Genomic DNA, 69,570 nt, shown 5'->3' with positions numbered 1-69,570 from the left:
GTCCTTGCCATCAGCTCCACGAAAACAAACAAACACACAGACACGTGCCAGAGCTGCCGTTTTAGCCACAACATTGACACAGTTTACATAAACATTTCTCAGTTGTTGCTTTTCCCCCAAGGATTAACATCTTGAGAAAACAAATATCTCAGTCAAAGTGAGTCCTGCTGTGACTCCAATGAGCTTGTGAAAGCCCCGTGGTGGGAGGAATTCCCTCAGCCCCAGCACTGAGGATTTCCAGTGCTCTCAGAGCTGTGTTTTCCACATCTGGACAATTTACATTGTGGAAAACCACTGGGCTGCTGCCTGTGGTTTCCAGGCCATTATCAATAAAAGGAAATGGTGCCCTCGTCTGAGAATCCCTCATTGTCCCAGTGGGAGATTTTTGGGTGTCTGGAGCACCAGGAAAGCCAGCCACTTTGGGGTGTGGGATCCTGGTGCTTTGGAAAGCATTTCCCCAGTCTCTTCCTCCCTCTGGCACAGAGGAGCACTACAGCAAGGACAGACCCCCAAAAGCTGTGGAGAGGGGGCAGCCTGGCTGTGCCTGCCCTGTAACTGGGTGGCCATTCAGGATATACTTAGGACAATTTACAGCCACCTAAATCTAATCTGCACTAGTGCAGCTCCAGGGAGGCTGTGTCCATGTCCCTCCCTTGGGGTTATGGCTCCACAGGGATGAGGACCCAGTTACAAAACACCCACAGCCCTGCTACTCCCAGGCAGGCAGGACAACAGCACCATGGACACAGCTGCATCTGCAGGGAAAGCACAGGATCCTGGCACACAGAGGACACTCCTGCTGCTGGCAGGGCCGTGCTGAGGTGACAGAGGTGACAGAGGTGACAGCCAGCCGGAGCAGGCTCCAGGCGTGCCTGGGCAAGGAGCTGCCAGTGCCCTCTCTCCTGCAGGGTTTAGGAGGGGAAGCAGCAAGGCAGCCCACCAGCACTGCAGAGTATTTCTTCCTTTCTCACCACTGAATCTTCCACCACCTCAACCCCCAAAATCGAAACAGGAGTCCCTGACATACATCCAAAAACTCCTCATCTTCCCTCCTCCTGCAGACTGGACAGCCCTGCACAGGAACCCCCTGCCTGCAAGGGCTGTCTCACACAGAGACATTTCGTGTGGTTTTCAGGCCTGTTCTGTCAGTGGATTTCCATGAAACCACAATAATCAGTAGAATGTGAGAGCTGCTCTACCTCCCCTCCCCTGACACCCAGTGCTGCAGAGGGAGCTGGGAGCACAGGGGCCAGGAGTGATTCAAGCAGCAGTTCTTTATCTGCACAGGGCTGGAGAGCGAGAGAAGCCTGTCTGTGCTTGTCCATCCAGGCACCTCCCACACTCCTTCCTCACGGCTGCAAGGTCATCACTTTTCTACATTTCTTTATATCATAGTCACAGTCAGTTCAGCGCTTCTTGCAGCTACTCCTGTCCTTCAGGGAGTGCAGCACCGTTCCTACACAGCACCTGCAGCAATGGCACACATAGAGCACTGGCACACACCTGCAGCAATGGCACACATAGAGCAATGGCACACACCTGCAGCAATGGCACACATAGAGCACTGGCACACACGTGAAGCACTGGCATACATACAGCACTGGCACACACCTGGAGCACTGGCACACACCTAGTAGTGCACACACCTGCAGCAATGACAGACATACAGCACTGGCACACACCTGCAGCAATGGCACACACCTGAAACACTGGCACACACCTGAAACACTGGTACACACCTGAAACACTGGCACACACCTGAAACACTGGCACACACCTGAAACACTGGCACACACCTGCACTGCCATGAGCCCCAGGGCCATGAGCACCCCCCTGCCCCGCAGCTCTGCCCTCCCTGCCCCCCTCCTCACCAGGTGCCCCAGGCTCCTCAAGGCAGACGAGGCGAGCATCACGGTCCAGGGCTGGGCTATGTCCTCGGGGATGGGGCTGTAGATGTAGTAGCCGAGCAGGGCTGTGAGCAGGCACAGGCACAGCAGCCTGGCCCCCATCGTTGCAGGCTGTGCTCTGCGCTGGTGGGAGCAGCTCTCGGCGCCTCCCAACAGCCACAAGCCAGCACAGGGCAAAGTTAATCCCCTGTTTTGCTTGGGTCCCGGCCAGGAGGTGATTTCTTGTCATATCACCCGGGACAGAGGTTACTCTGCTGTGCAGCTTCCAAAACAACAGGTTTCTCCAGCAGGGCGTGCGCAGCTGGGAGCAGCTCTGCCAGCCCTGCACCCAACCCCAAACTGAACCTCACTGCCAGCCCTGCACCCAACCCCACACTGAACCCCACAGCCAGCCCTGCACCCAACCCCACACCGAACCCCACTGCCAGCCCTGCACCCAGCCCCAAACTGAACCTCACTGCCAGCCCTGCACCCAACCCCACACCAAACCCCACAGCCAGCCCTGCACCCAACCCCACAGCCAGCCCTGCACCCAACCCCACACCGAACCCCACTGCCAGCCCTGCACCCAGCCCCAAACTGAACCTCACTGCCAGCCCTGCACCCAACCCCACACCAAACCCCACAGCCAGCCCTGCACCCAACCCCACAGCCAGCCCTGCACCCAACCCCAAACTGAACCTCACAGCCAGCCCTGCACCCAACCCCAAACTGAACCTCACTGCCAGCCCTGCACCCAACCCGAGACCGAACCCCACAGCCAGCCCTGCACCCAACCCCACACCAAACCCCACTGCCAGCCCTGCACCCAACCCCAAACTGAACCTCACAGCCAGCCCTGCACCCAACCCCACACCAAACCCCACAGCCAGCCCTGCACCCAGCCCCAAACCAAGCCCCACTGCCAGCCCCCACATCCTCTCAGGGGCTGAGAGGTAAAACATAATAAAAACGCACATTTCAGGGGCATGGGAAGATAAGGCACAGCTGAGGGACGGGGAATGCAGGACCATGCCCTCTCCTGCCCTGTCCCTGCCCAGGAGACACGGGAGCTCCCAGGACAGCTCTGGCACAGCGTGGAGGAGGATGAGCCCACACCTGGAACCAGCACAAAAGTGGTGTTTTATTTGGCTGCACTTAAGGAAGGTTTCCCACTCTCCTTCCATGCTGTCTGCAGATGGAAGCGTGGCTGTGCAGGGCTCTGCTCCTGCCCTGAGGCCACCCCTGGTTCAGGCAGGAGATCACAGTTCTTAACCTTGAAAGACCAATGTCTCTTCTCCTGCTAGAGCCACTCCCCTGCCCTCCAGTGAACCACCCCAGCAACCACCCTGGACCCACAGCCCTCCCAGATAAAGGAAATCATAAACTGCTTTACCCAAAGGAACAGTACAGCATCAGCTGCAATCTGCAAGTGCCCATGTGCCAATTTTAGCAGAGCCCTTTTGGTCAAAGGGACAGCACAGGACCCCTCTCAGTCAGGGGATGAGGTGCCAAATGAAACACGTGGATGTTAAAATCCAGATCAACCCCACACAGTGATTCCCTTTGTGCCCACGCAGCACCAGACCCTGCAGTGCCCACGGTTTCCAGAGCCTGCAGCAGCCCCCACCACTGCTGCTTTGCTGTGCATCACCTGCTCCCCACCACTCACAGCTCTCTAAAGCAAACAAGCATTTGGGTTAGTCTTTTTCCTCCTTATTTATTTCATTAAATAAGTTTGGATGGAGCACCTGCTCTAGTGGAAGGTGTCCCTGCCCATGCATGAGTGGAACAAGAGGATTTTAAGACACCCCCAGTGCCAAATATTCTGTGGTTATATAAGGATGGGACCTCATCTTGCTGCTTTTCCTGCACAGTGTACCCAGACCCTGCAGCATGCCCTGCAAATACTCTGTGTTTTCATGAAGTACAAGCCACTGATGCTTCAGAAAAAAACGAATGCAAAGCTAAGCAGCCTAAAGCCAGGGTTAAACCTGCAGTGGGGAGAAGAGCAGGCAGCATGCCACCCTGCTGAGAGGCAGCATTCCCTGAGCCCCAGGGCACAGCTGGCACTGCTGCCACTGCACCCTGCTCAGCCACGGGGAGGGAGAGTGCATGGACTCACTGATCTCCACCTCGGTAAGTCAGCCAGCAAAAAATAAATGTTACAACATCAGACTGACTCTTTAAACTGTGGTTTGGAAAGGAGAAATGTGTGAGTTTCTAACCTTACACCTTGTTTGTAGCAGCAATCCAGGCTTACAAGCTTACATCAGTTCATAGCAGCAATCCTCCTTCAGCCCTGACACCCCACAGCATTTCCACTCACCAGCACCACCAACCCTCGCTCTGTGTGTCAGCCACAATTGTTCAGGTTGGAAAACCCCCCAGACCGAGCCCAACACCCCTGGCACTGCCTAGCCAGCACTGACCCGTGTCCCCAAGTGCCACATCCACACTGCCAAGCTGCCCAGGGCTGGGGACTGCAGCCCTGCCACTGCAGTGTGGATATTATTGTGTGGATATTATCTCCCAACGTGCAGCCCAAGCCTGCCCTGAGTCCAGGTGTCCTGCACTGCCTGGGCACATCCCAGCTGTGCCCTGGCTGAACCAGGGCTCCTCTGGCACTGGGGGCACCCCCAGGCTGCCAGGGGGGCCCTGCTGGCACAGACACCGTGTGACCCGTGGGGACAGCAGAGTTTGTACATCCACACTGACAAGGGGCACATCTCCCTGGGGCACGGAGTGACAGCTGCCCAAAACAGCACCGAGGGCTGGCAGGGCCTGCCTGGGCAGTGCCACTGTGGGGGCTGGGGTCAGGGCAGCCACAGCCCCTCTGGGACAGAGGGGACAGGCTGGGGACAGGCAGCCCTTGGTGCCCAATCCCCCAGCAGTGGGGTGAGGGATGGACAGGGGGTGTTGAGGGGGCTGAGGGACAATGATGACACAGCCCCGGGCTGAGGGACAATGACAGCAGGAGGGGACAGATGTCCCGGCCATGGCACAGGATGAAGGGACAGCAGAGGCTCTGCAGGTGCAGCACTGCAGCTGCCAGCCAGGTCTGGCCATGCAGGGGATGCAGCCGTGCAGCCCGTTCAGGGAGGAAGCAGCACCACCGGGAGGCACTGCAGCCCCGCACACGGCTCCTCGGCCCGGGGGTCGGAGCAGCAGCCCGGCACGGCAGGACGGGCTGGGACAGACTGCTGGGCACGCCGGGAGGGGCGAGGGACACAGCACAGCACGGGAGCCGCTGGATGCTGTCCCCATTCGCCTTCAGACCATTAAACTGCAGCCTGGTGTAAAAGCCAAAATGACTTACCTGCCCTTTGGTGCCTCTGATGCACACCCACTGACCAGTCAGAGCAGCACAGCTCTGAAAATGCCCCTCGAGCCCAGGAACAGCTTCTGGGCTGACATTCAGAAGCCAGTGCTAGATTTTGTACTGCTTCACTAAACTTCACTTATTTCCGCCTTAATTCTTCATTCTTCTGTACTTTTAATGCTGCTCACAGGACTGAAAACTGGCCTGTTTCTATGGAATGAAGGGATGGCATTCACAAGAAACTTTATACAAGACAATTTGGGTACTGCTTTTTCATCTGTTGCTTGTTACCAAATTACAAGTTGTATAAATGGAAACAAATGTCTTATTTGACAACACATTCATACCCTGAACTGAAAAAGAGCAATTCTCTGAAACTTTGGTAAGCAGAAATACAGAAAGACATGCAGTATTTCTGAACACAAGACAAAGCAGCAGCTCCAGAAATGCACAGTGTTCAGGAAGGCTTTAAAGTAGCCAACTCTGTCTAAATAGAACATTAATATCAGGAGAAGATAACAGGGGTTTCCAAATAAGTCAGTGTTTTGCTTTGATGCTTTCAAACTGAAATCCTGTTTTCAAAGATGCAACTCTTTACTGTTTGGCAGGAAGGCAGCAGCACTTTGGCTTTTCACTCTGTCCATTCCAAGTGAAGCAACAGGCTCAGAGCTGCTCTCTGGGCGTGCAGGAGCACCTCCAGTGAGCCAGCAGAGCAGCACAGAAACCCCTCAGAGCACACAGAGCCAGGATCTGCACCCCAAACAGCCTCCAATGGTTTTCTCTTCTACATTAAAGTTCGTGGTTCAAAGTAATTTAAGAAACCTGAACTTATAACAAGGATTTCATCCAGCTCACACCTCCCACTGCCAGCTTCTCCATGGCCATAGAGTTCTCATGCAGTTTCCCATTTTTACAAACATAAGCACAATTCCTGAACTCTGGATCCAGCAGCTGGCTGGAGTTAGATTTGCCATCCTGGGGAAACAGATAAGGCAGAGAAGGAACCTGAGGGACAACCAGCAGGAATCTTACACATAGTTAAAGCAGCAAAAAGTACAAGGCTCTCCCTTGCATAAGCAGGTCCTGCTGCACAAAACAAAGACCCAACTGCTGCCCAGACCTCATTTCTACAGTTTTTGCAGAGCAAGTCCCAGTGCTCCCACTGGGTGATTTGAAGTGAAAACCGTCTACAATTAGAACTCACTAAAACCTTTAAAAAAACATTTCTGTCTTTAATAATAATAGTGCAAGCTAAGCAAATAGCTCTCAAACCACTTCTCCAAATATTAAATCAGCTCCAAGACTGTGCTTTGCCTGTGGGGAGGAAGGCAGGGGTGGAAAGGGACTCCTGGCTTTGCACAGACCCAGGGACAAAGGCAAACCCGGCTGTGGGGCCTGCAGCCCCCCGGGCAAGTCTCCCCTTGTGGCCCCATCACTCACAGAAGCCCTATGGAAAGGGCATCCCATCATTTCCTGATGTGGAAAACCATTGAAAAGCTGCAAGAGAATCCACAGCCTTTGTCCATAACCAACAGAGCCGAGGAAAACAATTAGAATATTAGCAGAACTTAATTAGAATACTAACAGGACTCAATTAGAATATTAACAGGATGAGATTTCTGATGGGATTTCACCTTTCACCTTTACCTGCAGTTTTGCTAGCTCTAATAAAACACAATTTTTGCAATGAAAAGGATTATTTTAAAATTATAAAATGCATTGCAGAAGATTTCACTTCTACAAAACAGAAGAATCAACTTCAGGAGGAGGTTGACTTCAAGCCACAAAGAGGCAAATATAAAATTATCAATGTCTGTATTTGAGTGGAAACTCTGAGTTCCTGAGAAATTTCATTCCCGCTGTAATCCTGCTCCAAGCAGGAACATTCACTGTCAGCCCTGCTGTAATCCTGCCACAACCAGAAACTTTTATGGTTTTTCCATGGACTGCATTCTTTCTGGCTAGAAACAAATCCTGGCCTTAGCTCCCAGAGGTGTTCCCAAGGCAGAGCTGACACTCCAGGAGCAGCCTGGCCACTCAGTTCCCCATCCCAGTGTCCAGGAGGGGAGCTGGCCCTGCCAGGGAATGAGCCCATGATTAGACATGTCACTCAGGCTCTCAATGTCTTGGTCTTGAAATAAAAATATTTCAAAAACTACACCTGGAAATGTATCACAGCCTCCTAACAACACCTATGAACAATTTAAACACAACCTGAAAAGGCAACAACATCCATCCTCCTTCCATCCCCTCCCAGCAGCTCAGGAAGGAAAAACTTGCTGGATTTTCTGGGCTTGACCTCAGTGCAAGGACAGGCCCAGGAGAGAGACCTGGGGCTCACTGGCATCCCCAGAATGCTGCACACGTGGCAGGGACCACAGGAAGGAGCTGCAGCAGAAAAACTCCCAGAAGACTGCAAAGAAAAACCAGGATGGCATTTGAGATCCCAGGGGGTGGAGAGGAAGAATCATCAGTGAGTCAAAGTGCCCAGTGCAAGGTTTAACAACTGTGGGAATGTTACATCCAGCATCCCTGGACTCCTGCTGGCTGCTGCTCCCATGCAGTGCTCTGCTTTTAACACACAATTACAGCTCACAATACTGGTGAACAGAAAAATAGCAAAGAACAGTGTGTACATCCAGAAGGACAGGGAAAATCTCCACATCCCCAGCAAGCCAGGCCAGAAAGGAAATGAGGGCTCAACATCCCCTCTCAATGAAGGGAAAACATCTTCTCTGCAATGAAGATAAAACATCCTCTCCATGCAATGAAGGGAAAACATCCCCTCTCAATGGAGGTAAAACATCTTTTCTGCAATGAAGATAAAACATCCCCTCTCAATGGAGGGAAAAATCCCCTCAGTGCAGCACCAGAGCTGCTGACCACACAGTCAGAGGAAGAGACTTAGGTGAAGTTTTGGTGCAAACCCCTCTCAGCTGTGTGTCCCATTTTCAGCCACACACAAGGTCAGAACTTGGCACATCCCTGCTCCAGGAAAGGTCCTTTTGCTTGGTTTTATGTTTTCCTACCCACTCCTCCACTCCTGCTGCTGGAAGCACATTTCCCTGAGGTGACTGCTGCTCTCACAGCCATGTAGATAAATTTGATTTCCTTTTTAATACAAGGAATACAATAGTAAAATCTGTTGCACACACTCAGACTGATGTGCTGGTTTTGGCTGGGGTTTAAACCACAGCAGTTGCTTATCTCAGCATCAGGATAAACAAATCACCCTGCTCAGTACTGCACTGCAGGACCTGCAGGAAAGGTTCTGGCCCCAGATTTGTTCAGCACTGCTTATTACAGACATATGCCACTAATATCAGGGCTTCTCATGCTTCCAAAAATCATTTCTGCATACGACATGGGAGGGTTTTGTCTCTGAGCTGCTGCCCACCATAAGTTCTGGTGCCATCACAAGCTGGTTCTGTTCCAGGCTCACTGGGCTGAGCCCTGTGCAGAGCTGGGAGGGGGCACTGTGGGAGCTCTGCAGAAACCTGCACCCTGCCAGCCAGGAGGGAGCAGGGCTGTGAGACAGGGGTACAGGAGCTCTGTGAGGCTCCTCCAGCTGAGCAGGGCTGATGGCATTTGCTGGATATGTTTAGTGTCATTTATACTCCCAAATATATCCAGACACATCCAGCCCCTCCAGCCAGCAAGCACTCACATAAACATCTGAAGTGGGGGAAAATAATGGAGTGCTGGCAGAAAGTGAGCCAAATGTGTTTGTCAGAGGCACTTGGATTTGCAAAACCCAGCCCTCTTCAGCCAACTCAGGCTTTGGAAACCAGTGGGAGTTTACCCATGTCATCACAGGATCAGAATTTGGCCCCTCATCCCTGCTTACCACGACCTAGAAACTCAATCCAGCTCCTACACAACCAACCAGGTATTTTCTACACGTAGTCACAAGAGAGAACCTGCCAGCAGGAGCAGAGTGAGCCCTGTGGCACTCCCAGCTGGGTTTAACTGGAACCAGTACTGCCAGGGGAAAGGGAAAAGCCAGCAGGACACCTTCCACACAGGAATGCCAGGTAGAGCAGGGCTCACACAGGGGAGTGCCAGAGGTTCCAACAACAGAGAACTCAAGGTCTGTGTTTGTGCACAGCTCTGCAAAGCATCTGCACTCAGGAGGCTGGAGCTACGTGGCCTCTCTGCCAGATGTTTCTTGTTCTTGTAGCATCAGGGATGGATGGAGGGAGCAGAGTGCAGAGCAGCCCCTGGAACCTGCCTGCCTGGGAGCAGCCTGAGCCCAGAGCCTGAGCCTGGCAGAGCCTGAGCCCAGAGCCTGGAATGGCCTGAGCCTGGCACAGCCTGAGCCCAGAGCCTGGCACAGCCTGAGCCCAGAATGGCCTGAGCCTGGCAGAGCCTGAGCCTGGCAGAGCCTGGCACAGCCTGAGCCTGGAATGGCCTGAGCCCAGAGCCTGGCACAGCCTGAGCCCAGAGCCAGAGCCTGAGCCCAGAGCCTGGCACGGCCTGAGCCCAGAGCCTGAGCCTGGAACGGCCTGAGCCTGGCAGAGCCTGAGCCAGAGCCTAGCAGAGCCTGAGCCTGGAACAGCCTGAGCCTGGCACAGCCTGAGCCCAGGACTGAGCTTGGCAGAGCCTGAGCCTGGAACAGCCTGAGCCCAGAGCCTGGAACAGCCTGGCAGCTGTGGATCTCCCATTCCCAGGGCTCCACTCACATTTCCCCTGCCTGGAAGGCAGCACCAGGAGCCCAGTGGTGCTCCTGGCCAGGCACTGGTGGGATGTGCAGACCCCAGCCCCAGCAGCACAGACACAGCAAAGCAGCTGCAGGGAGCCCCTGTCCCCCCAGGGCTGCCTGAGCCAGCCAAGGGACCCTCCCAAGGGCTGGGGGCTGCAGCAGCTCCCCCAGTGTCCCTGATCCTCCCCTTGTCCCTGATCCACCCCTGATCCCCCCCTGATCCTCCCCTGGGACCCAGGCTGCAGGAGCTGCAGCTCCCAGTGGGAATCTCACAGATTCTTGGTGCTGCTCTGGGGCTGACACAAGGATTAAACTGGAATAAAATGTTATTTCCATCATGGGCCAGGAGCTGCCCAACACACACAATGTTAATCTCTGGCTGTAACTCCCTTCTGGGGAAGTCACTTTGGACCTCACATCATCAGCAAAACCAGAACAAAGCCAAAGGCTCTGTGCTAAACTCACAGGAGATAAAGCAAACAGAGGCCAAGAGCATGTGAATTTACAGCTAAGCACTCCCAGGCAGTGGCTCTGGCCTGGGCTAATTTCAACATCAGAAAATGTTTTTCCAGGAAGGACTCAGAAATGAGCTGAGTCTCCTAGAAAAGGAAAAAGAGGCCAAGCTGTCCTTTTTCATTCTTACAGTGAAAAAGGAATTCTGAAAGTCCTTTTCTAGGAAAGAAAAGACTACATTTAGGTCAAAGGCTGGAAACCCAACAGTTCTGCTCCCTTCCCCAGCTGCTCTGGGGGGCACAGGCTGTGCCTGAGGAAGAGGAAAGGTCAGAATTGCTTTGGGGCTGCTGCCATGAAATGTCCCATCCCTGCCCTGAGCTGCTCGTGGACACAGCACTGGGAGAGGAGGAGGAGGAAGAGGAGGAGGAGGAAGAGGAGGAAGCTGCTGTAGAGCCACCCCCTGACCCCTTCCAGCAGGTAACCAGTGCCTGGTGCTCTGAGCAAAGCAAAAAACGTGCATGGTGTCTGCAAATTCAGATGGAAATCTGCTGTGATTAAGCACAACACTTCCTGCAAATAAATCCAGTGTTTAGAGTTGTTTTCCAAGTGCTTTGCACATAAACAAGGCTTCATTAACATGCTGGCAGAGGTTTAAACACTGTTTAATTGCCCAAGTCCCGCTGGCCCAGGGCTGGCAGGGACAATCCAGCTGGACCTGGAGCCAGAGCAGCTCCTGGCCCCAGGGCTGAGCCCCAGCCCAGGTCACAGCACCTGGCAGGGCTGAGCCTCCCTGGGAAACCACCCTGCACACCTCTGACAAGGACTTCAGCCCTGAGACAAAAAGCCATTTTCTCTTCAACTCAGAAAACACGAAATTGAGGCAAATGTAGAAATAAGAACAACATTGCTGGGGTTTGTGACCAGAGCTGCTGAACGTGTGGCTCAAGAATTGCTGAAAGAATTAAGGACACATTCCTTTCAGCTTGATTCAACAACTTTATGTAAAAAAAAAACCAGCATTCAGCTGACTGTTGTGGAAAATTTACCAGTTTTCAGCAGAGACTTGCCAGCTTTAAGCAGAACTCAGCCTACATTCACAACTTGCTGTATTTTACCCAAGACCAACATTGAAGTCTTTATTGTCTGATTATTTCCTGTTGCTAGATTCAACCCTCAAATCTAGAGTCACTGCCATGTCCTGATGAAGGCAAAGGTTTTTCACAGCAGTGATGTGCTGTACCCACAGCCTCTCTGAAATCTGGGATTTTTCCTGGGGCAGCAAAAGAAGTCAGTCACGCTTTTGGGTCTGACCTGTGTTCAATTAAAGACTCAGTAAGACAGTCAAAGTTTGAGATTCCTAATGCAGCACATTTAATTTCCAGATGCAAGCCAAGGGATAAACAGAAGAGAACATTTATTTTAGTGGCTGTCAAGCTGCTTCCAAGTGCTCTCTATCCCACATCCCTGACAGGATAAATAGAACCAGATCATGCTGGGCTGGATGAAGGGATCCCAAATCCCACATTCCTGACAGAGGATCCCTGCTTGCCCAGGTGTCCCAGGGGACCCTGCAGCCTCTCCTGCCTGGTGAGGAGCTCTGTGCTCCCCAAACCATGGAATCTGCACTAAGAGCTGTGCCAACAGCAACAGGGAGGCAAGAAACTGGAGAGATGTAGGGGGAATAAAATAAAATAAATGGAGGTTTGTTGTACTTTGATATGTAGGAAAGGATCAGATTTCCTGACTTCCAGCACAGCAGCTGGATATTCCATAGGAGGCTTTCAGGGAGGAAAAGGGTGGTTGGGAATAGTGGACAGCATTCAGCCCTGCAGAGCTCCCTCTGCTCAGGAATGGGAAGGACATTGGATCCAGCTGAGAGCTCTGAACAAACAGTGAGGTCTGAAACCCTTTCCAAAACAAATGGACACGAGAGCAGCCCCAGGGAGCTGTGCTGGGACCCTCCCCTGCCCCCAACAGAAAGCTTCTGTTCCATCCAGCCCTGCTGAAGGGTGCCCAGCCCATCCCTCAGCTTGGGGTCAGAGGATGGCACCTCCTGCCCCATCCCCTGGTCCCAAAAACCCCAGAGACAGAGCCAGACCCCAGGGCAGGGTTAAATCTGGCAGGGCAGGGCTGGGCAGATGGGATTTCCCGCCCCATCCCCTGATCCCAAAAACTCCCAGACACAGAGCCACATCCCAGGGCAGGGTTAAATCTGCCAGCCCAGGGCCAAATCTGCCAGCCCAAGGCTGGGCAGATCCCTGCTCCACACCTGGAGTGCAATGGCAAGCACCAAAAGGCATCCCCAGGTAGATAAATGTTCTTAAAATGCAAGTTTATAAACTTCTTTGGTGTGCCAGGTTGGACTCTGGTTTCCTGGAACTGGAGGGGAATTCACTCCACTGATAAGTTTGTAGGAACCTCTGTGCCCAGGGGACCTGGCTCAATGCCACTGCCAGTACAGCCATGGCTTAGAGCTGCCACACCAAGGTAAAGCTCAAAATGTTCCAGAAACATGTTCAGTGACACAATTAACTCAGAATTATCCCTTTTTTGCAGCCAGTAGCACAGGCCTTTGGGCAGCACCTTCACTGGTTTTTGGGAATGCCCAGGTGTCCCTGCAGTGCTGCTCCTGCCCAGGTCACTCCTGCTGGGACAGGACACCTCAAGCTGTGTCACCTGTCACAGTGAACCTCTTCCTGTGCTCCAGCAGACTCCAGACATTCCAGCATCACACCTAAAAACACCCATTTTTAAAAATGCCAGCTCCCATTACTTTGTGTCACAGCTCAAATATTTCCCTTCATGAGCAGGGGGTTAAACACAACCTGGACAAGCAGCCTGCAGAGCAGAGAAAGAAACTGCACATCACTCATGCTGGAGGTAATTAGCCAACACAGACTTCAGAAACCTCATCTGGAGATGTTTGTGAAGTGGTTTTTTGACTGGATCTTGATTTTGCCTGTGGTGATCCACTTTAAACCATAACATAAATAAACTCATTAAGTCTAATAAGTTCCACCCCAGCTTTAGTGTGGTTTAAAAGTTGAACCACCCCACATGCACAGCTCAAAGCAGCTCATGAGTGTTTAATTTGCCATGGGACACAGCCACTACCAGGGCTTTGGGAAGGCAGCAGCCACACAGCAGCCCCTGTGAGCCACTGAAGGAAAATATTGTCAAGAGAAAAGCAGCAGAAGAGACAGTGGGAGATCATTATCCAGCTATGGCCTCATTGTTTCAATTAGGAGAATTACAATTATGAAAGGATTTTTAATTAGATATTCTCAGCTACTTGAAAGTGGTGAACACACAAATGGAGAAAAAGGAGAGAATGACAAGTGTGAGCTCTCCACTTTTCACTCCATATCACACTTTCACATGCTTTCTCCTCCCAAACAACTCTTCACATGCTATTCTAAAGAAAAATTACTCCATTTCTTAGAGCCAAAGGTTTTAAAATGTCCCAGCAAGTGCCCAAGCCCTGTGCCCTCCTCAGCTGGTCAGTGCCAGCTCTCCCCAAAGCCAGCCCTGCTGCACTGCACACCCAGCCCAGAGCACACACTGACTTTTGTCAACAGCCACAGCAGGAACATCTCCCCATGCAAGTCAGACTTACCCAGAGCAGCCCAGCCCAGTTCTGTGTGCCCCACCACGGCCAGGCCAGTGAGGAAATGGCACTGACTGGGTGAACCCCCCTGCTCCCAGTGCTGCCACCCTGCACAGCCCAGGGCAGCACTCAGGATTGCTGAGCAGCACCTCTGCTTCCCTCCTCCCCACAGCTCAGAAGAACTCTCATTCTCTGCTCTTCACCTTGACTTTTGAAGACTCACCTAGGAATTCCTACACTCATGATTCCTCTCACACCCTGCTATTGCTGGTTTTCAATCCCAAGCCTCAAATCAGGGGCTCAGTCACAACAGGGAACTCCTGCCCAGCCAAACAGGGGCTGACCTGTGCCTGCCTTAAATAGAGCCAGGGGGTATTTAAGTATTAAATAGTTAAACCAGGGGTTTTGTGCCTGGCAGCACCTGTGCCTCACCCTTCTGCACCTGAAAATAAATGAACTGCTGACAAGCTGAGAGCAGCACCAGCCCGATGGGCAGGGGAGCAGGGGAAAGGCTGCAGCTGTCACAGACACAGATTTCACAGGCACACCTGTCACAGACACACCTGTCACAGGCACAGCTGTCACAGACACACCTGTCACGGGCAGAGCTGTCACAGACACAGCTGTCACGGGCACACCTGTCACAGACACACCTGTCACAGACACACCTGTCACAGACACACCTGTCACTGGCACACCTGTCACAGGCACAGCTGTCACAGGCACACTTTCACAGACACACCTGTCACAGACACACCTGTCACAGACACACCTGTCACTGGCACACCTGTCACTGGCACACCTGTCACAGACACACCTGTCACAGACACACCTGTCACTGGCACATCTGTCACGGGCACACCTGTCACAGACACACCTGTCACGGGCACACCTGTCATGGGCACACCTGTCATGGGCAGAGCTGTCACAGACACACCTGTCACAGACACACCTGTCACGGGCACACCTGTCTCTGGCACACCTGTCACAGACACACCTGTCACGGGCACAGCTGTCACGGGCACACCTGTCACAGACACACCTGTCACTGGCACACCTGTCACAGACACACCTGTCACGGGCACAGCTGTCACGGGCACACCTGTCACAGACACAGCTTTCACAGGCACAGCTGTCACAGGCACACCTGTCACTGGCACACCTGTCACAGACACACCTGTCACGGGCACAGCTGTCACGGGCACACCTGTCACGGGCACAGCTGTCACAGGCACAACTGTCACAGACACACCTGTCACAGACACACCTGTCACGGGCAGAGCTGTCACAGACACACCTGTCACAGGCACAGCTGTCATAGGCACAGCTGTCACAGGCACACCTGTCACAGACACACCTGTCACGGGCACACCTGTCACAGACACACCTGTCACGGACACAGCTGTCACAGGCACAGCTGTCACAAACACACCTGTCACAGGCACACCTGTCACGGGCACACCTGTCACGGGCAGAGCTGTCACAGACACACCTGTCACAGGCACAGCTGTCATAGGCACAGCTGTCACAGGCACACCTGTCACAGACACACCTGTCACGGGCACAGCTGTCACAGACACCCCTGTCACGGACACAGCTGTCACAGGCACAGCTGTCACAGGCACACCTGTCACAGACACACCTGTCACAGATACACCTGTCACAGGCACACCTGTCACAGACACACCTGTCACGGGCACACCTGTCACGGGCACACCTGTCACAGGCACACCTGTCACAGACACACCTGTCACAAACACACCTGTCACGGGCACAGCTGTCACAGGCACACCTGTCACAGGCACACCTGTCACAAACACACCTGTCACAGACACAGCTGTCACAAACACACCTGTCACAGACACACCTGTCACGGGCAGAGCTGTCACAGACACACCTGTCACAGGCACACCTGTCACAGGCACAGCTGTCACAGGCACACCTGTCACAGACACACCTGTCACAGGCACACCTGTCACGGGCACACCTGTCACAGACAGACCTGTCGCAGACACAGCTGTCACAGGCACACCTGTCACAGGCACACCTGTCACAGACACACCTGTCACGGGCACAGCTGTCACGGGCACACCTGTCACGGGCACAGCTGTCACGGGCACACCTGTCACGGGCACACCTGTCACAGCCTCCCAGGCAAGGAGTGCAGACCCCTCTCAGCTCAGCAGCTCTGGATGCACCCAGCAGGAGCTGCCTGTGGCTGCCCACACTTTACACTGATTTACAGAGCCCAGGACATCTCTGCTGCAGCCCTGGGGGTCCCTGCACACCTGGCGTGGCCACCAGCCACAGCCCATCCCACCTGGAGGAGCTGCAGGCACTGCTGGGGACAGAGGGGACGGGCGGACAGAGGGACAGAGGGGACGGGGGGACAGCAGGGGACGGGGGGACAGAGGGGACAGAGGGGACGGGGGGACAGAGGGGACAGGGGGGACAGAGGGGACAGGGGGGACAGCAGGGGACAGAGGGGACAGGGGGACAGGGGGGACAGGGGGACAGAGGGGACAGGGGGGACAGAGGGGACAGGGGGGACAGCAGGGGACAGAGGGGACAGGGGGACAGGGGGGACAGCAGGGCAGCCGTGGCCCAGTCCCCTCTGCAGCACACACTCCCCTGAAGTGCTGCTGGGTTTCCTGGAGTGCAGCACCCCTGCCCCGTGCTCAGCACCACACTGCCCACGCTGACAGCTCTGCCTGTCCCAAAATTAACACTTGCACAGATACACCAGCGGCTCCAACGCTGCCCGTGCTCCCAGAACCAGCTGCTGCTTTGCTGGGAGCTTGTCCAGCTCATTACAATGGAACTGGAATGTCTGACTGTGGCCTTGACCACAGGAGAGTTGTACCTAAGTGTGTTGTTTTGAAAATTCCCAACAAGGCACTTGGAGGGTCATGTCATCCTTTTCCAGCATCCCACCGAGGCACTGAAAGAGTTTGGCCAGCAAGAAGCTGTGAAGGAAAAGAACAACATGAAAACATTTTGCAAAGGGCCCTTAAGGAGAACTGGAACAATGTGGAGAGGAGAGAGAGCATGAGGAGGGATAAACTGAGGCAGAGTGGGAATGCTGTGTTGCAGGAACAGAGGCACCTGCAGGGCTGGCCTGGGGAACAGCTGGGACTGTGTCACAAAGGAACAGTGGGATGAGGGAGGGACCAGGCAATGTCTGCAGTGGAAGAACAAATTAAAAACCAAACATCATCAAACAAAACCCAGATACATAATTCAGGTACCTAATTAAGATCAGAATTGCATAAAAAACCCTTTTTCATGGAACACATCAGGGTGGTGCCCTCCACAGCTGTGTTCTGCCTCCTTAACATAACTTCTGTTGACTCCTGTAAATAAAGAGATCATCCTACTCCTGTCAGGATCCCAGGCCTGTGGATCAGCCCCACCACGATTTTCTTGGAGGAAGCTGAAAATCACCTGAAGAGCCAGAGCCTCACTCAACAACCCCTGATGGGCATGAGCTGCACCCAGACTCTGCTGGGCTCTGCTGCTGTGCCAGGGTACAGCCCTCATTAACACCCCTCTAATGAACAGGCTGCCCACCAGAGGTGCAGAGTCCTGAACAGTGAGGCTATTTCCATCTCCTAAGGAAAAAAGAGTCATTCCTCCCATACATCATTTGGTTTCTGTGACTCCATTCTCTGGAGCTGAGGAAGGAGAAAAAGCAAAACCTCATTTAAAGAGGGAACAGGGAAACAGCAAAGCAAGAGCAAAGCAGAGCAGGATCCCCGTGCAGGCTCTGGCAGAGGGGTGGTGAGTGCACACAAACCCCAGAACAGCTCTGGGGCAGCTCTGCCTTCCCTCCGGCCTCCTGAATAACCAAGGTTATTCCACAGAAAGGTACCTAGGAGCTGAACTGCTGGGAAATGAGCAGAAATTGTGCTCCAGCCTTGATACAATTTGCTGAGCAGGTCCAGCTCACAAACACTCCCTTCATCAGCTTTGCTCTTCCCAGCTCTCCTCAGCTCACGCTCAGTCACACTTTCTTGCCAAAATATCGTTTCATTTAACAAAAAGCTCCCTTCATTCTCCCCAGTAATGAATTCCAGCTAAACCAATGTCTTGAAGTCAGACAAGGGCCAGAATTGCCAGCAAAGCAGCGAGCTCAGCACGGGTTTGTACAGGCAGTGTGCTCTCGGGAAATCCCAGCCACATCACAGTAAAATATTCCACATGTTCCTCAGCACCTTCCGGAGGGAGAGCTTTGCATCTCTTGTAATTTAATGCTCTGCCTCTCAGAAGTGAGAGCTGCAGCTTAATGACAACAGACAGCATATCCTGAGATGAAAACCCTGTTCTTAAAATATTGACAAGGTCCATGTAAGTGAGTAAGGGTTTCCATGCAGGGTTCCCATACAGGGTTCCCATACAGGGTTTGCAGGCAGGTTTCCCGTGCAGGGTTCCCATGGGAGGTTTCCCTGCAGGGTTCCCGTGCGGGGCACGGATGGAGCAGCGGTGCCGGTCCCGCAGCATCCCCGGAGAGGCGGCGGCGGCTCCGGGCGCTTCTCCCGCCCCGCTTCCAGCGATCCCCGTGCCGGCCGGGCTGCAGGAGCCCCGGCGATCCCCGGGGAGGACGAGTCGGTGTCGGGTCCGTCCGTGCCCCAACGCGCGGCCGGTGCCGGTGCCGGTGCCGGGGCGGCGCCGAGGGTTTGTGCGAGGGATGCGAAACGAGTTAATTTGGATTGGAATCGCTCCTGGCGGGGAAGGAGCTGACGTGTGGAGCCGCCTCCGGGGGATGAGCCGAGAGCCGGGCCGGGTCTGGGGCTGGGACACACGGGCGGCACCGGCTGCAGCTCCGGGATCCCCGCGGAATTCCACGGTCTGGGATCCCTGCGGAATTCCACGGTCCGGGATCCCTGCGGAGTTCCACGGTCCGGGATCCCTGCGGAGCTCCACAGCTCCGGGATCCCCGCGGAATTCCACGGTCCGGGATCCCTGCGGAGCTCCACAGCTCCGGGATCCCCGCGGAATTCCACGGGTCCGGGATCCCCGCGGAATTCCACGGTCCGGGATCCCTGCGGAATTCCACGGTCCGGGATCCCTGCGGAGTTCCACAGCTCCGGGATCCCTGCGGAGTTTCACGGGACCGGGGCTGGGACACACGGGCGGCACCGGCTGCAGCTCCGGGATCCCTGCGGAGTTCCACGGGTCCGGGATCCCTGCGGAGCTCCACAGCTCCGGGATCCCCGCGGAATTCCACAGCTCCGGGATCCCTGCGGAGTTCCAGCTGTTCCTGCGAGCGCCGGACAGGGGCAAGCGGGGCAGCTTCAAATGACAGCGCTTTAGATCCCTCGCTGGGGGAAACCCGAGAGTTTGGGGGGCTGGTTCGTGGGCGGATTTTTCTTTCAGGTTAAGAATTCTTTGTCGCTGATGGCTTAAAGCTCGGCCGGCGCTGAGTGCCCTGTGCTGTGTTTGCAGGAACCCGCCGGCCGCCGGGGATGGCAGCGTAGGATCGCCGCAGGATGGGGGCCCCGCGCACGGAGCCCCGCGGGCTGGGGACCCTCCTGGGGACCCTCCTGGCCTGCCTGGCCACCCTGCCGGCCACCAGCGCCTGTCCCCGGCCCTGCGCCTGCCCCGGCCCCGCCGAGCTCCACTGCACCTTCCGCTACCTGAGCGCCGTCCCGCCGCGCATCCCGCCCGGCGCGCAGCGCATCAACCTGGGGTACGTGCAACCTCGGGCCGCCGGCCTGTCAACGCTTTGCACAGCGTAATTAACCATCCAGGGCTGGGAAATAACCAAATGGTTAAGGCTGTAGAGTTTAACGATCTGCAATGCCGAGCAGCGGCTGCAGCCACAGCCAGCCTGGGACCACCCACAGAAAGGAGAAATCTTGGGGTCTAACACGGGACACACGAGAACTTCAGAAGTTTTGAGCTTATATTTATATTACCTGAGCATGTTGTGTCTGTAGCATGGAACCTGGAAGATGCCTGGAACAGATTTCTCTCCAGGAAAAGGCTAGTTCAGAGCTCAGAAAGCCGACTGGGAAAGGAGCACGTGTATTGAAATCTGCAGGCGGTGCAGTGATGCAGCACCAAGGTCGGGGGTTAGATCCCTGTGTGAGCCATGCACTCGAGCTGGGCTCACGATCCTTCTGGGTCCCTCCTGATCCAGCCTGTTCTGTGATTCTGACACTTAGAAGGTCCCACAGCTTTTGGGTCCATGTTTCATCTGCTGAGTTCAGGACAAATTTGACTTGTCTGGCCATGCCAGCCTCCATGGTGATTCCATTCTCTGAGCAGTTAAAGGAGCAGGGAGCAGATCAGACCCAGGCTTGTCTGGCCCCTTCATGCAAGTGTTGTGTCTCTTTAATCAAACAATAAGACCCATCATCAATATTGGTCTGACCTGTGTATCCCTTTTGATACACATAACCTTCAAACCACCCAGATGTATCTGCAGAAAATCACAAGGAACTTTTCACTGAAGTGGCAGCAAGTGAGCACAGATGTGTTTCGTGCTTGCTGTCACTTGCCCCATCCACTGGGAATTCTCCATCAGAACGCTGTCCTGGAAAAGTGACCACCCTCAGTGCTAACATGAAGGAATGACTTTGTTTCCTCTTGGCAAAGGGAAGGGCTGCTTACCTTTAGCTGTTCCCAAAGAGTGGTTCATTTGTTTGGGCTGGTTGGATTTAAGAGCTGTGAGCTGGGGCTGACTAAACCCCTCCTGTGCAGCTACAACAGCCTGAGGAAGCTCAGCCCCACGGACTTTGCTGGCCTGGAGAAGCTGGAGCTACTGATGCTGCACAGCAATGAGATCAGCACCATCCCTGACAAGGTGTTCAGTGATTTACATTCACTGCAGGTGAGAACTAAATCGCCCAGTGTTACTTTTGTCCTGACTCAGCTTCCAGCCATACTGGCCCAGGCACAGAGCAGCCTTCTGCACCATTTCAGCTTTCTGTTCCTTACCTTGTTCACAAGAAAATGCAGTATCAAAATCCAGTATCCTAATGGGAAATGTCCTCTTCCCAGGCAGGCACTCAGGTACAGGGTAAAGAGCATGACAAGCACACTGCTAGATATCTCTCAGCTGTATCTTGGCAGGAAACTGCAGATGAAATTTCCTTTTTACAGAGGAGAAAGATTGCAAAGCTCTGTGTCTGAAAAAGAAAACCTGTCATTGTTAATTTGTTAGTCAGTTTGGGGCTTTTTGAGGATTGTTCTCCACTGAGATTTCCTATTCCCTTCAGTACTATCCTGTTCCTTTCTAGCCTTCATGAAAAAAAAAGGCCAAACTGTGTAGAAACTTTACACACTGCATATAAACACTTCAGTTCTTTAAAGAAACTCCAGTTCCCTGGCATTCCTGGTCTGGTGAAGAACTTTCACTGCACAGAGCAACCTTCAGCAGCATTTGTTAGGGGTCCTATAACTTTAACTTGGCTTAATATTTATGCATCTGTTACTTTTTCATGAACAGGTCTTAAAAATGAGTTACAACAAGGTCAGAGTGCTCCAACAGGATGTGTTCTACGGCCTGAGCAGCTTGGCACGGCTGCACATGGACCACAATCAAATTGAATTTGTGAACCCCAATGTTTTCTATGGGCTCACTTCCCTGAGGCTGGTCCACCTGGATGGAAATTTGCTTCAGCAGCTGCATCCAGACACTTTTGTCACCTTGCGCTACAGTCAGATATTCAGGATCTCCTTCCTGAAGCACATCTCTCTGTCTGACAATCTGCTGACCTCGCTTCCACAAGAAATGTTTTCCTACATGCCAGAGCTCGAGAGCATTTACCTGCATGGAAACCCCTGGTCCTGTGACTGCAGCCTGCAGGGCTTTGCAGAGTGGGCACGGGACAGACCAGGTGAGCTGAAGCCTTTGTTCCTGCTCTTTAATCCTCCTGCAGCATCTCACTCTCCCTGAGGCAGGTAACTGTCCCTTATTCATCTGTCATTCTTCCAGAAAAGATTGGGGAAAACGATCTTTGTGGGTGGGTGTGATCAGGATAAAGAGATTAATGCCACTCCATTTTCCCAGATTAAATGAATCTAGTTGCCTTAATGCATTCCCAAGTGCAGCTTTTCTTAATGTGGAATTTTCCTTGGCCAGCCCAAAGCTTCTGTGCACCAGGAGAATCCACAGGGAACAAGCTGACTTTTACGGAATTGGCAAGAGAAAGCATTGCACGTGATTCTTTAAAAAGAAAATAAGGAACTCAAGGTTCTCTAGGACTTTGCTGTTGCCATTCACTTGTCACTTCAAGTCTTGGTTTTATTTTATTCAAAAGAACCACTTGTTATATCTCATTTTAAATACTAAAACTTGTGGCACAGAAGCTTACTGAAGTTTTCTTCCCTTCAGATGTTATAAAGTGCAGGAAAGAGAGAAGTTCTGGTGTGCAGCAATGCCCAGTCTGTGCTAGCCCCAGAAATCACAATGGGAAAAGTTTAGCAGACCTTCCCTCTGCATCTTTCACGTGCACTAAGCCAGTCATCCAGGACTCCCTGAAATCCAGGAACCTCACGATGCCAGACGATGGGGATTTCAGTTTTGTGTCTCCCGAGGACTTGATAGCCCCGATAGGATCTGTGGTTCTGAATCTGACTGACCAAGCAGGAAATCGAGGCGACTTGCTTTGCGATGTCCAGAAACCGAAGGAAATGTCTCCCATCTCCTTTGACACAAACGGCCCCAGCACAGTGCTCAACACCTCCTTCTCAGCATTGCTGGTGTGCGCTATCGATTTTGAACACATCCAGCAGCTCTGGAGCATCCTGGCGCTGTACAGCAGCTCTCCTTTGGTGCTGGAGCAAACCGCGCAGGTAACCGACGTGCCTGTTGTGAGCTACAGGTACGAGCAGGTCTCCAGCGAGAGGGACGAGCTGTTCACGCGGGTGGAGGCGGTGCTGCGGGCCGAGCCAGGCTGGCTGCTGCAGCGGCGGCTGGCCCTGCAGCTGGACCGGGCGGGCACCACGCTCAGCGCGCTGCGCCTCCGCCTGTCCGCCCGGCTGCGCCTGCCCGGCCAGCCCCAGCAGCGGGGCACGCACGGCTGGGCCCTCATCGCCAGGGACGGCGGCACACGCACGGAGCTCAGCGTGCTGCCCGGGGGCTCGGTGGAGCTGCGCTGCCGGGCGGAGGGGCAGCCGGCCCCGGCCCTGCGCTGGGCGCTGCCCGACGGCAGCCGGCTGCAGGCTCCCCACATCAGCGAGGACGGCAGGATCGCCGTGCTCAGGAGCGGGGTGCTGGCGCTGAGGATGGCCGACGTGTTCGACTCGGGGCTGTACCACTGCATCGCCAGCAACCGGCACGACGCCGCCGTGCTCGCGTTCCGGGTCACGGTGCTGGAGCCGCGGGCGCGGCGCGGCGCGGTCAACGGGGCGCGGCTGGTGGCGGCTCTCGGCAGCACCCTGCACCTGCCCTGCTCCGCCACGGCCGCCCCCGAGCCTGCCCTCACCTGGGTGCTGCCCGAGCGCACCGTCCTGCGCCACTCTGCGGGGAACAAACGCCTCCTTGCCAACGGCACCTTGACAATCCAGGGGCTGACGCAGCGGGACGCGGGCTACTTCCGATGTGTGGCGGCCAACCGGCTCGGAGCTGACCTGCTGGTGTTCCAGGTGCTCCTGACACAGGAGGGGACCGCTCCGCAGGAACGGCAAGGGGCTCTGGGAGAGTGGGAAGAAGGCTCTGGCGATGATCTGCTGCTCTCTGCTGAGCTACAGGTACATCCCTCACATCCCTCGGTCACTGCAGCCACCCCGGCAGCTCCTGGGGGACCTGCTGCAGCACAGGGACATCCCTCACATCCCACACATCCCTCACATCCCTCACATCCCTCACATCCCTCACATCCCTCACATCCCTCACATCCCTCACATCCCTCACACCCCTCGGTCACTGCAGCCACCCCGGCAGCTCCTGGGGGACCTGCTGCAGCACAGGGACATCCCTCACATCCCTCACACCCCTCGGTCACTGCAGCCACCCCGGCAGCTCCTGGGGGACCTGCTGCAGCAGCAGCCAGCAGCCAGGGCACACGGAGCACACGGCAGAGGAACAGCCACAGGAAAACGCCTCAGTGGCCCCACGGAGGCAGAGCAGGCAGGAGGTTCAGGGGACACAGGAGGCAGTTTGTTTCCTCAGCCAGGAGAGTTGATCCACAGCGCTGGGCAGCCTTGCTGGAGAAAACAAAGAGGAACCTGTCAGGGACGGACAAACGAGCAGAAGTTGCAACAGAACCGCCCATTCGAGTGCACAAACTCTCAGAGGTGCCTGAGGATGAGGAGGAGACATCCGGTGATCTCATATCTCCAGAAGAAGAATTCATGATAGCAACAGAGAGATCCCTGGTATCTGCTCTGGGGACAGCAACAGAGCTCATGGTCACTGCAGGGCCCGAGGAGACGGCGAGTGCCACCCCTGCCCGGAGCAGCTCCCTCCTGCTCACACAGCCACCCACCCCGCTGCCCTCACCTCCTCCACACCCCGTGGCACCTGCCAGCAAAAGGCCACAAGCACTTCCAAAACCTACAGACTCATGGGAAAGACCTGATTTGAGTCAAATATCAGCAAATGGTGTAAAACAATCAACTGTACCTAGTGGAACATCCACACTCTTCCCTGCTGGGCAAAGTAACGAGCAGCATCTAAAATCTGCATCCATGACACCCATGACAGAAGCTACAGGCACCAGCAAGGCTGTAGCTCCCCAAATCCCAGCAGACAAATTACATATTTTTACTGAGCCTATTGATAATGTTTCCACCAAAAGAGATCACCAGCTCCCTGTGGCGACAGTCAATGAACCAAGCTCTGAATTTGGCCCCATTTATTTTCATAGTACTCAGAAAGGAGGAACCCCTAATCCACCACTGGCCTTGACTTTGGCTGCTCATCAGCAAATTCGGGTTGTCCAGGACACTCCAACTCACCCAGCCCAGCTCCAGCAGCACCACGGGAGACGAAGGAAAATTTCTGGTCGGAGACGAATTGTTAGACCAGGACGTGTCCCAGGCATGAAAGAGCACAGATACAATTTTGGGAGGCCAGGGTCTGCCAGAGGAGGCACAGCTGTGGCTACAGGTGTTCAACTGAACATGAACTCTGTATCAAATGTGCCAGCCTTAAATAACTTGAGCAGTTCCATGGATCCATTTAGCCCAGAGGCACCCCAGTCTTCCCCCTCCACCATGGACACGGCACTGGAGCACCCTGTGGGTACACATCAAAGCACAGCACTCCTCAGGGAGGAGGAAAAGGACCACAGGGCAAGGCAGAAAGCTGCTGCCACGGTCACGTCTGTCCCTGCAAAGGACACTGCCAGCACTGCAGCCAGGGCATTGAGTGCAGTGGGATTGAAGCCAACAGTTCCACTTGCTACTGCTCCTCAAACCCACACCAGAGGCACCAAAAGTAAAATATTCAGAGTGGGAGCAAGGAGAGGGCAGAGGAGGAAGAGGCCTCCTAAAACAGCTGCCCCACAGCGAGGGGCTGCAGCCCACAGCACTGCAGAGAGCACAGCCAACCCTACAGAGAGCACAACCACACCTGCACTGAGCACAGCCACCCCTGCAGTGAGCACAGCCACCACTGCAGAGAGCACAGCCACCCCTGCACTGAGCACAGCCACCCCTACAGAGAGCACAGCCACCACTGCAGAGAGCACAGCCACCACTGCAGAGAGCACAACCACCCCTGCAGAGAGCACAGCCACCCCTACAGAGAGCACAGCCACCCCTGCAGTGACCACAGCCACCCCTGCAGTGACCACAGCCACCCCTACACTGAGCACAGCCACCCCTGCAGTGAGCACAGCCACCACTGCAGCCAGCACAGCCACCCCTGCAGAGAGCACAGCCACCCCTGCAGTGACCACAGCCACCCCTGCAGTGACCACAGCCACCCCTGCACTGAGCACAGCCACCCCTACAGAGAGCACAGCCACCACTGCAGCCAGCACAGCCACCACTGCAGAGAGCACAACCACCCCTACACTGAGCACAGCCACCCCTGCAGTGAGCACAGCCACCCCTACAGAGAGCACAGCCACCCCTGCAGCCAGCACAGCCACCCCTGCAGAGAGCACAGCCACCCCTGCAGAGAGCACAGCCACCACTGCAGTGAGCACAGCCACCACTGCAGTGACCACAGCCACCCCTGCAGTAAGCACAGCCACCACTGCAGTGACCACAGCCACCACTGCAGAGAGCACAACCACCCCTGCAGAGAGCACAGCCACCCCTGCAGTGACAGCTCTCATGTCACCAGCTGTGCCCCCGAGCCCTGCACCCACAAAGCCTCTCCCTGGGAGCATCAGTGCAGGCTCCATGACCAGAGCAGCAGTGCTGGGGATCCCTGACAGCCCTGAGACAGCTCAGCACAGGCCCAGGGCAGCCACACAGACAGCAGCAGCCCCAGGCACCTGCAGGAGCACCTGGTCAGCAGTGTCACTGACCGGCAGTGTGACTGCCCAGAGCCCCCCCATGGCACCCCAGAGCACCCCAGGCACACAGAGGGACACCCAGCTGGCCACATCCCCGGCTGCTGGCCCTGCCCAGAGCCCCCCCACGGCACCCCAGAGCACCCCAGGCACACAGAGGGACACCCAGCTGGCCACATCCCCGGCTGCTGGCCCTGCCCAGAGCCCCCCCACGGCACCCCAGAGCACCCCAGGCACACAGAGGGACACCCAGCTGGCCACATCCCCGGCTGCTGGCCCTGCCCAGAGCCCCCCCATGGCACCCCAAACCTCCCCGGGTGCCACTGCTGCAGCCAGTGCCACATCTCAGCACATCAGAGCCACTGCCACGGCAGGAGAAACTCCCTCCCTGCAAAACGGGGAGGGGGCTGCCCAGGAGCAGCGGGGAGCAGAGCCCACAGCCCCAGCAGGAGCCGTGCCAGGGGCTCCTGCTGCAGCCACTGCTCCCAGCGCCCGGCACCCCTCCCCTCTGCCAGCCCCCACCACGGCCACCCCCAGAGCCCCAGAGCCCCCCCGGGGCGGTGGCCAGCGCCAGCCCCGGCCCGGGCCACCTCCCGAGGGCACAGGGACGGGGAGCAGCCCGCGGCCAGCACAGACTCCCTGGGCAAGGGACAGGGACAGGGACAGCTCTGCCCGCGCCTGGGCTGAAAGGCCACGACATCGAGACACCACCACCATCCCCAGCCCCACCACCTCGGGCTCTGCAAGCAGAAACCACTTCTCAAAGCCCAGAATAGTCGGAGGGAAATCGGCTGCTTACACTCTGCTGGCGAATTCTGATGCTTTCATTCCTTGTGAAGCTACTGGGAACCCCCCTCCAACAATACAGTGGACCAAGATACCATCAGGTGAGTTTGATAAACCTCTCTAGAATTTTCCTTCCTTTACTCCTGTAATTTAGCACCTCTTCTGTGTGCCAAACTCAAGCATTGCCTCATTTCAGAGTACTGTGAAATGTTAGTGAAAGGTAAACTCTGAAATGGTGACAGAGACTCACTGGAGCATCTTAGTGCTGATTCTGGAACAGCTCTTTAGTTAAATGATTTTTTAAAAATCAAACCTATGTTTAATTATGATTCCTTGCTTATTGTGGGAAGAATTAGGTATTTATTGTACATTACCTGCTATTCCAGAACAGTGAGACAAGTGAAAAGAAAAATGTGGTGAAAACCACTCAAATCGAGTTACAGCTGTGCCAGGTTTGGATTGCAAAGCCCCACCTGCTTTATCCAAACTTCATCTCTGCTGGAGATCCAGCTTCGTTCTTACTTGAAAGCTCTGTCATTCTATACTCAAAATTCTCTGATTCTTTTGGGTTTACGGCTGTTGTCTCGGTTATTTGGGCGAAGCGGAGGCGGGCAGGTGTTTGGGGCAGAGGAGAGCCTGGGGCAGGAAGGGACAGGCAGTGACAGGTAGTGACAGAGGCAGTGACAGTGATGGGCAGTGACAGTGATGGGCAGTGACAGTGACCCGCAGTGGAAGTGACAGAGACAGTGACAGGCAGTGATGGGCAGTGACAGAGGCAGTGTCAGACAGTGACCGGCAGCGACAGTGACCGGCAGTGACAGTGTCAGGCAGTGACAGTGTCAGGCAGTGACAGTGACAGTGACAGGCAGTGACGGGCAGTGATAGTGACCGGCAGTGACAGTGTCAGGCAGTGACAAGGAGTGATGAGCAGTGTCAGACAGTGATCAGCAGTGACAGTGTCAGGCAGTGACAGTGACAGGCAGTGACAGTGCTGGTGACCCGCAGTGTCAGTGCCAGTGACCAGCAGTGACAGAGGCACTGATGGGCCGTGTCAGTGCTAGTGACCCTCAGTGACAGTGACCAGCAGTGTCAGACAATGACAGGCAGTGCCAGTGCCGGTGACCCGCAGTGACAGCCCCTGTCCCGCAGGCCGCGGTGCCGCAGGTGCCAGCTGGGCAGTGCTGCCCAACGGGACTCTGGCCATCGCCCGGGCGGGGCTGCAGGACGCGGGGCAGTACCTGTGCACGGCGGCCAACGCGCTGGGCGCGGCCCGGCTGCTGGTCACGCTGGCCGTGCTGGGCTCGGCCCCGCGCATCGCCGGCGGCCAGCGGCGCCTGCTGACCGCGCACTCGGGGACCAGCGTGGCGCTGCCCTGCAGAGCCCAGGGCTGGCCCCCTCCCAGCATCTCCTGGCTCCTGGCGAACGGCACCCGCCTGTCGCACCCCTCGGGCCCCGGCAGAGCCCGCGTGGGGCCGGACGGCACGCTGCTCATCCGGGCGGTCACCGTGTACGACCGCGGCCTCTACACCTGCCTGGCCACCAGCCCCGCGGGCTCGGACACGCTGGCCCTGAGGCTGCAGGTGGTCGCGGCCCCTCCCAGCATCCTGGAGGAGAAGAGACAGAGCGTGGTGGGAGCGCTGGGGGAGAGCCTGAGGCTGCCCTGCACGGCCCAGGGGAACCCCGAGCCCACGGTGCACTGGGTGCTGCCCGACGGCACAGCGCTGAAACCCCTGCAGCTGGAGCCCCTGCAAGTACAACCCCTGCAGCTGGAGCCCCTGCAAGTAAAACCCCTGCAGCTGGAGCCCCTGCAAGTACAACCCCTGCAGCTGGAGCCCCTGCAGGTGCCACACGCCCCGCGGCTGGTGCTGCCCAATGGCACCCTGCACCTGGGCAGCCTGGCCCCCTCTGACAGCGGCACCTACGAGTGCATCGCCACCAGCTCCACGGGCTCGGACAGGAGGGTGGTCAGCCTGGAGCTGCAGCGCACGGACACGCTGCCCAGAATTGCCAGCGCCTCGCAGCAGCTGACCCGGCTGAGCTTCGGGGACAGGCTGCTTCTCAACTGCACAGCAAGTGGGGAGCCCAAGCCCAGGATAATCTGGAGACTGCCCTCCAAGGCTGTTGTGGACCAGTGGCACAGGTATGATCCAGTTTTCCTTCACCTCTTTGGAGCTCCAAACACTGTCTCCTCTGGTGCTCACATAAAAGTGTTACAGCACTAAAACACTGTGAACTAAACCAATTTTTAAGCATTTAACAGTAGCGAAACATCTGTTCTAACAGAATCTATATCTAATAACAGACCTGATAACAGATCACATCAACTGCCTAGGTGGGAGAGGTCTCCAAACAGGTACAAGTAATATTTGAGTTAAGGCTGCTACTGCCATCATGCACTGGCTGAGTGCTGTCCGTTTGGAGGAGGGGAAGTTCCTTGTAACAGATTAGTGGAGCAGGGCTCAGCAGGGAGGGGTTTCTTTCATCTCTGTCTTTGGTGGTCTCCCCACACCCCTTCCCACAGCAACAGCTCACCTGCACCTTAGGAGAGACACCCAGTGCAGGGGGGTCCCAGCAGAGTCAGCACCACTCACACCCACACAACACCAAAATTGACAGTGACACCAGGGCAGGTCAATGACATCAGGGTGGGACACGCTGGGTGGGCACTGCCTTTGGGAAGGGCTGCTGTGTTGTCCTGTGCTGTTAACTCGTTCAGTCCCTTCCAGTGCTCAGCATTCACCCCAGCACTTGTTTCCATCATTGTTTTCCTCTCTCTCTCCCCACAACAGAATGGGAAGTCGGATCCACGTCTACCCCAATGGATCCTTGGCTATCGAGGCAGTTACAGAAAAGGATGCAGGTGATTACCTGTGCGTGGCCAGAAACAGGATTGGGGATGATCTGATACTGATGAAAGTCAGCATTACAATGAAACCAGCCAAGATTGACCACAAGCAGCAGTTCAAGAAGCTGGTGCCCTACGGGAAGGATTTCAGAGTGGACTGCAAGGCCTCGGGGTCGCCCACGCCGGAGATCTCCTGGGGGCTGCCGGACGGGACAGTGGTGAACAACGCCATGGTGGCCGATGACAGCGGGCACAGGGCCCGCAGGTTCGTGCTCTTCGACAACGGCACTCTGCACCTCAACCGAGCTGGGGTGGCAGAGGGCGGAGATTACACCTGCTACGCCCAAAACACGCTGGGGAGGGACGAGATGAAGGTCCACGTCACGGTCGTTGTGGCAGCCCCTCGAATAAAGCACAACGACAAGACGGAGGTGGCGGTGGCAGCTGGAGACACGGCCCTGCTGGACTGTGAGGCTGCCGCAGAGCCCAGGGCACAGATATTCTGGCTGCTGCCCTCCGGCGGGATGATCTCCTCGTCCACAGGCAGGCACTCCCTGCACGCCAATGGCTCGCTGGCCGTCGGCCAGGCCGGCCTGCCGGACGCTGGGCAGTACCTGTGCCTGGCCAGGAACCCGGGCGGGGACGACACCAAGCTGTACAGGCTGCAGGTGGCTGCTAAACCCCCCACCATAAACGGTGTGCACGGGAACAAAACCATCATGAGGGTGACGGCAGTGAGGCACTCCAAGAAGCACATCGACTGCCGGGCAGAAGGGACTCCTCCTCCCCAGGTGACGTGGATCATGCCTGACAACATTTTCCTACCAGCCCCGTATTACGGGAGCAGGATTGCGGTGCACGAGAACGGGACACTCGAGATCCGCAACATCAGGCCCTCGGACACAGCAGATTTCATCTGCGTGGCACGAAACGCTGGGGGGGAGACTGTGCTGGTGGTGCAGCTGGAGGTCACAGAAATGCTACGGAGACCGATATTCAGAAACCCTTTCAACGAAAAGATAATAGCAATACCCGGGAAAGCCATCACACTGAACTGTTCCGTGGATGGAAACCCTCCCCCTGACATCAGCTGGATGCTGCCCAACGGCACCTGGCTCTCCAGCAGCACCAGCACGCCCCAGTTTGTCACAGGGAGCGACGGGACCCTGCGCATCGCCAGCGCCGGGAGCCGCCACGCCGGGCGCTACCGCTGCGCCGCCCGCAACCAGGTGGGCTACATAGAGAAGCTGCTGCTGCTGGAGGTGGCCCAGAAGCCCAGCATCGTGAGCTCCGCGGGGCTGGTGCGGGCGGCCAGCGGGGAGCCCCTGTCCCTGCCCTGCCGCGCCCAGGGCAGCCCCCGGCCCCGCGTGGCGTGGGCGCTGCCGGGGGGCCGCGTGCTGGAGCGGCCGCAGGCCAGCGGGAGGTTCGTGCTGCTGGACAACGGGACGCTGCTGCTCCGGGCAGCCTCTGCCCGGGACGCGGGCACCTACCTGTGCAGGGCCAGCAACGCCGCCGGGCACTCCTCGGTCAGCATCGCCGTGCAGGTCACAGCCCACGCCCCGCGCATCGTGGGCAGAGCCCCCCCGGCCCTGCGCGCCCTTCCCGGGGCCGCGGTGCAGCTGCCCTGCGTGGCGCTGGGCATCCCCAAACCCGACATCACCTGGCAGCTGCCCGACGGCTCCGTGCTCTCCGCAGCCCGCCCGGGCCGCGGCCCCGGGGCTCAGCTGCAGCCCACGGGCACGCTGCTGCTGCAGAGCCCCCGCCCCGGGCTGTACGGGTGCACAGCCACGAACAGCCTGGGCACCGACACGGCCCGCAGCCGGCTGCACGTCCCCTGAGGGGGGCTGCACGTCCCCTGAGGGGGGCTGCGGGAGCGCGGCCCGGGGGCCAGCCCTGCGGCTTTGGGCGAACTGCAAACCGGGCTCAGCCCTGCGGCTTTGGGCAAACTGCAAACTGGGCTCAGCCCTGCGGCTTTGGGCGAACTGCAAACTGGGCTCAGCCCTGCGGCTTTGGGCGAACTGCAAACTGGGCTCAGCCCTGCGGCTTTGGGCGAACTGCAAACTGGGCTCAGCCCCGCGGCTTTGGGCGAACTGCAAACTGGGCTCAGCCCTGCGGCTTCGGGCGAACTGCAAACTGGGCTCAGCCCTGCGGCTTTGGGCAAACTGCAAACTGGGCTCAGCCCTGCGGCTTTGGGCGAACTGCAAACTGGGCTCAGCCCTGCGGCTTTGGGCGAACTGCAAACTGGGCTCAGCCCCGCGGCTTTGGGCGAACTGCAAACTGGGCTCAGCCCCGCGGCTTTGGGCAAACTGGGCTCAGCCCCGCAGCTTTGGGCAAAGCACCAGTGCCTGAGCACATCCACAGCACTGTCTGCAGGGCTGGGCAAAGGAGAGAGCAAGGGGAAATCAGCTCTGGCACTGTTGGCTCTCTCTGTGTTCAGGGGATTTAAATGAGAGCAGAATTAAGGCACTTAATTACAAAGTAGTAGCAAACATTGACTATCAAACGTGGCAACTGCCTGGAAATGTGCCCAGAGAGCTCCTGTATGGACACAGGTGTGCATCATTCAACCCCCACAATTCAATCCCGACCCCCACACTCAATCCCAATTCCACCAGGAATGACTGTCACAAGCAGGGATCAGAGAGGGCAGGGACGCCTGGGAACCCAGGACCAGTTTTTTTGGGATGCAGATTACCTTCTCAATATTTTTAATATTCAGTATGTTTTTAAAATAAATATCCAATGGTGTAACAAGTAGTGAAGTACTTTCAAGAGCACAGCTGTGGTTGCCACAGTCTTTTCTGCAGAGCTGGGGGATGACACAGAACAGCTCAGTTTGGAATGAGGGAGGAAGATTTGCTCAGCACTGTCAGGCCAGTGCACACAGACTGGGTGTAGAATCACTCCAGCTTGGCATCACTTTCTTATTGTCACAAAAGCATTTTTGAATAAAAATCACATCCATTTGAATCTCAATTTACAATTGTGATTCCTCGATGGAGCAGCCAGGTAGGTTTAAAAAGCAAATTGAGTTTGCACAAAACAGGAAAATAGTGTTACCAGAGTATTTTAAATACTCCAACATTTAAAGCTCCTCTTGCAAAATGAATGCATTGAAAATGAATTGTATAGACTAACTCCTAAATGACATAAATTTTATGTCAATTTTATGTCACTTCAGCACCTTCTTACCACAGTCAGAGCAAGAGGAATTGGTGCTTTAAACAAAGAACTCTATAAAGTGCATATAAAAATCACAGTCAAATAAACATGATTCAAGTGATGCTTGTTCTGCCAACAAAAAAAGAGGTGAACATTTTAATGAACAAATTAACTTTTATGCCAAAATCAGAAATGCCTTTCAGTTCAGTAGTTTGATCCACTGCAGTTCTTGAAAAAAAAATTAAAATAAAAAAGTGTTTCCCACAAATAAATAAATTCAGCACTTTGTCCTCTTTAAAGTAACAGGACCTAAAAATTACTGAATTGATAAAATTTGCCATAACATTCTTCAAATAGCCCCACAAAAATCCAGATATTAAAATCTAGTTAAGCACAAATATAACCCTAAACCCAAACCCAACCTTGCTGCTGCAGGGGGCACAGAGCACTGCTGACCCCTCAGCTCTGCACAAGGATGGGAAATGCATCTCTGGAGAGGCCAGCCTGGATTAAACACCACTTCTGGCCTGAAAATTTAAATGGTGAATGCCACTTGTAAATGAGAGTGAAAAAAGCTCCAAAACTCTGGGCTGCTCTCTGTTCTGTGTCACATAAAGTGTCTCACTGCTACTGCTGCACAAAGTCTCATGTCAGACCAAGAGCATGACACGAACATCTCCATGTGCAAGGCAACTGTATGAGATGGTGACAGTTTATGCACTCTCAATTTGATAAAAACCATGGATCTCTCTGTCAGACTTCAAAGGCAATCTCATACATTTGTTTCAAAGGCAGCATCTCTTTAAACTTTTTAGCCACTCTCTGGTGTATTCTGAAGACTTTACACAGCTATAATACAGATTAGTTGTATTTGGAGCTTCAGAAATAAATATTTAACGTTTATAACTGGAACCAAACTTTTAAACTTCTGCTTGGAGAAGTGACAGCAAAACATCAAACATCACAAAGTGCTGCCCTCTGGAGCCAGTGAACGGCTGTGAGATCACTGAACACTGGGATTCACTATGACAAGAAACAATCCTACACAAAACACAGCACATGTCAGAAATGCTGGAAACCTGTGGGCCTGTGGATCTACTGCATCCAGCAGATGGCAAATCATCCACATTCAGAACTGAGAGTCAGCAAGAGTGAGAATTGCCTGTGGTGAGCTCACCATGTGCAAGGTCCTGAGCTCAGCACGTCCCTCCAGGGAGGAATTTGTGCTGGACAGAAACTGCCCCCTCCCCACCATCCCCATCCCTCCTTCACCTGGGGCTTCACCTCCTGAGGGCAGCCCAGCAGCTCTGGGAGGTGTTTGGGGTCTGCTGGATTCCTGCCTCCTGCCCTTGCCTTCTGTCCATCCACGGCAGGCTGTCCTGCTGGGAGCTCTCCCAGCCTGTCCCTGCTCCTGAGGCACTGAGCTGAGCTGGCCCTTCCTCCTCCTCCTCCTCCTCCAGGGAAGGGCCCAGGGCTTGGAGCAGCAGCTCGGGGGTTGGGGTTGGGTTTGGGTCTGGGTTTGGGTTTGGGTCTCGGTCTGGGTCTGGGTCTGGGTCTGGGTTTGGGTTTGGGTCTGGGTCTGGGGTTGGGTTTGAGGTGGGGTCTGGGTTTGGGTTTGGGTTTGGGTCTGGGTTTGGGTTTGGGGCTGGGTTTGGGTTTGGGGTTGGTTTTGGGATTGGGTTTGGGTTTGGTTTTGGGGTACTGCAGGTGCTGCTGCTCCTCACACCTGATCCCTTCCCTGTCAACACCAACAACCCCAAACCGTGCCCAGACAGAGAGACAGGGTTTTTATGGCCTTCAGATAAACCCAAGGGACGCCTCTTGTTTGGTGGCACTGAAGGCCTGTTTTGGAATCAAAGTCAGGATCTGTGGGGTTTCACAGGACGGTCACCAGGACAGACTCAGGAGCTCTCTACATTCTGGTCTTGGAGTTTGTAGTTTATTATCATTAGGGTGTGGGTGTAAGAGAGAGTGTAAGAGAGAGAGTAGAGCATGGGGAGTAAAGAGGATAAGAGGATAAGAGGGTAAGAGAATATAAGAGAAGTAAGAGAGCGATTTCCCATTTACAATACAATTAATATAATTCTATGATGAATATTCTAATTTCCATTAACCAATCTAATACAATACACTCATTTCCTAATATTTGCATGCAACCTTTAGGAATCACTAAATTACCATGTTTTATGGCTTTCTTATCTGTAACCCTTATCTTCAGACCTTTCTTGCCATACTTGGGACAGGATGTCTGTTGGTTCTTTGGTGTTTGTGGCATTTGGCACCATCTAAACCAAGGAAGAAGCCCTAAACCTTCTCATGGCTGTTTTCAGCCTCAAAGTCGAAAATTGCTAACATTTCTATTTCCCCTGTTGTTTCAGAACATTTTGCTAAGCACTCATGTTCACAAGATGTTTCTATTTCCTTCCCAACAAGGATGTGAGGAAGGTGAACAATGCACTTGTACATCCCTGTTTGAGTCAGGAAGACCAGTGAGGATGTTTCCCCTCCACAAACTGCCCCTGTGTACCAGCCCTGCTGATCTCCCAGAGCTGCTGTGCCCTGGGGAGCCAACACCCTCAGCCAGACAGGGATGGCACAGCCCACAGCAGCAGCTGCTTTCACTATGAGAAAACATCAACTTTCTGCATGAATCATTTCCTTGTGCTTTTACTAAATTTAAGCCAGTGGCTCTGCAAGGTTTTTTGGGGTTCTCTCGTGTTTGAAGAACTTAAGTTTCTTTCCATCTCTTCTTTAAATGCATTCTAGAAAGCACATAATACAAGTTTAGTGTCCCAAACACAAATAAAAGTCACTGTCCTGCAGGGTTCCCAGTTTAAATCAAACATGAAGAAAATCCTAGACATCTCTTCCCATGCCCACATTCCTGTGTTTTTATTTTCTTCTATTCCTCCTTGCTATCACTAGGAATATTTCAGTCTCTCCTCTCTTTCCAAGAGGCCTTCCCAGACACTAGGAGTGACAGGAGGAAAAGATGAGCACAAAAAGCATTCAAAATAAATGCTGAAAATGACATCCATGACATCCATGACATCCATCCATCCATCCATCATCCATCATCCATTATCCATCATCCATCCATCCATTCTCTCCAGCTACTGAGATCTAAGAAAAAACATTGGATTTTCTTCCTGTAATGTTCTCCCTCTAAGTATTTGTGGCCTTTTAGTTTCAGGGAATCACGAAAGATTATTGATCTCTCTATCCTTCTCTCTATTTAAGGCTTAGAACAGACTAAGAAAACTGATGGAGAAGTTAATTTGTAGAGAGCTGATGCTGAGCTGTCATTTGTGTGACTGCATCTTCCTGTAGCAGAAAACAAACCCGGTCAACTCTGTTGTGAATTTCTTAGCAATGCTGCTTGAAACACTATTTCACACTGGTTAGTCAATAAATCTCTTGCACTGGATGCAGGTTCTGGTGGGGACTCCAGGTGAGAAATGACCAGAAACTCAGGGAACCTGGGCCAGCTGCACACCAGGGGACAGCCCAGACAATGCCAGGAAACCCAAGAAATGCCAGGAAAAGCCTGGGGAAAACCAGGGGGATGAATTTCCCTGGCTGTGGAGCTGTGTCCCAGCTGGGGCTGAGCTGAGGGCAGTGTGGGAAATGACAAGGTGGCAGCTCTCAGTGCCACAGCAGCTGCTGGGAACAGCCCAGAGACAGGAGCAGAGCCACTGCTCTGGGCTCTGGAGGTGCTCAGGCCCAGGGGGCTGCTGGAGCTGCAGCTGGAGTTTGGAGCAGAGGGGGAGGAAGCTCCAGGGACCCAAAGGAGAGCTGCAGGCAGGGCCAGTCTGGGACCAGCCAAGTTGCTTTTTACAACATGCAAAACTCTCAGTCTGTGCCAGCTGGAGAGGGTGATGGGTGTTCCTAAAGGAGGACAGTTTTAAACCTATAAAAACCTCCCAGGATCAAGCAAGGGATTAGGAAGACATGCTCTCAGGACTAACACCTTTATTGTTTGTCCTGGAAAGGACTGAAATCAGACTCCAGTTCATTATATTTAAATTTAGGAGAAAATTTAGGAGAAAAGATGCATTCAGACTCAAAGGAGGAACAAGAGCTCCCCATTTCCCCTCCTGGGCCTGCTCCTTTGGCACAGCACTGTAATTTCCCTGGGTTTGCACCATCAAACTGCTGACACACACCCAGCTGTGCAGGCTGCTCAGGGCTCTGTGCCTGCCTCACCTGAGAAACCTGATTCTGCAGGGCTGCCCTGAGCCCTCCCTGCTCCTCCTGCCCCAGGGCAAGTGATGCCTGGCAGGAAAGGTGCTGGCTCAGCAGGGACAGGAGGAGCAAGCACAGCACTGCATTTGTCAGGTTATTTTGATACTTCCCATCCTCAGTCCCTTCCTTGTTTTGTCTGAGCTTTTTCCCCTCAAGTGGCTCTGCTGCATCCACGTCTGGTTCTGTTTTACTCAATCAAATCTTGGCAGGGCCATTCAAGCCCATTCTCCCAGGAAGGCAGGGCCCAGCCAGCCCAGCTGCAGGAGCTCAGATCCCCCAGGTCAGATTTAACTGCTACAAGACTTGAGCAAAGCAGTGACAAAATGCCTTTGGAGCCACAGTGAGGACTGAGCAGTCACAATTTCTCATGAGCAGAAAGTTCAAGAGCAGCAGCCCCATTTATTGTTAATCCAAGTAAATAGAAGGAACCTTCAGGTAACTATTTCTGTACATTCCTGGTTCAAGTGCTGAACAATCAGGCAATCTACACTCAATTAAACATCATGTTGGCTAAAAGAATTAAAAAGGTGCCACAAAAATACCTTAGGAATGTCCTGTTACCATTCTGTCTTGCATTGCTCCTGTCAGCATTTCCAGGAGAGCTGGGGCTGAAGAGGCTGTGCCAGAGTTAAAGGTGTTTTATTTAGCTCAGGGTGGCTGAAACAGCCCTGTGCTCCTTTGGCACCTTGTCCCACACACTCATTCCAGAGCCCACAGTGAAACACAGTGCATACAGCACACCCATGGCATGTCTGCTCATGGACTGTGTCAACATTTTACACACTTTTCTGCATTCAGGATTTAAATCAGAAAGTTTGGAAACCAATACTCACAGGCTCCTTCATGCAGTTTGATCGCAAGGTGCAGCTCCAACCATGAGAGTCACAGAGTCCACTGGTCTAAGTCCTGGGGGAGAATTTACAGTACAAATGTTAATTGTTAATAATATTAACATTGAAGTCAGCACTTCACACAAGTGAAGAAAATAAATAAATTTCATACTTTAACACATCATATGCAGAAACCTCATAAGCAGATGATCACAATCACTGATCCTTTTGATAGTTTATGGCCATTCCTCACTGACTCCAACAGTAACACAATGAAGAGAGTGGCACCACATGAACCTCCAGCCATGCCAGAATGCTCTGACAAAGCTGGAGCTGCCTCCTCAGCACAGAACTGCAACAGCTCCCATTTATCTGATGCTTCTTCAGCAAATCAAACATTTGGAATTACTAATTCAGGTGCCAACGAGCTGAACTTTGCCAATCCAAAGGCAGTTCTTGGTTTGGAAAACAGCACTCCCCACATGTGGAGAGCTGCTCAGAGTGATGCTCCTGCAACTTCCACAGTGGCAGACACCTGGGATTTGTGGCAAAGCACAGAAAACTCATCTGAGACCCAGCTTCCTACCAATATTTGAGAGGGACCTGCCTGAGTTTAAATGTACTGGGGCTGGGTGTTGGGGTCAACATGTGAAATAACCACAGGTGCCTGCAGGCTGTCCCTGGGGCTGTGTGTCTGTGCCTGCAGGCTGTCCCCTGGGGTGGTCACCAGGGAAGGGGCTGTGTGTGCCTGCAGCCTGTCCCTGTGTGTGTGTGTGTGTGTGCCTGCAGCCTGTCCCTGTGTGCCTGCAGCCTGTCCCTGTCCCTGTGTCTGTGTGTGCCTGCAGCCTGGCTCCCCAGGATGACATCCCTGCCAGGTGTACATCCCTGCCAGGTGCACATCCCTGCCAGGTGCACATCCCTAGCAGGTGTACATCCCTGCCAGGTGTACATCCCTGCCAGGTGTACATCCCTCCCAGGTGTACATCCCTGCCAGGTGTGTATCCCTAGCAGGTGTACATCCCTGCCAGGTGTACATCCCTGCCAGGTGTACATCCCTCCCAGGTGTACATCCCTGCCAGGTGTGTATCCCTAGCAGGTGTGTATCCCTAGCAGGTGTACATCCCTGCCAGGTGTACATCCCTAGCAGGTGTACATCCCTGCCAGGTGTACAGAAGGAACACTGCAGCAAACTCCTGCAGATTTACCTGTACCCAACCCCAAAATCAGCTGGCACAGCAGAATGTTCCTCCAGAGATGGCACAGGGTGTGATGTGGGAGCTGGGGCATGATTCAGGGTTATGTAACAGCAGAGTTGACTCACCCCACTGCAAGTTATTTTCTCTCTGTTCCAGAGTGAAACTCACTTGGCTGCATTTAGATGTTCCCTTTTGTGCTCTTACAAAACTGCTTCCCCTCAGCTGCTCTGCCCTGCCAAGGATGCCCCACACTTAGAGAATCACACACTGGGTTGGGTTGGAAGGAACTTTAAGGGTCTCCCCATCCCATGGCAGGGACACTCCCACTGTCCCAGTGTCCAGCCTGGCCTGGGGCACTGCCAGGGATCCAGGGGCAGCCACAGCTGCTCTGGGCACCTGCCACCCTCACAGGGAACAATTCCTTCCTCATACCCAAGTCTCTCTCAGTCTAAAGCCATTCCCCCAATAAAAACTCCTAATACTTTTAAAAAACAGGTTTTCCAGAAATCTATGTAGACAAAATCCATAATCTATAAATCACACATTTAATGAATGAAATTCCCCTCCAGGTGTCATCACCCAGGGAGCTGCAGTGGGGCACAGGGAATTCACTAAGGAGAAATGAGAAAATTCACTCAAATTAAAAGCTACATTTGATAGTAAGGTGACTTTCCAGGGTCTGGAAATCAGTAAATAGAGAAAAGATACTTAAAACTCATATTTTGAATTAATGATTGCACAGAAGGGCAAGAACTGTCCCAGGCCAGGAACAGCAATATGTGAAGTGGTTTTCTTCAGGGAGAAAAAGAGGTGTTAGTAAGGAATGCAAATTTCACACCCAAAATATTCCTAGGAGTGTTTGTCTCCAGCATGGGGTTTTATATCTCAGGGACAAATCCCACTGATTAGCCCAGCTGGGAATTCCTCATCACTGAAAAGAATCTATGAACTGGAGTTAACTCACAACAAGTCCTGGGCCCCTGTCACTGCCAGCCCCTGCCTGCTGCTCCATCCTGACCCCAGGACTGCAGGACGAGGCCATTGGCAGGCAAAGCAATTAGCAGGGTCATTAATTATAACAAAGGACAGTGCTGGTGCTACCCTCTGCTCTGGCAGCCATGCAACAGCACAGACAGAAATCCAGGGAGTGTTTCACTCTGAGACAGAAGCAATGCTGAAGGAGGGGTCAGGAGCTAAATTAAAAAAAAAAAAAAAAAAAAAAAAAAAAAAAAAAGTGAAAGAATTTTTTAAAAAGAGGAAGTTTAGGGAAGATAAGTAACTGTTCCAGGCACACAAAACCAAACCCACCCCTCCCTCACTGACACAGAAAACACCAGAGAGGAGAGCAGAGCACAGCATCCACAGAGGGTGAGTCTCTCACCGTGAGCATTTGTGAACTGTAGTTTATTTTTGCTGCAAACTGACTGAGAGAAGCAGCTGTGCTTTCAGCAGGCTGGAAAGGAGCTGAGTGTTACTGGGAACACGGGCTGGGGTGTATGAATGCAGCAAGGAGAGCAACGTGAATTAATGTTACTGCCCTAAATACAGCTGCTTCAAAATGTATACACAAATTTTATTAACAGTTTTCAGGAATTTCTAACTCCACTTGATTTTAAAAAGATGCTTCCAAACAGGTTCTATGTATCATATCTTTAACAAATTATTTATTACTAGATGCTGTTTTGACTTGTTGTCGTAGATTAACGCTAACAAAACTTGTTATTTTTATGGTGTTCCTGAACTTTAGCTTGTGAGCAGAAGAAATTAACACTTGTGTAGTCCCTCTATATTTCCTATTTCTTTCTCCCTGCTGTTTCTGATTAAATGCTACTGCTGCCAGGTGCCTGTAAACCTACTAAAATATTGTTACTGAGAAATACTTTCCTGCTCCCTATGAAATGAAACCACAAGTCTGAACCATGCAGACCCAAACTAGGAACACAAACCAGGAGGGGAAACAGCAACTGAGGCAGTTTGTGAGTACCACAAGATGTGGATTTGCACCTGACAGGTTTCCACTCCTCCTTTACAAAGTAAAAGCCAGAAATATGGGAACCGAATTCTCTTTTAATTTAAAACTCAATGAACTGAACGTTCAAGCATAAAACTTGACAAACTCAAACCCGTTTGTGCCTCTCCCCACATCAAAGGAAACTTTTAGGGAGCACGGCATGTGGGATTTGCAGGATTTCCATCCAGCAGTGCCTGCACTGAGCCGAGGGGACAGAACCGAACCGGGGACCCGAACCCGCGGGGCAGAGGGGAAAGGGAGAGGGGAGAGGGGAATGAGGGGTGAGTGGAGAGGGGAGAGGGGAGAAGGGAGAGGGGAGAGGGGAGAGGGGAGAGGGGGAGAGGGGAGAGGGGAATGAGGGGTGAGAGGAGAGGGGAGAAGGGAGAGGGGAGAGGGGAATGAGGGGTGAGAGGAGAGGGGAGAGGGGAGAAGGGAGAGGGGAGAGGGGAGAGGGGGAGAGAGGAAAGGGGGGATCTGGGGCCGTGGGGCTCGGCTGCACCCAGAGGGTCCCGCACTGCAGCCCCTGAGCTGAGCCAGGGGGAACTCAGCCAGTGCTCCCACAGCACAGCACACACAGCACAGCACAGACCCGCACAGCACACACAGCACAAACCTGCACAGCACAGACCCGCACAGCACAGCACAGACCCGCACAGCACAGCACAGCACAAACCTGCACAGCACAGCACAGAACAGAATAGAACAGCGCAGACCCGCACAGCACAGCACAGAACAGAATAGAACAGCGCAGACCCGCACAGTATCTCCTGGGACCTGCGTGTCTCCAGGGACTGCACATCCTCCGACCGCACAGCCGCGGGACCGAAGGTCCCCCGAGACAGCACATCCTCCGGCAGAGCATCCTCCAGACACCTCACATCCTCAGACACAGCATCCTCCGAGCATCGCACTTCCTCAGACCTAATATCCCCCGGGGACCAAACATCCCCCGAGACCTCGCATCCTCAGCCTGAGCACCCTCCAGAGACCGCGCATCCCCCAGGACCGCACATCCAGAGACCGCACATCCCCCGGGCATCGCACATCCTCAGACAGAACATCCTCAGACCTAATATCCCCGGGCACCGCGCATCCCCCGGCCACCGCACATTCTCCAGAGACCGCATATCCTCAGGAGACCAAATATCCCCCAGGGACCGAAAGTCCCTCGGGGACCGCACCTCCTCAGGGCACCGCACATCCTACAAGGTCCGCACATCCTCCAGGGACCGCAAATCCTCGGACTGAACATCCCCCGGGACCACGCATCTCCAGGGCACCGCACATCCCCCAGCACCACGCATTCCCACCCCGGCCCGCCCCGCCCGCTGCCCGGCAGCACCACAAGAGCTGCATCAGCGAAGCGAACGCTGCCAAGCCCACAGCGATTTCCACACGGTGCAGAGCAGAGGGAAACCCCAGCAGCCCGCATCAGCCTGTGAGAGGGGGCAGCAACTCCTTCCCCACCCACCTGGACAGGTCCCAGACTCGCTCCTCAGGCGGCTGCAGGACACACACGGGTCGCACAGGTGAGCTGAAATGAACGTTCTGGGAGGAGCACGCAGAGGGATCCACCACGTGCTTCACCAGCCTGCAAACAAAACCACCCCAAGTTTGTCCCAACACACCTGGGGAACGTGTCCCAAGGTGTCACAGACCAGACAAACCCTTCTGCCAGCTGGGGATGTGTCCCACAGTGTCACAGACCAGACAAACCCCTCTGCCAGCTGGGAAATGTGTCCCACAGTGTCACAGACCAGACAAACCCCTCTGCCAGCTGGGAAATGTGTCCCACAGACCAGACAAACATAGATTCTCCACAGCTATCACAGCACAGCTATCACAGAATGGGGAAGTGCCTGGCATTCTGTTTCACAGGACAGGAAACTGAAACAGATACAAGCACATGGCATCAAATCTGGGGAATCTGCAGTCTTGGGGTTTTCCTGGCTTCATAGAAAACGTGCTGCAGCTTTGTCCTGATGTAACTGCCCAGAATGGACTCTGCTCACCTGTGTCTGTAAGACCAGCAATCCAAGCACGTCATACAATGCTGACTTACTGTACCTAGCTTAAAAACTTGAAGCACTGCTCTGCAAGTCACCTAAGGAAGAAATATTTCCTTCAATAATAACCTCCTCCAAAACAACAAATCACTATTTCTTTCAAGTGCTTTAAAAGTTTTAAGAAGCTTTAAAAGTTTTAAGAAGCAAGGCTGTGTACAGAAACAACACTTAGGACTCCAAGGGCAGAAGGGGCAGGCAGGAATGAGATCTGTGCTCAGAGGAGTTGCACAATCTGGCAAATCCCTGCTCCCTTTACAAGCAGTGCCTCTGGGAGTCAGTCAAAGGCAGGAAGCAAACTGCTAATTATTTATTAAAATTTCATTTCTCTCTCTTTTCTACAGAAAACAGAAGCAGAAGCTCACAGTGCATCATCTGGAGTGTGCAGTGCCACTGGCTAGGAAAGCAGAGGAAGGTGCAAGCCCAGCCTGGGATGCTCAGTGCTGCTGCTGCCCTGGCTGCTCTGAGGGATTCCACAGGGACTCTCCTGCCCAGCCCATGGTGGAGAGCAGCAGGAGGGGCTGCCCAGGACCCCCAGACAGGGACCAGCCCATGCCCAGGAGCATCCCCTGCTCTGCTCCCTGCCCTGGCTCCTGGGCTGGGTCCTGTGGGACTGGACTTGGCACCTGAACCTGCTTTGTTCTCCAGAAGCCAGCTGCTCCTACCTTCTGGGAAGAAATAAAGCTTTGTCAGGGATTTGGGCATCAGCTGGGAGCACATCAGCTCCCCTGAGGGTGTTTCCACAGGCAGACCCAGTCCCATCAACAGCTGCATCCCCCCAACAGTGCACTGGCTCACAACCACTCACAGCTGGAAACGCTGAAGCCTCATAAGAGATAAAACTCTCAATTTCTTCTTTTCTTTTCTCTGTTTGTTTCTCCAGGGAGGGGGAGCACCACAATGCAGATGAAAGGCACGGCCCAGTTCAGCTCCTCCAGGAACGACAGCAACTGCACCAGCGACAGCAGGATCAGCCAGGTCATCTTCCCTCTGCTCTACACGTTCCTGTTCCTGGTGGGGATCATCATGAACGGCCTGGCAATGTGGGTCTTCTTCAAAATATCCAGTAAATCCAACTTCATCATCTTCCTCAAGAACACCGTGATTTCTGACTTCCTCATGACCTTGACTTTTCCCTTTAAGATCCTCAGCGATGCCAAGCTGGTGTCCTGGGTGCTGCGGGGGTTTGTGTGCCAGGTCAGCCAGGTGGTGTTCTACTTCACCATGTACATCAGCATCCTGTTCCTGGGGCTGATCACCGTGGACCGCTACCAGAAAGCCGCCTCGCCCTTCCGGAGCTCCAGCCCCCGCAGCCTGCTGGCGGCCAAGCTCCTGGCCACGGCAGTCTGGCTCTCCATGTTCGCCCTCTCGCTGCCCAACATGATCCTCAACAACAAGAAGAAAACCCCCAAGAGCGTCAGGAAGTGTGCCCTGCTGAAATCCGAGTTTGGCTTGGTCTGGCACGAAATTGTCACCTACATCTGCCAGCTCATCTTCTGGGTGAGCCTGGCAGTGATCGTGGTGTGCTACATCCTCATCAGCAGGGAGCTCTACAAATCCTACAGAAGGACACGGTGCACGGGGAAGGCGTCCAAAAAGACCGTCAACCTCAAGGTTTTCATCATAATTGCCGTGTTCTTTATCTGCTTTGTGCCATTCCACTTCACCAGGATCCCCTACACGCTGAGCCAGACCAGAGCCGTGTTCGACTGCTCTGCCCAGAACACCCTGTTCTACCTGAAGGAGACCACGCTGTGGCTCACGTCCCTCAACGCCTGCCTGGACCCCTTCATCTACTTCTTCCTCTGCAAATCCTTCAGGAAATCCCTGCTGGCCATGCTGTGCCAGCACAGGGCAGTGTCAGGGCGGGGGGCACACACCAAGGGGCAGAACGAGGGCGATGACACCGATGAGACCCCGCTCTGACCCCAGCACCTTCCCGGGGCTGGCAGGGCACAAACCCAGCAGGAGGACCCACAGCCCCACTGACTTCTTTAGAAACACCCTGCAGATGAGGCACAAGCACCCTGGAACTGAAATAACAGAGGGGTCCCCTGACCCCAGCCTCCACCTTGGCAAGAAGAGCTCCCTGACCCAACATCCACACCTGCCAGGACTGCTGGGAAGAAATCTGGGCTTCAAGGTGGAACTGTAAGGGAAAATTTAACACTCAATCATGAACTGTAAAGATTTTTCAGAAATAGCTAAACTTGGGTCAGAGTAAAGTCCATGGCAGCACAGGATCAGAGAAACGCAGATAAAATCCCAGTAAATGTGATTTTTCAATACAGGGAGTTGTCACCTTGTATGCAACTGGCAGACAAACAAACCTAGGCCAGAGGAAGAGGAGCCATTTGTGCAGATTTTTGGTAACAGAATAACACTCATCTTATTCTTATCTCATTCTGTGCTTTCAGTTCCTAATCCATTGACCAATAATTAATAGCTGTATGTCAGAGGAAATGATTTCGTAATCAGGCTTATCTTGAGATGAGTTCAATCCCCAAATCCTTCCCCTTACTACAGAAATAAACAGAACTGTATGTTTTCACACAGAACATTGTATTAGAAAACATACAAAACTCGATTTACATCCCACTGAGATCTTGGGGAAAGACAGGCTCATGGTGACTCCTTTACTGATGCTCAAGGGAGCTTTCTGCACTACACAAAATACTGAACCACTTCCTTTTTTGCACTTGGAAAACTTGAAAAACAGCAGGGAAGTGTTTTCAAGTGCATGACATTTTGAGGTATCCCAGCACTTGCACATGAAATAGATTGTGGGCTGCTGGAGTGCACTGTGGTTCATTTATCAGCTCTGCAAGCAGCTGCAGCTGAGCAGTGTGTCCATCCCCAGGAGCTCATCCTGCCAAGGCCAGGGCCTGGGCACGTCCCTGCCTGCAGGGCACTGCTGCACCTGGAACCCGACTGCACAGCAGGGGAAAGGCAGCTCATTTATTGCTCACTCACTGCTCACTCACTGCTCACTCGTTGCTCACTCGTTGCTCACTCGTTACTCACTCGTTGCTCTCTCACTGCTCATTCGTTACTCACTCACTGCTCACTCGTTGCTCACTCACTGCTCACTCACTGCTCACTCGTTACTCACTCACTGCTCTCTCACTGCTCACTCGTTGCTCACTCGTTACTCACTCACTGCTCACTCGTTACTCACTCACTGCTCACTCCCTGCCACACTCAGCCGTGGGGTTTGTGCTCTCTGGCCACTCCTGGGCTGAATTCACTCCCACAAACTCTTTGGTGGCCGCTCCAGCTGGTCCCCCAGTGCCTGGGCTCCACCACGGGCACAGATTTCCCTGGGCAGTGTCCAGCCCCAGCCCCAGGCCAGGTCAGCTCCCAAGGGTGCCCAGGGAGGGAAGAACAGCCCCAGCCCCACCCAGCATCCATCCCACAGTTTCTGCAGCTGCACATGGAGAGTGGCAACGACCCAGGAGCTGCTGTCCCTGCCCAGCTGAGCTGTCAGAGCAGACCCCCTGTCCCCAGAGCAGCACTGGGGGTCTGCAGAGGAACCTGCTGCCTCTGGCAGAGCTCACCTGGATAACAACACAGCCTTGGACACCAGTGCTGTGCTGTGACAGCCTCACCTGGTCACCAGGTGGGCAGCCAGGGACACGTCAGCCCAGTGACAGGGTGAGGTGACCTCATCCCAGCCACCCTCAGAGCTGCCTGCTCTCAGCAGCCATGGAACCCTGGGCAGCACCTCACTAACCAAAATGTCCCAGGTGCTGCTGACAAACTCCCTGGGCACCCCAGAGCAATCCACACCTGCCCCAGGAAAGGGCCTGAACAGGAGCCACTGCCCACATGGCAGCCAGCCCTGAGCCAGGGGTGGCACACCCAGGCAGCAACACCCACACAGACAGTGTGCACAGAGAGATGCACCCAATTACAGAGTTATACCCAATAAACAGCTGTGCTCAGAGAAATGCACCCAATCCCAGTGTTATACCCAACAAACAGCTGTGCTCAGAGAAATGCACCCAATCCCAGTGTTATACCCAACAAACAGCTGTGCTCAGAGAAATGCACCCAATCCCAGTGTTAGAAATGCAGCCAGTTCCAGTGTTAGAAATGCACCCAATCCCAGTGTTAGAAATGCACCCAGTTCCAGTGTTAGAAATTCACCCAATCCCAGTGTTAGAAATGCACCCAGTTCCAGTGTTAGAAATTCACCCAATCCCAGTGTCATCCCAACAAACACATCATCAATCCACAGCTCCCCACGCAGCAGCAGCTGCTGCCAGGACCTGAAGGGGCTGTAAGCAGCACAGTGCATCCCCTGGTGCATGGGGGATGCCAAAAATCCCCAGGAATCCATTCTGCAGCCCCAGAGCCCAGCTCAGGTCCCTGTGTGAGCAACACCAGTGCAGGGACAGGGACAGGGGCAGCCCCTCAGCACCTCGGTGGCCTTGGGGCTGAGCCCCCCTGTGGGGTCTGAGCACCCCCTTGTAAGGCACTGGCAATGCCTGGTGCCAGCAGAATTCCACCCAGAATGTGGAATTCACACACAAACATGACTGGGAGCCACACTGCAGGGTCACCCTGGAATTCTGTCAGGAAACACTCTGTGTTTGTTCATCCCACCAGTGCAGGGGCAGTGGGGCTGACCCACACACACACACACCCAGAAATGTGTCCTGAGGGATGGCCAGGTTCCCTTCCCAGTTTGGGGGAAGATGGGGTGTCTGTCCTTAGAGATTGCCAGGTTCCCTTTCCAGTTTAGAAGATGGGGTGTCTGTCCTGAGGGATGGCCAGATTCCCTTCCCAGTTTGGGAGAAGATGGAGTGTCTGTCCTTAGAGATTGCCAGGTTCCCTTTCCAGTTTGGGGCTTTCTCATGCAGGGCAAAGGGAACAGACAAAGGCAACAGCAAACACGGCTAAGTCAGGCGACACGTGAAAATGAGGAAGGAAACCACACAGCAACAGAAAAAGTCTCATCTTTCTACACATTTCCCCACTCTTAACACTTTGCTCAAGGCTCCTGCTGGCAGAGGAGCCGTGGATGAGACAGGGACAGCACAGAGGCCTCTGCTGCAGGTTTGCCCAGGTACCTGCCCTGTTGGAGTGTTGGGGGGGTGATGGGGTGGGATGGGGTGCTCAGGGCTGGAATGGGATGGGCTGGGATGGGCTGGGATGGGATGTTCAGGGCTGGGATGAGCTGGGATGGGGTGCTGGGCAGCTGGTGTTCAGGGCTGGGAGCCACCTGTGTGCACCTGACCTTGGAAAAGCTGTCTGAAGCTGTGCTGAGAAAGGCAAACAGTGGGTTCTTGGAAAGAACCACCAGAAGTCACTTACCCAGAAGGGGCTGGCTTTAGGGCTCTCACTTCTATTCAGTGCTAAAACACATTTCCATGGGAAGACCAGCAGTGCTCCAGGCAGTCTGGCCTTACACCGTGCTATGACATTACCCTGGGCCTCCAAAACAACTGTGAACCTTTTTAACCCTTCAGTGCACGTTAACTTACAAACAACTTAAATTTCAACAAGGGTTTGGATTTTCAGTGGAGCAGAAGGAAGTTGGTTGCTCAGTTTAACACAGGCTCAGGCTCTGTTTATCCCACTGTCAGGACCAGGCTGTTTTGTGCTCTCTCCCTGTTCCCAAGCCTGCTCCCGGCGATGGGAGACTCTGCCAACACGAGCAGTGCTGCTAACAGCAGCGGAGCCCCCTCCCCTGTGCCGTGCCCCCGGGACACCGCGCTCACCCAGCTGCTCTTCCCCGTGCTCTACACCCTCATCTTCCTCCTGGGGCTGCTGCTCAACAGCCTGGCCTGCTGGGCTTTCTTCCACATCCCGAGCACATCGACGTTCATCGTGTACTTGAAGAACACGCTGGTGTCTGACTCCCTGATGACGCTGCTGCTGCCGCCGAAGATCCTGGCGGACGCGGGGCTGGCGCCCTGGCGGCTCCGCGCCTTCGTCTGCCGCTTCTCGGCCGTGCTCTTCTACGCCTGCATGTACATCAGCATCGTGCTGCTGGGGCTCATCGCCTTCGACCGCTTCCTCAAGATCCTCAGGCCCTTTGGGAAGTTCTGGGTGCAGAATCCCACCTCAGCACGGATCCTGGCGGGGCTGGTCTGGCTCTTCTTCCTGCTGCTCTCGCTGCCCAACGTGGTCCTGTCCGGCGAGGCGGCCACGCCGCAGTCCGTGAGGAAGTGTGCCTCCCTCAAGAGCCCCCTGGGGCTCAGGTGGCACGAGGCTGTCAACTACATCTGCCAGCTCATCTTCTGGACCGTCCTGGTCCTCATGCTGCTCTTCTACACCGTCATTGCCAAGAAGGTGTACGAGTCCTACACAAAAACACAGAGGAAAGACAACCGAAGCCAGAAACGCATCAAGGGGAAAGTGTTCATCATCTTCACCGTGTTCTTCGTGTGCTTTGCCCCCTTCCACTTCAGCAGGGTGCCCTACACGCTGAGCCAGACCAGGCCCACGGGCTGCCGCCTGCAGAACCGGCTCTTCGTGGCCAAGGAGAGCACGCTGTGGCTGGCGGCCACCAACGTGTGCGCGGACCCGCTCATCTACCTGCTGCTGTGCCGGCCCTTCGTGGAGAGGGTGCTGTGCAGGAGGGGCAGGGCCCCGCAGGGAGCAGCCCCGAGCCAGGCAAACACCCAGCTGGACACGCGGGTGTCTCCCGCCGAGCCCTGACCCTGCAGCTGCCCTGCGTTTCACAGAGCTGGGCACAGCTGGTTTCTCTGCTGAGGAGCACAAAAAGGTGTTTGCCAACTCATGTTAACAGTCAATAAATGCAGCAAAATGGATTCTCTATGTACACTCACTGCATGCCTTAATGGGAGAAAGGCTCTTGCTGAAACTGCCTGAGACAATGCCCAGGTTAATTCTACCTGCTTTAAACTAAAACAGCTCACCTGCTGACCCCTGAGCAGCTTTCTGACCCTGGCTGCTCTGAAGGGCCACTCTGCTTTATTTGGGAGTCAGCCCCAGAGCTGCACCCCACGGAGGGGCCCCAGAGCCACGGGGGGCTCAGCCCACCCTGCACTCAGCAGCACTCAGAGAGATCCCCTTTGGTGGCACCTTCCCCCTCGCCAGCCCCAAGGAGCAGGAGCAGGGAGCAGGGGACACCCGGAGCCCCCAGCCCGAGAACCCCTCCCACCCCAGAGCTCTCCCTGGCTGTCCCTCAGGGAACAGAAACCACTTCCTCACCCACATTTCTGGAGTTCATGTCACTATTTCAAGGCAGCAGTGCCCCTTATCCCCAACCATCCCTTCCCCTCCAGCTTTACCCCTCCCACACGAGCCAGGCACTTCCATCACCCCTTGACTGCTATTGTTAGAAATTCCCTGTTTACAGCACCTAATCCAATCCAGCAGGTTGCTCCCTACTGCTTGTTTTTTTCAGAGCTGTTTTAGATTGCCGTGCATTAATTACAGCTGCCTCTGGGGTTCCCCAGCCTCTGCCACACAGGGAGATGTGTGTCTGATTTAGCAACTTCTACCACCGCATCTCCCTCACCAGGCATGTCACACCCCTTCACAGCTCTAACACCCTCCCTAACTGGAACTGAACTAATCTCCAATCTGCTTCCAATTGGTTCTGAATTGCCCTGACGATAAATCAGGGTTACCTCAGCCATTGTCTCCCTCTCAGATTAAATGCTGCATTAAAGGCTCTCCCCACACTCATACACTGTTAACAGGATTAACTCCGCTCCTTCAGGAAAGGTAAATACAATAAATTCTTAGCTGCTGAAATAGCACTTTAGTGACAGCTCAGAGGAACACACAGGAGGCTGGAACTGCTCCTGTCACCCTGCTGGCACAGTGTGACAATCACCAGAGAGGTCTGAGCTAACCCTGCGAGAAGAGGGTCTGTAAAGCAGTTGAGACCTCCCCCAAGGCAGCTGAAACCCGCTGAAACCTGCGCTCCCAAACTGGCATGGAGGGAGGAATTGAGGACAAAACTCCATCCCAGTCCTCCCTCTGATCACACCAGCACAGCCAGCACAGAATCCCATCCCTGCCTGCACCCACAGAGCAGCGTGGAGCAGGACACAGGAGGATGCTGAGGAGCAGACATTCCTCTGACTGCTGATTTCTGTTTGTGACAGAGCTCATCCAACGCTGTGCACACACACGGGCAGCTCAGAGCTGGCAGCCGTGGGTCAGGGTGGGTGTAGCCACAGAATGGGGTGAGCTGCTCCTTAAATAAAGGGTGTGCCAAAGCTTTCTGAGGAGTCTTAATCATCTGTTTTTCAGCTGTTGCTTCCTAGGGAGGTAAAAGGAGCCAAACCCAGCAAACTCTGTAGCAAAGGAGTGAAGGTGGCAGCAAGGACACAAAACCTGCTCGATCCACTCAGGGGAAAAGTCCCTGAATTCTAGCACTGGGGATTCTGCACATTTTTTCTACAAAGTTTTAGATCACTGCCTCCAGATGGAGTAAAAATCACAACAGCTGAAATGCCTCAAAGTTTAGGTCTCTGCTGTTAAGGCTGAAAGAGATACCCCAAGCAGCATTTTGGTTTTGTGATCAAACACACACCCTCCAGTCTTTGGACTGCCTCTCCTCGAGGGACCCCAGGAAATTCCTGGGTGCCCAAAGTGCTCTTCAGAGACATCCTGAGCCCTGGCACGGCTACACACAGCCAGGCTCCACAGACAGCTCCCACAGCTCACAGCAGTGCTTCAGCTAATGAGAAATGCAAAGCAGGGATTTGCATCCTGAAGGAGAGCAGGGCAGACGGGTCGGGTCTGACCCTGACGATGCACAGAGCCGGGGGCACTGCAGGGCAGGCTGGGGCTCTGAGCCCAGGCAGGATCGGCCAGCCCAGGAGCTGCAGCTCCAGGATGTGCAGGGACAGGGACATCAGCACACACTGAGCACAGAGGGGAGGAGAACTGAGCCTTAAGGCCACTTCTAAATTAGAAACTTTCCTTCCTCCCCTGTCCGTGGCAGGCATCACACACAGCCAGGAAAGGGGAAATCCAGCTTTGTCCTTTGTCCTCTGCCAGGACCTGACAAAGCAGCTCCACCTTCACAGCTGGAGCTGCAGAGCCCTCCCCGTGCTGCCAGCTCTGATCCTGCTGACACTGGGCATTAGCCAGGTGCTGAATCTGCTTTAGCACCACCTGGCACTTCTCATGGCTAAATATGGCAGGGAAGGATTCGGGGTGAAGCAAGACAGTAATTGTTGTAATAAGGTTGTTGGGGCGCTTGTGAAACCTGAGAGCTGCTCTCTAATCATCAGGGCACCAGAAGGGACACCCAGCCTGTAAATGGTGTGAACAATGGTGAAGTTACAGGTTCCCTTCAGCTCTCCCTCACTCAGACCCTGGCGTTTCTCTGCGCTGCTGTTACACGAGCTGCCCGCGGTTCGTGTGTCGGCTCGTCCCGACCTGCTCCAGCCTGGGAGCAGCAGCAGCAGCAGCAGCAGGTCTGCCCTGGAGCCTGGGCCCCAACCCAGCATGGCCTAGGTGCACTGAAATACAGAGATTTTAAAGAGAATTAACGTGCCTTTGCACCATATTCAAAAACTAAACAAACTAAAACCCCACTCTGTGCAGGTTTTATTTAGTATTTGACCATTACTAACTCACCCAATTCTGGTGTGTAAACTCCACTCCTAGAGTGCCAACCCCTAAACACTTGGGTCTCTGAAAGCAATTAAATCACATTCTTTGAACATTTCAGTTTTCACTTTCAATTTCTTCTCTTTCCCCACGGCACATCCTGCTGCTCTGGTTCTCAGAGCCCAGCCTGGGGCACCACCAGCACTGGCAGGTGGAAGAGCAGCAGCACAAATGCAGGCAGCACGTAGGCAGACTGCAGGAGAGGCTGCATTCCCTGAGCCCAGCCGTGCTCCTGAGCCCAGCTGTGCCCCTGGGATCCAGCTGTGCCCCTGAGCCCAGCTGTGCCCCTGGAATCCAGCTCTGTGCCCAGAGCTCCCAGCACCCTGTGCAGAGCACCCAGCACCGTACAGGTGAGCCCATAGCACCCTACAGGTGAGCCCACAGCACCCTACAGGTGAGCTCACAGCACCCAGCACCCTACAGGTGAGCCCACAGCACCCTACAGGTGAGCTCACAGCACCCTGCAGGTGAGCCCAGAGCTCCCAGCACCCTACAGGTGAGCTCCCAGCACCCTGCAGGTGAGCCCAGAGCTCCCAGCACCCTACAGGTGAGCTCCCAGCACCCTACAGGTGTGCCCAGAGCACCCAGCACCCTACAGGTGAGCCCACAGCACCCTACAGGTGAGCCCACAGCTCCCAGCACCCTGCAGGTGAGCTCCCAGCACCCTGCAGGTGAGCTCCCAGCACCCTGCAGGTGAGCTCACAGCACCCTACAGGTGTGCCCAGAGCACCCAGCACCCTACAGGTGTGCCCAGAGCTCCCAGCACCCTGCAGGTGAGCCCAGAGCTCCCAGCACCCTGCAGGTGAGCTCGGCGCTGCCTCCCAGCCCGTCCTCCCCAGGTGAATCACCGTCTGCGTCCTGGGCGCCCCAGCTGCTCTGGAGCCAGGAAGTGAGCGGGAGCTCCCCGCGCCTGCCATGTGAGTCATTCCCAGGAATGAGAGAGCCAGTTGCTCCAGTCGCTCCTGGCCGGGGGAATTTCGCCTCTCCGCTCGGGTATCCCCAGAAGGAGCCGTCGGCAGCCCCGGGCTGCTCCCGGCCATGGCCGGCCGCTCTGCGCTGCCCCGGCTGCCGCTCCGCCGCCGCCCGTAGCTGCGGGATGCGCCCTGCCCGGCCCTGAGCGCTCGGGATGCGGCTCCGGGACCCGCGGGGGCCGCGATGCTGACAGGTAAGCGAGCTCTGACAGCCCGTAGCTCGGGGAAGCATCCCAGGCTCTCACCGTGGGGGGAAATCGGCAATCAAGGCGCGGTTGCTGAAAACCAGGCTTGGGACCATAAAGGGAATGTCGGGTCGATTCAAAGTGTGAAAAGTTCTCGAAATAGCGTGTCTTACCAGCCTTTTACTCACTCGTGCATCGTGGTCATGGTGGGAAAAAAAAAAAAAAAAAAAAAAAAAAAACGTCAGTTTCTACTAATTGTTCCTTGTAAGATACAGCTCAAAGTGCAGGTGGGTCCATTGTTTCAGAGCTCCCTGACAGAGCTAAACTCATCTAAACTCATCTAAAGTACAATTTGGTAACTACAAGATCTGAATTTGCTTTAAGAGGGTTTGTGCCATATTCCCTTTCAGTACAGAAAAGCAAACTTGAGCTCTCTTCACTCTGTGAAGAGAATAAACGTTCTCTTCCTTCGTACCTCGTTCAGGTCGTGTTAAAACTTGTCAGGTTCACTGGAAAAACCACATAGCTCTGAATGAGCAGGCTGGATCTGATGAGTCTCAGCTTGGGAAATCTCTGGGGTGCTTGCAGAAACCTCTGTCTTTGAGGGAGATTTTGTATGGAAAGTTTGTTCTTGGTTAGGGAGCACTGGGGGCAGCAGCAGGATTCGAGGGTTTGTTAGAAAATTCCTTGTTTGTGCCTGGAGCCACTCTCCTGTGTGCTCCATCTGCAAACCAGCAGCTTTTCACACTTCTTTCCATCTTTTTAAAGAGTTCTGCAACCCTCTTTGGAAAGGGAAACCAGGAAACTTTGGCTGGTGTTGCTGATTCACTGGCAGGCACTGGTGCTGAGCATGGCAGCCACCAGAATTTTCTGGTCAGGATAAGCCTCCCCTGCCCTCCTGCAGCCCTGGGGCACCTGAGAGCATCTCTGCCTCCCCCTGGGGCACCTGAGAGCCTTGGGAGGGGGGTGGCAGCACCTGCAGGAGGGGCAGAGGGCTGGAGGGTGTGAGGGGCTCACACACACACACATACACACAAAATGTGTGTGAAAACCACATTTCCTGCAGCATCAGCAGTGAGCCCTCCCCAGCTGCTCAGGGCTGGGTGTCCCAGCTCAGCCCGTCACCTCCTCCCTGCCAGGCTGAGGGGGACAGGAGGGACAGGAAAGGACAGGAGGGGACAGGAGGGACAGGAGCACTGCATGAGCCAGGCCAGGATCAGGGCATGGGCAGGGAAGGCTCCTTCTCATTTACAACCAGTCCCTTGCTCACCTTCACAAAGCCAAGTTCAAAAAGAGCCTTTCTTCAAAAAGAGCCTCCTTTGTGAGCCAGTGAGCACCAGAAGCCAGGCAAACCCTGTGCTCCAGCTGCAGCTCTGAACTGCAGCTGTGCAGGGCTGCTCACCAGGAGCTGGGTGAAACCCTCCTGACACACCATGAGCTCCAAACCTCTGCAGCAGCCCAGGCTCCAGCCCAGGGCTGCCAGGAAAGCCCTGGAGGAAGGAGAAGAGATTCATCCCTGCTTCTCAGCAGTCTGAACCCTTCCCAACACAAAGAATTGCCATAACATCTTGAATTAAACATTGCACTGTCAATCATGCAGAGTTGGGTTTCCACTTCTGACCGACGATGAGTCTCACACCAGGGCTGCAGCCTCAGCTTCTGGGCACAGGATCCTCCTCAGGAAAACATCAGTGAGGTGCCAGAGGGACAGCTGATGCTGACAGCACACACTGGGCTTGGGTCAGCAACTTCAGCCACCCTGAGAGGGGCAGGGAACTCTGAGCATGGCACCAGGCTGGACTTCTCCCTGAAATCCCCCTGACTGTCCTTTTCCTTCATCTTTCATCTTTTTGCATCTTTGCAAGCAGCACACAGAGCACAGGGCAGCAGATGCACTGGAGCACACAGACACCAGCTGACACAGGCACACCAGGATTTCTGGTGCTGCTGTGATGTGAGTTAGGATTGCACACAAAAGATCAATGGGAATTGCTTCAGCACGAAGAAAAGTGCCTGGAAATTAGACTGGGATTACTGAAAGACTTAAATGGCTCTGGCTACAAGCATGTACCAATAATTATTCTGATTTCCCAATGTGTTTTCTCTCAGTGGCCCCTGAGGGATGTGATGGAGGCACAGAGGGCACTGAGAGCTGGCACAGGACATGTCCTTTGTTGTCACAGGGCACTGAGAGCTGGGACAGGACATGTCCCACCTGGCACAGGGCACTGCCCCTTGGGCTCTGCAGGTCACAGGGGACTTTCATCCTGGGGACACTGTCCCTGCCAGCAGTGCCCCAGCTCAGGGCCAGGGCACACTCCTGCCTGTCCTGGCTCACCAAGGACAGGGCAGGGCAGGATGCTGGGGCAGGCAGAGGGGAGCCAGCAGCCCTGGAGCTCTGCAGGGCAGGATGCTGCTCTGAGCCAGGGGACAGCTGAGCTGGGCTGGCAGGGACGGGAAGTTCCAGGAGGAGCCTGAAAACACAGAGGGGGATTTGTGCCAGATGCTGGAGCAGCTCTGCAGATGCAGGTTCCCATTTCTGCTGGGACTACAGGGACAGGGACCACGAGGCACAGCTGGGGACAGTGCCACCCCAGCTGGGGACAGTGCCACCCCAGCCCCTCCTTGCAGGCTCTGTGACCCACAGCTGGGGACAATGCCACCCCTGCTGGGGACAGTGCCACCCCAGCTGGGGACAGTGCCACCACAGCGGGGACAGTGCCACCCCAGCTGGGGACAGTGCCACCCCTGCTGGGGACAGTGCCACCCCAGCTGGGGACAGTGCCACCCCAGCCCCTCCCTGCAGGCTCCACGAGGCACAGCTGGTCACAGTGCCACCCCAGCTGGGACAGTGCCACCCCAGCTGGGACAGTGCCACCGCAGCCCCTCCCTGCAGGCTCCCTGCAGCTCCTGGCACCCAGAGCCAGCCCAGGACAGGGCTCAGCCCCAGTCCCTGTCCCAGCTGAAGGGACCTGTGCTGGTCACTGGCTCTGGGGGCTCCAGCCCTGCCCAGGGCACAGAGGGACCCCGGGGCTCCCAGCCCTGCACCAGGATGCACTGGCTGCAAAACCACCAGAACCATCAGACACAAAGCACAAGACAGCAGAAGGGCAAGTCTCTGATGTACAACTCAAGCAGGAAATTCAGGTTATTCCACTGAGCATTAGCAGCACATTAACATGTTCCTCCTCCTGCAGGGAGATGGACCATTTCTGGCAGAAGCCTCTGAGGAAGGGGAAGGTGGCAGTGCCTGCTGTGGGACTGGGCTTGCAGTGAGCAGGTGAATGAGGAGGTGCAGGCAGGGACAAGCAGAGCATGCAGCCTTGCTCAGGGAGCAGGGGCAGAGCAGGGACAGGGCACAGCTGTGGGGTGGCACAGGGGCTGAGGCAGGCACACGTGCTCTCACTGCACCACTGCTCTCTCCCTAAATCTGCACAAACTCAGTGATTTGGTTCTGAGGGGCAGCAGAAAAGAGCAGCACTGCAGCCAGCCAGAGCAGGTTAATCTATGTCTGTTTAATGTATGTCACATGTCCTTTGCTGCATTAGCCCTGGCATTTACCCAGCCTCGTGGGATGGATGCAGAGCCACTGCCAGGAAGGCAGACATCAAGTTATGGGCCCAAGTGAAAACCACCATTAAGACTCTGCAGCTCCATGACCTAGAGTAGCTGGTTTGGCCACAAAGAGAGTTTTCTAATTCTAGAAAGTTTTAAACAAAATGAAAAAATGTCAGAATAGCTGGTTTGGCCACAAAGAGAGTTTTCTAATTCTAAAAAGTTTTAAACAAAATGAAAAAATGTCAGAATAGCTGGTTTGGCCACAAAGAGAGTTTTCTAATTCTAAAAAGTTTTAAACAAAATGAAAAAATGTCAGAATGGCTGGTCTAGGCCACAAAGAGAGTTTTCTAATTCTAAAAAATGTTAAATAAAATGAAAAAAATTAGACTTGAGGATATACCATGTCTTTAAACAGGAAGGCAGCTTAAAGCCTTAGTCAGACTCTGCATGTTCCCTCCCCAGCTGGCACTGAAGCTGCCATGCAGTTTGTTATTTCATTTCTTCTCTGAGGTTACAGCAGTCACGCACACAAACCAGACTGGCCACACCAGCAGCAGCAGATTATCTCATCAGCCACAGACAAAGAGCAGAAGCTCCAGAAGTAAAATGCATTCTGCTTTACAGAGCTGCCTGGGTAAAGGAGCAGCTTCCAGAGCATCTTCAAAGCCTTCCAAGCAGAATATCTGCAGCAGAGACAGGTGTGCTGCAGGGCACAGAGCCACAAGCTCAGCTGGCTCAGGGTACACTGGGCAAGAATTTGCTGCTTTCTTTTTGCAACCCACAGTTTGTTGGGATCATTTTGGGACATGTTTTAGCATTAAGACCATCAGGAGCAAGAAGACACAGAGATATCCACGCCAGGGCTGGGTCCTGGTGGGGCTGCACAGCACAGGAGGGTCCCTGATGTCCCTGACCCGAGGGGATCACACCTGCACTGCCAGGAGACAGTGTGGCAGGGCAGAATTCAGCAGGGCTGTGTGGGGCCAGCACGAGGAGGAGCTGGGGCACTGCAGTGTGACAGCAGAGCTGGGACAGCAGAGCTGGGACAGCAGAGCTGTGACACTGCACTGTGACACTGCACTGTGACACTGCAGTGTGACAGCAGAGCTGTGACAGCAGAGCTGTGACACCAGAGCTGTGACACCAGAGCTGTGACACTGCACTGTGACACTGCAGTGTGACACCAGAGCTGTGACATCAGCACTGTGACACTGCAGTGTGACACCAGCACTGTGACACTGCAGTGTGACATTGCACTGTGACACTGCACTGTGACACCAGAGCTGTGACATCAGCACTGTGACACTGCAGTGTGACACCAGCACTGTGACACTGCAGTGTGACACCAGAGCTGTGACAGCAGCACTGTGACACCAGAGCTGTGACACCAGAGCTGTGACACTGCACTGTGACACTGCACTGTGACAGCAGAGCTGGGACACCAGAGCTGGGACACCAGAGCTGGGACACCAGAGCTGGGACACTGCACTGTGACAGCAGAGCTGGGACACCAGAGCTGTGACACCAGCACTGTGACACCAGCACTGTGACACTGCACTGTGACAGCAGCACTGTAACACTGCACTGTGACACCAGAGCTGTGACACTGCAGTGTGACATTGCACTGTGACACTGCACTGTGACACCAGAGCTGTGACACTGCAGTGTGACACCAGCACAGTGACACCAGCACTGTGCAGTCCCTGCTCAGCCCAGGGAATCCTGCAGCATTCCCAAGGACACAGGAGCTGGGACAGTGACACCAGAGCTGTGACACTGCACTGTGACACCAGAGCTGTGACACTGCACTGTGACACCAGAGCTGTGACACTGCAGTGTGACACCAGAGCTGTGACAGCAGCACTGTGACACCAGAGCTGTGACACCAGAGCTGTGACACTGCACTGTGACACTGCACTGTGACAGCAGAGCTGGGACACCAGAGCTGGGACACCAGAGCTGGGACACCAGAGCTGGGACACTGCACTGTGACAGCAGAGCTGGGACACCAGAGCTGTGACACCAGCACTGTGACACCAGCACTGTGACACTGCACTGTGACAGCAGCACTGTAACACTGCACTGTGACACCAGAGCTGTGACACTGCAGTGTGACATTGCACTGTGACACTGCACTGTGACACCAGAGCTGTGACACTGCAGTGTGACACCAGCACAGTGACACCAGCACTGTGCAGTCCCTGCTCAGCCCAGGGAATCCTGCAGCATTCCCAAGGACACAGGAGCTGGGACAGTGACACCAGAGCTGTGACACTGCACTGTGACACCAGAGCTGTGACACTGCACTGTGACACCAGAGCTGTGACACTGCAGTGTGACACCAGAGCTGTGACACCAGCACTGTGCAGTCCCTGCTCAGCCCAGGGAATCCTGCAGCATTCCCAAGGACACAGGAGCTGGGACAGTGACACCAGAGCTGTGACACCAGCACTGTGCAGTCCCTGCTCAGCTCCAGGCAATCCTGCAGCATTCCCAGGGACGCAGGAGCTGCCTCCTGCTCTGCCTCCAGTCCCAGGCAGCACATCCAACTCTGACTTCTCTGAGGCTGTGGCAGAGCTCTTGCCTGAAGAGCCTGAGAACAAGGAGCCTTCCAGGGGCCAGGAATTATACAGACTTAAAAGAAACTCAGGAAAGCAGGGAAATCAGCACCTTATTTACATAAGGAGTTAGATATGCATCTTTTCATGAAATCACGAACTCTTTTGATCTCTGTGCCTCCTGGGCAGAAGAGAGAGCTGCAAATCCTCAACAACAGCAAAACGTGATGGATCAGTGCTGCTCAGACCCCTGGAAAACAAAATACCTGCAGCATTCTCACAGCCTTGTTACTGTCACAGCCAACTGTGCCTGCCAAGACCAGACTGATAAAAAGGTTAAAACATCCAAATTAAAGTTTTTACTGGTGCTTTCACAGACCATTACTTGCTTTGCTGCCACCTAGTGCCACACAAAACACGGTCCCTGCATGGACCCAAAGCCCGTTCTGATCTGCACAGGGGCTGCAGGAATTCCACCCCCTCCTCATTCCCGTGAGAGCAGTCAGGTCTGGTGCACTCGGTGAGATCTGAACCAGTTTGCCATTTCCTGTCAAAACCTGTAAGCAAAAAATAAATCCCAGAGAAGTTACAACATTTGCAGACTGGCAGAGGAAAGAACAATTTGGAGCACAGCCTTACAAACTGGCATTGGCAAAATCCCCTTGAACAATGTCAAACATCCTGATGCCATCGTGGCATAAATGACTTTCTGCAGGTTTCAGTGTTCCGTGTGTGCCAGTTTCTAGGAAAAAGGAACAGGAACTTTCATTTCCACCCCAATTTGGGGGATGCACTATGAAGTGATACACACATATCTCATAATTTCCAATGAAACTTTTTTACTTCAAGAAGTGAGTGATGATTTAAAAAAAAAATCTGCTCACAGTCATGCATCACAGAAATGAGCAAGAAGAGGGCAAGAGGAGCTGAGAACAGAAGCACTGTGCAGCACCTGCCCTCAGCCAGCCCTTCGCTGGAATTCACAGGGAATTCCTTTCACAGAGCTCCTCTGTGGGGACAAGAGCTCTTCCATTATGCTTTGGTGTTAATTTGGGTTTTTTTCCCCCAGAACATCACCCTGGCACAGGCCCTGCTGCATCCCAGACCCACGGCTGCCAGTGGCACTCCTGAAGAGCATTTCAGCTGAAAACCTACAGCAACAAAGGATGGGGTACAATTTCTCCTATGGAAAGCTGCCAGGTAAAATAACAATGGGAAGAGAAGTGATTGATAAGAGTTTGTTTTATCACTGTCAGCTCCTCCCAGCATTGGAGAGCAGTCAGCCCTTGCAGCTGAGCACTGCGCAGCCCTGCCCCTCAGCCAGCCTGGTTTGCCTCACCAGCCAAGGGCAGAGCATAAACAACACCAAACAAAGTGTACTGAATTCATGGCAGAGTTTATAAGTTTTTCACAAACATTTACATGTGAAATCCTAAAATCCCCCAGTGACTGTGATTTTTAAATACATTTCAGTAAACTAAGCTGAACTGAGAGTTCTGATAGGCCTGAGGAGCCTCTGCAGAGCCTGTCTCATGACAAACAGCTCAGCTCACAAGTGTCAGGAGAGCCAAGGGCTGGGGAGCTGCAGCTCCGATTTATGGCTCAGACAGCCCAGAGAGAGACAGCTCGGAGCTGTCCCGTTTGTCCTGTCCTGTTTGTAGAGCAGCAGAAAGCTCTAAGCTGGTGTTCCCCTCGTTCCCACAGAGAGAGACAACAGCAGCTCGGCCAACGCCAGCTCCGCGGCCGCCGCCCACGACCAGTTCACCACCATCGTGCTGCCGCTGCTCTACCTCCTCATCTTCCTGGCCAGCCTGCTGCTCAACGGCCTGGCCGTCTGGATCTTCTTCCACATCAGGAACAAGACCAGCTTCATCCTGTACCTGAAGAACATCGTGGTGGCGGACCTGCTGATGACGCTGACGTTCCCGCTGAAGATGCTGCGGGACGCGCGGCTGGGCCCGCGGGCGCTGAGCGCGCCGCTCTGCCGCTACGGCGCCGTGCTCTTCTCCGCCAACATGTACACCACCATCGTCTTCCTGGGGCTCATCAGCGTCGACCGCTACCTCAAGGTGGTGAAGCCCTTCGGGGACTCGCGGATGTACAGCATCACCTTCACCAAGGTGCTGTCGGGCTGCGTGTGGGCGGCGATGGCGCTGCTGGCGCTGCCCGGGCTGGTGCTGAGCGGAGCGCTGCCCGCCCGCCGCAGCGGGGACGACTGCCTGCGCCTGAGATCCCCGCTGGGCGCCCGCTGGCACTCGGCCGTGCTCTACATCAACACCTGCACCTTCGTGGTGGTGCTGGTGGTGCTGATCGGCTGCTACATCGCCATCTCCAGGTACATCTACAGGTCCAGCAAGCAGTTCATCAGCTCCTCCAGCCGCAAGCGCAAGCACAACCAGAGCATCAGGGTGGTGGTGGCCGTGTTTTTCACCTGCTTCCTGCCCTACCACCTGTGCCGGATACCCTTCACTTTCAGCCACCTGGACAAGATCTTAGACGACTCCGCACATAAAATCCTGTATTACTGTAAGGAGATGACGCTGTTCCTGTCCGCCTGCAACGTCTGCCTGGACCCGATCATTTATTTCTTCATGTGCCGCTCGTTCTCGCGCAGGCTGTTCAGGAAGTCCAACATGAGAACCAGGAGCGAGAGCATCAGGTCCCTGCAGAGCGTCAGGAGGTCGGAGGTGCGCATCTACCACGAGTACACCGACGTCTGAGGCACGGAGCCCCTGCTGGCCCTGGCAGGGCGTGCGCATCCTGTAAATAAAATGTCTCTGTAGGGATCTGAGCCCGGAGCTCATTAGGGATGCACAGACACGCTGGGTTTGTGCCAGCTCGCCCACAGCTCAGGTCCCATGCCCAGGCACCAGGCTCACTCTGGGCTGGGGGCTGCTCGGGTGGGTGGCCAGGTGGGCTCGCTGGGTGCTTGGGGAAGCAGCACGGGGCTGCCTCAGCTCAGAGAGCAGCCCTGAGCTCAGAGGCTGCAGCCAGGATGGAGCCCTGGCCCGGAGCAGGACACACGGGGGGATGGAGCAGGGCAAGGGCAGGGAGGGCGGTGGAACAGCCCCTGGGGACCCTCAGGGTGACCCTAGACCCTCTGTGCCACCGGGCTCTGTGCCACCCCCAGCCCCTCCGTGCCCCTCCCTGTCCCTGCTTTGGGCCAGCAGCACCCTCTCACCCAGGCTGCACTGAGCCCAGTGATGCTCATGTGGATCAGTTTGCCCTGGCTCACTGGGCATTAAATCACGTTTCAGAGCATAAACTGCTCAGCCAGAGGCCAAGGAGCCGGGAAGGGCAGGCTGGCAGAGCTGCAGTGCCCCGGGCACTCTGTGCCCACTGCCAGCCCGGGCTGCAGTGCAGCTGCACCAGCAGGAGAGGGCAACAGCCCATCAGCCACTGCCTCACACACTGGAGGACTTGCCTTTTAATACACAAAAACAAAAAGGGGTTGACAGGAAAACCCTGAAAATGCAGCACTCAAATAACAAGATTAAGTTCTGCACAAGGACATCTTTCATAAAGTTTTCCACTGAAACACGGGTTTCTTTCTTCTATTTTTTTTTTTTTTTTAATTTAAACACTTGGTTTAGGTTTAGATTTTAGTTTATGAATAATTAAGAAGTTGAAATGTAAGTATGATAATATTTGGATTAATGCAAGTATTATGAAACCACTTACATGATCAGGAGAACATTTCTGGAAAGGAAGACAGAATGCTTTGGGTATTTATCCTACTTTAAATAAAAATACTTTAAATGGCTAAAATACCACAGACAAACCCTGTTTCCCAACCAGCTCTGTAGAAAACTGTTCGCACACAGCAGACAAGTTTGGGATCAAATCTGCCATCCTGCACTCTAAGCAGTCCATGCACACAAAAACCACATTGAGAGAACCATTCTGGGGACTGGGCTGCATGGTTTAATTCTCACAACCACCAGATGAAATCAAGTGAAAATATTTAGGACTGGAAGATCAGCTCTGTGTGCAGACATTCCTAACCAAAGACTGTGTTCAAAGGTCTGACATGGTTAAAGCAAACCAAGGCTGAGTGCTTCTGGTCTCCTTCTACAAGGGCAAATCACCAAGGGTTTGTGGTTAAGCACAAGGTTTAAAGGTTGAACTGTGCCTGGTAATTGCTGTGCTAAGTGCACAGTGACCTTTCCCCAGTGCACTCCCCACACAAGCCCAGCCAAGCCCCAGGGCAGGGGCAGCAGCCCTGGTGGTCCCTGGCAGACACTGGGGGAGGGCAGCTCACTTTCCTTGGCAGGCTGTGTCTGTGCTAATCCTGTGCTAATCCTGTGATAATCCTGGGCTAATCCTGTGCTGATCCTGTGCTGATCCTGCTCTGGACACACTCACATGCAGCACAGCTCTTTGATGCTGTTTGGGAAGTATTTTCCCAGGGCTAAAAATGAACTATACAACAATATCCCAGTCCCCAGACACTAGATAACTGCATTCAGTTTACCCAGATTTAACATGGAATTTTGGTCTCCAGAAGTTCATCCTGAAAGAAAGAGCTACAAGGAAGTTGTACAGAAGGTCTCAGGCCCTGACCTGTCCCTTCCAGAGCCACACCAGGGCAGACATGGACATGAACTGTGGCTGTGCAGCCTCAGATTTAAGAGGAAATACAGTTTTCTGGGTGGAAGTACAACAGCAGATCTGACCCAAGAGTGCAAGGAGCAATTCCTGAACAGCTGAACAATTCATTAACATCTGGGATTTTTTGCATTCAGGAAGATTTGCTTTACAGTGTTTGTAACTCAGATGTAATTCTATCTTACAGACTCTGATTGAATAGCCAAGGCAGAGCTCTTCATGCCAGGGCATTACTGTGGGAGAAATGTGATTTGAACCTGGCCTCAGAGCCAGCTCCAGATCACTCCTGCTGCAGGACTTTTGTCACTACATTTATCTTGTGCTCTGCCTCTGTGGTTTCTCTGGTAATGACCCTTCCTGTGACTTTACACCAGTGCAGCTTCACAGGAATCCTAAAACAGGAAACCAAACCCACCTAAATGTCTCCAAATCTGTCTTTGCATGGGCAGCCAGCAGCATGAATGGAGCAGGGGAAGCACAGATGGGCAGTGGCTGTGACAGGCTCACCCAGCTGTGCTCAGGGCTGGAAGCACAAAACTGAAGAAATGACAAAAGTCAGCATGCAGTGGAGCCCAGGGTGCAGGCAGCAAACAGGATGAGGGTCCTGTGGTCTGTGTTAACCAGAAATGCTCTGCAGAGCCAGCCCACCCCCCCACACACCTCTGTTCTGTAAAATGCACCCACAAACAGCACAAGGTTGGACTGCAGTCCCACCCACAGAGCTCTGCACGTCAGTGTTACCAAGGGATAAAAGACACCCAGTTCTACATCCAGCTGGGGATGAGAGTTCAGCACAAAACTGCAGGGGCAGATCAGTGGGTTTGTCCTCCTCACCCTCCCCAGAACAGACACCACTTGATAAGCTTTTTGTCCACATTAAAGTGGAAAAGATAAAGGAGTTGTTTGTGCAGTTTTTGAGGAGAGTTTATCTTGCATGCAAAAGGAAATCAAAAGCTCTCCATTTCCTGAAAAGGTTGCAGATGCAAAATGTGTGATTCTGAAGTCAGAAAATGAGGTGCTTTAAAAACAGCTGTCTTTTGAGAAAGTGACACGGGGGAAACTGCAAAAATTGTGTCTTTGAAGTACAAATGTGCAACTAGGAAATGTGCTGTCTGTGGCTGAAAGACAAGAGACCCATCTGCAGGAAAGCCTAGCTTGACTAAGTAAGGAAAATTCCTTAATCTAATCCCTCATGAAGCATTTCTAACTCAGTCCAGCACAGTCCCTCCCTCAGCACTCCTCTCCTGCAGAACACCTGCTGGCAGCAGCAGTGGTGGCCCTGGCATGGCCAAGGTGATGGGTGAGCTCCAGACAGACCCTGGGAGCCCCAGAGGCTGTTCCAGGGCAGGAACACACATCCCCCAATCACCCAAACAAAACTGAGCACAGAGCATTTGCTGGCAGATTTGGCAGGGTGAAAACACAGCTACAAGCCCTGCAATACTTTTTTAATGAGCTGGCTTCTAGGGGGATTATCCCAGTGAAATATTTGTCTTGTTCATCCTGCTTGTAGCAATTCCCAGGGCTGGGCACTGGTTCCCCAGGGTCTGCACGAGTTCATGTTCAGGGCTGGGGGCACTGGCAGCTCTCAGCAGGTCTGGGAAGGGCACAGTGAGCTGGGACAGACACCCCTCCTCATGGCAGTGCCCTGTGCTGTCAGATCCTGTTCCAGGGCTCGAGGCAGGAGCCACCAGCCCCACTCTGCCAGCAAAGCCTCAGAGCTGCCACCCAGCCCAGCCCTGCTGTCACAGCACAGGAAGACCCAGGCCACCCCCAGATTCTGTCCCCAGACGTGCTGGGACACCCAGCAGTGCTCTGCCCTCTCTGGCTCTGCATTCCCCTGCTCTGGGACAGGAACCCATCAGCAGGATCCAGGATTCCCTTCTTAGGCCCTGAGCTCAGACAAAATGTTAACAGCTTCTCTCAACAAAACAGCCAGCAGCAGGGAATTTTGGATTTTGGGGGAAGAAGCAGACTTGGATGGCTGAAGGTAAAATCCATCATCAGTTTGTTCCTAAGGCACCTGAAGTGCATGGTGAAGTGCAGGGCCTGCTGGTGACTGTGCTCAGTGCCCTGTTCCAGCCCTTCAGAAACAGCAGCCATATCCTGAGATCCTTAAACACTGGGCTTGGCTGGCATTTTGGAGAATACCCTTGTTTGTATAACAGAGCAGCCTCTTGGTTTGCCCTGCTGGCCAGAGTCATTCCAATGGGGTGAAGCTGTACACAGAGCTCAGGCACCCCACCCACTCTTTGAGCCCTTAATCCTCTGCCCTGGACAGCTGCTTACTTCTCACTGCAGAAAATTATCTGTGCTGCAGCATTTAATCCATCACAGGCTGGCACCTTACACTGGACAGCACTGCACAAACTCTTCTTTGGGGCTTCCTGTGCTCCTTCCTGTCTTAGAGAAACCACAGCCTTTAAACCAAAGCCTGACCTGATTCACGGCTCTCATCCCTGCTTCAAGAAATGACCACGGGGTGCACGGGAGGAGAGGAAAAGCTTGGCTGAGTGGTGTCTTCTGGGGAGCACCTGGGAAGCCTCATTTTTTCTGCCTGATCCAAAGGGGAAGCACGAAATTGTCAATGAAAGTAACACCAGAACTGAAATTGTCAATGGAAGTAACACCAGAACTGAAATTGTCAATGAAAGCAGCACCAGAACTGAAATTGTCAGTGAAACCAAGACCAGAATTGAAATTGTCAGTGAAAGCAGCACCAGAATTGAAATTGTTAATGAAAGCAGCGCCCAAAGCCATCACCCCAAAACCATGGATGGACCACTCCAGCTTTGGGCTGAGTCTCAGGATGGAGAGGGCAGGAGTACTGACAAGAATGTACAGACCATTCTGCCTCCCAGGTTACCCCCTTATTGCACAGAGAGATACTCAATGAAATTTGGGGGAAGGAAGAGACTCCAGGTCCAGGGTAGCTCCCAGTGGCCCCAGGTAAAGGATGTGGACGTGGCAGCAGCACACAGGGAGAAGGTGCCTGTGTTTCCCTGTGCCTTTGGGCCCTTCTGCACAGACAAACCCTCACAGAAGCACAGTCCATGGGGAATTGTGTGTTTTCTGCAGGGTTTAGGTGACACGCTGCCAAGCAGAGCTCAAGTCCTGCACTAAATGTTTACTTGCTCTAAGGTACACAATGTACATATTTGCCCATTTTTAAATAAACATTTAAACCTCGATTTATCTCCCCAAACCTCAGCTCTCTCTCAGAATACACTCTTTTCCTACAGCCACAGAGGAAATAATAGTTCTTCTGTTACCATACATCCCTGCTAATTCTGTGCTTGGTTTCAAAGCCTCCCAGGAAATTTACGGGAAGAACAGGAAGGGAGGAAGCCAAACGGGTATTTAAGGTTAAAAGGAAAGAATAGCACGAAAAAGAAGAGAAAGGAAACAGAAACCCCGAAGAGCCACCGAGTATTCCCAGAATCGTGTCCCAGCGCCAGCAGGCGGGGCTCAGCCCGGTTCGAAGCCCAGGAGGTCGCACAGCCTGGGAACAGCTCGAGAAAATCCAAGTGCGGCAGCTGGGAGCGCTCGGCTGTGCCGGCCGCGCTGTGCCGGGCGCGCTGTGCCGCTGCCGGAGCTGCTGGGCACAGCTGGGCGGGGAGCGGGGCCACAGCTGGACTGGGAGCGGGGCCACAGCTGGACTGAGAGCGGGCACAGCTGGGCTGAGAGCGGGCACAGCTGGGCGGGGAGCGGGCACAGCTGGGCGGGGAGCGGGGCCACAGCTGGGCGGGGAGCGCGGGCACAGCTGGACTGGGAGCGAGGGCACAGCTGGGCTGAGAGCGGGCACAGCTGGGCGGGGAGCGGGGCCACAGCTGGGCTGAGAGCGGGCACAGCTGGGCTGGGAGCGAGGACACAGCTGGACTGAGAGCGGGCACAGCTGGGCGGGGAGCGAGGGCACAGCTGGGCTGAGAGCGGGCACAGCTGGGCGGGGAGCGGGGCCACAGCTGGACTGGGAGCGAGGACACAGCTGGGCGGGGAGCGAGGGCACAGCTGGGCTGAGAGCGGGCACAGCTGGGCGGGGAGCGCGGGCACAGCTGGGCTAGGCAGGACAGGCCACAGCTGGACTGGGCAGGACCGGGACCTTCCCCTTTCTGCCCCGAAACCGCGCGGGGCTGAGCTGGGAGCGGCGGGACCGGCGGGCAGGGACAGCACCGGGACCGGGCCCGAACGGGCAACACCGGGACCGGCTCCGCACGGGCAGAACCATCCCGGGACCGGGTCAGAAAGGACAGAACCATCCCGGGACCGGGTCAGAAAGGACAGAACCATCCCGGGACCGGGTCAGAAAGGACAGAACCATCCTGGGACCGGGTCAGAAAGGACAGAACCATCCCGGGACCGCGTCAGAAAGGACAGAACCATCCTGGGATCGGGTCCGCACGGGCAGGAATAGCACCGGGACGGGCTCCAAAAGAGCAGAACCTTCCCAGATCCGCTCCCCGTCCCCCGGATCTCTCCCCGGATCTCTCCAGGATCTCTCCCCGTTCCCCGGATCGTCCCCGGCCGTTCCCCAGCCGCTGCCGAGGCTCGAGGGCTCGG

General features: G+C 54.4%; 5 protein-coding genes across 6 annotated transcripts in view; 4 read left to right on the top strand and 1 right to left on the bottom strand.

The window, feature by feature from the left end:
• AADAC (arylacetamide deacetylase) overlaps positions 1-2,116 on the bottom strand; it is an 8,302-nt gene extending 6,186 nt beyond the window's left edge. Inside the window, exon 1 of the mRNA XM_056499011.1 lies at positions 1,872-2,116. Within this exon, the coding sequence (XP_056354986.1) occupies positions 1,872-2,009 (138 nt within the window). The 5' untranslated portion in view covers positions 2,010-2,116. The remainder of the gene's footprint in view (positions 1-1,871) is intronic.
• A 17,343-nt stretch (positions 2,117-19,459) lies between these two features.
• IGSF10 (immunoglobulin superfamily member 10) lies at positions 19,460-31,953 on the top strand. The gene is made up of 8 exons (XM_056499064.1): positions 19,460-19,659; positions 20,676-20,805; positions 21,424-21,814; positions 22,312-23,673; positions 23,911-26,554; positions 26,675-27,273; positions 28,322-29,312; positions 29,962-31,953. Exons 1-8 carry the CDS (start codon positions 19,460-19,462, stop codon positions 31,853-31,855), a joined length of 8,211 nt encoding a protein of 2,736 aa, XP_056355039.1. The 3' UTR covers positions 31,856-31,953.
• Positions 31,954-40,743: 8,790 nt separating this feature from the next.
• On the top strand, positions 40,744-46,218 carry P2RY12 (purinergic receptor P2Y12). 2 transcript variants are annotated; one of them, XM_056499060.1, is made up of 2 exons: positions 40,744-40,818; positions 44,408-46,218. In XM_056499060.1, exon 2 carries the CDS (start codon positions 44,425-44,427, stop codon positions 45,448-45,450), a length of 1,026 nt encoding a protein of 341 aa, XP_056355035.1. In that variant the 5' UTR covers positions 40,744-40,818; positions 44,408-44,424; the 3' UTR covers positions 45,451-46,218. The 2 variants fall into 2 exon arrangements, with proteins under 2 accessions (XP_056355035.1, XP_056355036.1); XM_056499061.1 differs by lacking the exon at positions 40,744-40,818 and adding an exon at positions 42,844-42,990 and having other exon boundaries at positions 43,869-46,217.
• A 2,235-nt stretch (positions 46,219-48,453) lies between these two features.
• P2RY13 (purinergic receptor P2Y13) lies at positions 48,454-50,306 on the top strand. The gene is made up of 2 exons (XM_056499059.1): positions 48,454-48,595; positions 49,152-50,306. Exon 2 carries the CDS (start codon positions 49,165-49,167, stop codon positions 50,191-50,193), a length of 1,029 nt encoding a protein of 342 aa, XP_056355034.1. The 5' UTR covers positions 48,454-48,595; positions 49,152-49,164; the 3' UTR covers positions 50,194-50,306.
• An 11,265-nt stretch (positions 50,307-61,571) lies between these two features.
• Positions 61,572-63,313, top strand: GPR87 (G protein-coupled receptor 87). The gene is made up of 2 exons (XM_056499057.1): positions 61,572-61,605; positions 62,110-63,313. The coding sequence occupies exons 1-2, from the start codon at positions 61,572-61,574 to the stop codon at positions 63,123-63,125; spliced, it is 1,050 nt and encodes a 349-aa protein (XP_056355032.1). The 3' UTR covers positions 63,126-63,313.
• The last annotated feature ends 6,257 nt before the right edge of the window (positions 63,314-69,570 follow it).

The sequence above is a fragment of the Oenanthe melanoleuca genome, chromosome 9 (assembly GCF_029582105.1).
Source record: "Oenanthe melanoleuca isolate GR-GAL-2019-014 chromosome 9, OMel1.0, whole genome shotgun sequence".
Taxonomy (NCBI): Eukaryota; Metazoa; Chordata; class Aves; order Passeriformes; family Muscicapidae; genus Oenanthe; species Oenanthe melanoleuca.
This window is presented reverse-complemented; position numbering and strand designations above follow the sequence as displayed.

What these genes read in the sequence shown, in the direction of transcription:
- GPR87 (XM_056499057.1), top strand. Translation starts at nt 61,572, where the DNA reads ATGGGGTACAATTTCTCCTATGGAAAGCTGCCAG. An exon ending in CTCCTATGGAAAGCTGCCAG is followed by an intron (nt 61,606 to 62,109) that starts GTAAAATAACAA and finishes TCGTTCCCACAG; the next exon opens with AGAGAGACAACAGCAGCTCG.
- P2RY12 (XM_056499060.1), top strand. Translation starts at nt 44,425, where the DNA reads ATGCAGATGAAAGGCACGGCCCAGTTCAGCTCCTCCAGGAACGACAGC.
- P2RY13 (XM_056499059.1), top strand. Translation starts at nt 49,165, where the DNA reads ATGGGAGACTCTGCCAACACGAGCAGTGCTGCTAACAGCAGCGGAGCC.
- IGSF10 (XM_056499064.1), top strand. Translation starts at nt 19,460, where the DNA reads ATGGGGGCCCCGCGCACGGAGCCCCGCGGGCTGGGGACCCTCCTGGGG. An exon ending in GTGATTTACATTCACTGCAG is followed by an intron (nt 20,806 to 21,423) that starts GTGAGAACTAAA and finishes TTTCATGAACAG; the next exon opens with GTCTTAAAAATGAGTTACAA. An exon ending in GGCACACAGAGGGACACCCA is followed by an intron (nt 26,555 to 26,674) that starts GCTGGCCACATC and finishes CCCTGCCCAGAG; the next exon opens with CCCCCCCATGGCACCCCAAA.